Below are 72,089 nucleotides of genomic sequence, written 5' to 3'. Positions count from 1 at the left end.
AATTGGGTTATGATGAGTTACTTTAACCTTAAACGGACATAGTAATAGGAATACTTTATGCCATTGGTCAAGTAAACTTAATGTTGAACAAGCTAGAAGGTAGACATCTTGATTAATTAGTAGCTTAGTGACAGAATGGTTACACTCTTGCTAGTATAGGAAGTATCTACTTGACATCGGCAGTTAGTTCTATGGTAATGAGAATTATGGTATACAGCCTGGTATATGATTAGTCAAATGGTCAGTTAACACGATTGATCAAACGTATCATGCTAAACTAGTACTCAACCTGTTGATAAAAATATTTTGAGCAAATATCATGATTGATTTATTTCAATACCTGTTATATTTACTTGCTTATTTATGATTTACTGTTACTTATGTCACAGTGACCTAGTGGTGTACTTCGCCACTCTCGGCGGCTTACCCACTTGAAACTATTGTTTAATAGTTCTCACACCCTCTTGGTTGTTGTTTTTACAGAGCCTTCCACAGCGGAAATCGCTAGGGTTCATGGCGAGGGGTCAACGACTAGCTAGGATCATCTTGACGTTAAATAAACAAGCCTTTACCAGTTTATGTAGTTAGTTCAGTGTGTACATTAAAATCATGTAAATTGTATTTTGTTTTTATCTGCTGTAATAAGGTTTTGGGTTGTATAAGTTTAAACTTTTAGTTATGCTCTGACTGCTTAGTTGATTTAAGATCTCTATTGTTGTTACATTACTCTCTTTGTAGACGCCTGGTGTACAGTGTGTAGTCTAATGTACACGGCGGGTCTGTACACGTTACTGCGAGCTTCCACTGAAGTCCAGGGCGTGACAATACGTCCTCAAGTTGAGGATTGCATCGATACTCACGACAAGTCTTGGCTTGAGGGAGGTAGCTCCCCCTCAAGCGGTACGCTCTGGAGTAGGTCACCACCGGGATAGTGGCCTCGAAGACGGTCCCTCGAGTGGAAGTGCTTGGAGCCTCCTCGATCAATAGGGATTTCGGGTTGTGAGTTTTTGGGGTTAACAAGGTTAACCGGTACAATTGGGTAAAAGCCAAGGTAAATTGTGGAAAGAGCATGCATGCATATTCATCGTTACATGATTATATATCTATTTGTTGACAGTTTTCTTGCAGGCATAGTATTAGCATTAGTATGGTTACTATTCCCTTTTCTTGAAATACTTATGCCTAAATAGACCTAGTGGGTAAGTCGGCAAGATCGATGGCCGAACCCACTGGGAACTTCGTTGTAGTTCTCACACCACTAACCCTACAGATCCGAGTGCGAGCGGGGTGGCAGAGGATCGAGACAAGGGTCTTGCACCATAGATAGTGGCCACCGGAGTATTTGCATTATAGTCATTCCTTTTGTTCATGTATCAACTTTTATTTTGTTGATCAAGAAAAATGTAAAAGTTGTAAACAATCATGTATTTTGGGTTGGATGATTATGATGTAAAGAAATTATGAATGAAAGTAAAATGAATGTAATAGTTTTAGTTTACTTGTATTTGATTAAAATATAATCAAATATTATGTATGTGGTTGCTTGTAGTAGTTTAGAGCTTTAATTCATATTGTTGCTTGCCCTCGTGCAAGTCTTGTATAATTGCAATTCACATTGATTGATTGTTTAATTATACTTGTTGCTAGAGCCTTGGGCGGGCAGGGGAGGTCCTGTCCGTTCGGCGTCTGTTGACGTGGCCCGAATCCGACCAAATAGGCAGAGCTCAGGGCTTGACAAATTAGCTAGTTAATTGCCTTATGTTGATGCTATAACAAGTTTATTGGTAAAGCAATAAAGCTGTTTTTGGAATCTGTTTCAGCAGCTATGATTAACACTTTGAGCTGAATATAGTGGAAGTTGCTTGCCCTCGTGCAAGTCTGGTATAATTGCAATTCTCATTGATTGATTACTTAATTATACTTGTTGCTAGAGCCTTGGGCGGGCAGGGAAGGTATAACATGCCAGATTTTGGTATAAAAATAAAAATAAATAAAAAATAGTGTGAGATACTATTTTTATTGGATTTAGAGAAGTAAAATATAAGTCAAAAATGACTTGTGCTGAAATCGGAATGAAAACAGAAGATTTAGAATTTTCTGTTGGAAACGGGACAGATAAATTAGCAGAAAATGCACAGTGTCAGAAAATTATGAAAACTGGAGGATAAGTCAGAATTATTTTTATGAGGCTAGATTTAAAGTTTTATATCATTCTGACACCCGGAAGGTAGAAAATAAAATCTGACAGCTATCTGATAAAGATTACAGTTCGGTACAGTTTTCGGTGACCAAACGGGGTCGAAACTGAGATATTAAAATTTTTTTGGACTCGTTAAGTAAAACCAAACATGACTGTCAAATTTGAGCTCAAACGGATGTTCAGGGAGCTCCGGCGAAAGATATCAGATTTCGAACTGCCCGGAGTGAATAGTGTTTTGGGTGTTAATGTATAAAGAAGCCTGTTGCTTCTTCCTCCCTCAAACCGTGCAGCCTAAGCATCACACGCACGCATGGAGAAGGGGGAGAGAAACGCTCCTTTCTTTCTCTAAAGATCTCTCTCATCTCTCTAAATCTCTCGCTCAAATTCGCGGCGTTGGCGGAGAAGATGCTTGCGAACGCGTTGGAGGCGACGGATCGAGCTTTCGTGCGCCCGTTGGAGCGGCGTGTTTTCGTCGTGGCGTTCACATTGTGGTAAGCTTTTGGGATTTGGCTTAATCCTTAGCTTTAAGTGTTCTAATAGCCTCTAATGAGCATTGTTAGCATGTTGCTCCATTTAATTTGGATTATTTGGAGGTTAATTGCATATTAGGGCTCCGAATGGGGTTTTGTAAAATAGTAGAGTTTGATCTTATTTGACCCTCCGTAAACCTAATTGCTAGGTAAACGAACGCGTTGGCGAAGTCGGTTCGGCGATCCGTCGAGCCTACGCGAAGTTATTAAAGAAACGGTCGTTTAGGCTTCGTTTTCGCCTGGAGGGCCGAGGTGACATCGTAAAGCCATGAAAACGGATTTGGAGCACCGTGGCACATAACCGAAGACCTATAATTTTCGGAGCCACGATTCTACCACGTACCGTTAACGGTGTTAGTTATGGATTAGTCGAGTCGATTAGGCATCCAAAGCGGAATTTTGAGTGGTTGGTTTAGGGTTATTAGCCCCTCTATGGGCGATGTTGGGCTACCCTGGCAGGAGACCCCTCTATGGGCGATGCTGGGTCACTACTGTTGAGGCCTCGAGTAGTTAACCCTTCTATGGGCGATGCTGGGGTGTCTGAGTCGGAGACCCCTCTATGAGCGATGTTGGGTCACTACTAGTGATGCCTCGAGTAGCGAGTTCCCCCTCGCTGGCGGGAGTTCATAGAATGAAACCACTCAGACTACGGTGAGCTGAGGTAGAACTCAGTTAGTGGCCGCATAGTAGACCCGAGACAGGTCGAGCTCCACTTCCTAAAGTCTGTACGTAAAAGTCGGAAGGTGCCCAATCACGCGAGATACTGGATCGATTGGCCGCCGCTTGAGAAACGAGTCCAGGTGCAGTAACCAAGCTCAGTTGGACGCAATATTAGGTGTTGGGCCGTAATGGCCAGATTATAGTGTTAAACAGAGTAACTAGGACTCCACTTTAGCAGAGTGTGAAGTCCAAGTAACCAAGAACAGTTGATCGCCATATTAAGTAATGGGCCGAGATGGCCATAGTTATAGTGAAACAGAGTAGGTAGGACGCCGCTTTAGCAACATGTGCGGTCCAGCTACCATATCAGGGCCTAAAGCTTTAGTAGCGAGTCCAGGTTGAGCTGAAACCCACAAGGTATGCGAGATCCTAAGGCACTAGATACAAGTGAATTGAGATCCAAACCAAGAATTAGGATACAAAAAATGGATAGATCCAGGTTACAGGAAAGGTACGATACAGGTGAACTGAGATACAAGTGATAGAAATAGAGTGTTAGATCCAAATGAAAGTGAGCATCCAAGTTAGAATTGGATACAAGAAATTGTGATCCAAATAAAGGTGAAATACAGGTTGGATACAAAAAACTGTGATCCAAGTTACACTAGGAAGTACAGGCTGGATACAAATAACTGTGATCCAAATATAGTAAGTACAAGTTGGATACAAGTAAGTGAGATCCAAATTACGGTGAGCTAGATTACATATATCTAACAGGTATAGCTAATTGTAATTGGAGATATACAATCGAACGTAGTACAGCGTAAATATATTGTACGAATAAGTTGGATCGCAAGAAATGGGGTTCAAATAGTAATACGTAAAGTTGATCATACAAGAGATGAAATACAATTGTACGTATAAAGTAAATAGCGTACGTTATACAGTAGTACGTGTATATGGTGATCGTAGTGTACTATACAGGAAATGAATCATAAGAATAAAATCGTAGGGATTTTGTACGAATAGTATGTACCTGAATCGTAAAAATAGTACAGTAGTAGATATAAGAATCGTAATTGGTATACGAACGTAAAGAATAAAGATATAGTACGAATAGTATGGTATAGCAATGAATCGTAATAGGTGTACGTACGAAAAGTACATATGAAATCGGAATTAGTTACGTAAGTAGATCGTGATAAATGTGATTCAGTAGTACGTAACAAACCATCGAGTAAATCGGAAGTAGAGTACGTATGAATACGATATAGTTATCGATGGTGATGTACGTAGTTACTACTTGTAAATAGAATCTATATGTCCGCTAGATCAACGAAGCCATTTGTGTTGGGTGGAGTTTATCGAAAGGCTAACGAACAGCAGTGAACGTTAGCCGGAGGGCGCCGTGGGCATTGGGCAAAGCCGGGCTAAAACGATTATGAGTGGTTGGCACGCAGNAAAACTGGCATGAACTTCGTGTTTTGGACATAATCTAGTTAAGTGGCCAGAACTTGGCATTGTGATATAACATGAATGTACACTGTTGAATATAACCTACTTGAATAACTAGAAATGAACATGATGTCATACTTGTATAGTCAAGTAAAAGTACTTGCATGTTACTTATTTACTTCAAGTAGTGGAAGTTTATGTGGAACTATAGAATATGTGCCATGAGTTGTATGAACCTAGAATGAGTCATTGAGTATGACCTTAGTAAATCACTTTCCTTATGTATAGAGAGTAGTGAGAGGACTCTATGTGAGTGTGCAGATATAGCCCATTAGAAACATCTATATGATGTACAGCATATACTTGTTTAAGTCATACTATCTATTGGTAGAATTATGTCAACAAGTAGTTGATAGTGGCTTATGACTTAGTGTTACCGTGTCGACCATGCGTCGAGTTGAGATTCCATGTTAGAGACATGATGAACTTGCGATACCTATGCTTTGGATTACGCTTCCTTGCCATTGTGCTCATTCGCACATGCTTGTGAGGGTCGCGCCCCACAAGCCGGCACTCCGGAGCTAGCCTAGCGACAGATTGCTCGCTTCTGTACGAGACTAAGCGCCGAAGTGGGTTGCTGTGGGTAGTGTTGACTTCCACAGGGCCATTAGGCACGGCACAGGCTGGAACTTTACCATGTGTAAATCTCTTGTTAATTAGATTAATGAAAGTGACTTTAACCTTAGATGGACATAGTGGTAAGGATACTTTATGTCATCAGTTTAATATACCTAGTAATGGACATACTAGGAGGTTGACATTCCTGTTGGTGATCAGTAATATAGTGACAGTACTTGAATGTTTACTCTCTTACTAGTGTAGGTAATAGCTAAATGATATCATTAACTAGTTAAATTATAATGATACTGTTCTGCATACAGTCTAACATATAGCTAATTAAACTATTAATTAGCATGATTTATGGAACTTATTATGATGAACTAGTATATAAGACATGTTAGAAAACATATCTTGTGAGGCATGTTCTACTTGACTTATTTCATTTATTTGTTATATGTACTTATTTACATATTGTTGTTTCATCATGCCACAGTGGACCTAGTGGTGTACTTCGCCACTCTCGGCGGCTTACCCACTGAGAACTATTATTTAATAGTTCTCACGCCCTTTTGTTGGTTGTTTTTATGCAGAGCCTTCCACAGCGAGAAAGACTAGGGTTCCTAGCGAGGGGTCAACGGCTAGCTAGAGCCTTCTCGATATTAAATAGACGAACCCCTACAAGTTTATGCAGTTTAGTTCAGTGTTGTATACTGAGATTACGTAGATTGTACTTTGTTCTTATCTGTTGTAATAAGGTTTTGTATTTGTATAAGTTTATAAACTTTTAGTTGCGCTCTGATTACTTAGTTAAGATATTATCTTTTTGTTATATTGTTGTAGACGCTTGGTGTACACTTGAGGTAGGAATGTACACGGCGGGTTTGTGCACGTGACTGGTGAGCTTCCGCTGAAGTCCAGGGCGTGACAAGTTCAGTTGAGCAAAAGTACTTGGCGGTTTGAAGCCCCCGAGCGCTCATTTGTTGTTAGAAATGAGTGTTTGGCTTGTCCATTATAAGTGGGTAACTGGATTATGTCGACACGCTTGCTCGTGCTCAAACGGTTGAAGGATTTCAATATAATACTGGGTATGGATTGGCTCTCGAAATACTATGCGTCCATTGACTGCAAAAGTAATGTGATAACTTTTCGTGAGCGAGGACAAGAGAAGTTCACCTATCGAGCGTGTAAGAGTTCGCTCTTCGCCGTGACAGTGTCGGCGTCGAGGGCGAGGAAGATGGTCAGTGGCGGTTGCGCGGCTTATTTGGCAGCCGTGGTGGTGGTCTGTAGGGAGACTCTGGCGCTCGAAGATGTTTTCGTGGTTCGAGAGTATTCGGACGTATTTCCCATAGAGTTACCGAGGATACCGCCGGATCAAAAAATCGAGTTCGTAATAGACTTGGTTCCCGGGACCGCGCCGATTTCGAAGGCTCCGTACCGAATGGCACCGGCCGAGTTGAAAGAGTTAGGGGATCAATTGCAAGATCTCCTCGACAAGGAATTTATTAAGCCGAGTGTGTCGCCTTAGGGAGCCCAATGTCATTTGTGAAGAAGAAGGACGGGTCGTTCCGTCTTTGTGTGGATTATCGTGAACTAAATAAGGTCACGATTAAGAATAAGTACCCGTTGCCCCGTATCGATGATTTGTTTGACCAACTATAAGGGTCTCGGGTGTATTCGAAGATAGATCTTCAGTCTGGATATCATCAGTTGAGGATAAAGCCGGAAGATGTGCATAAGACCGCGTTTCGCACGCGGTACGGGCACTATGAATTCACAATCATGCCGTTTGGGCTCACAAATGCCCCAACAGCGTTCATGAATTTGATAAACCGTGTCTTCAAAGCTTTCATAGATCGATTTGTCGTAGTGTTCATAGATGACATATTGGTCTACTCTCGTAGCGACGAAGAGCACGCGGAACATTTGAGGATTGTACTACAAGTCCTTCGGGAGGAGAAGCTTTATGCGAAGTTAAAGAAGTGCAACTTTTGGCTCCGTGAAGTTGCCTTGTTAGGACGTGATTTCCGAGGGTGAAGTATCTGTTGACCCGAGGAAAGTTGAGGCGATCAAGGATTGGCCTCGTCCGACAAATGTAACGGAGGTCCGCAGCTTTGTTGGCTTAGCGGGCTATTATAGACGGTTTGTGGAGGGATTCTTGAAGATTGTTATTCTACTTACCCATCTTACACATAAAGGTACTAAGTTCATATGGAGTGACGAGTGCGACCGGAGTTTTAAAGAGTTGAAGGAAAGGTTAACTTTGACTCCGATGCTCGCTCTACCGGTACAAGGTGAGGACTTCGTGGCATATAGCGACGCATCCTACCAAGGTCTTGGGAGTGTTCTGATGCAGTGCGGGAAGGTTATTGCTTATGCATCCCGCCAGTTGAAAAGCTATGAGAAGAACTATCCCATAAACGACCTGGAGTTAGCTGCAGTGATCTTCGCTCTCAAGCTATGGAAACACTACTTATATGGTGCGCGTTGCGAGGTATACACGGATCACAAGAGTCTGAAATACTTGTTCACTCAAAAGAAACTAAATATGAGACAACGCCGGTGGTTGGAGTTGTTAAAAGATTATGACGTTACTATACTCTACCACCCGGGGAAAGCCAATGTAGTGGCTGATGCGCTTAGCAGGAAATCAGTAGAAAATCTTGCAATGTTGATCACGCATCAAAAGCCGCTATAGAGAGAGATGTAGCGGTTTGGTCCTGAGATTGTAGTTCCGGAGGTTCCAGCTATGCTTACGGCTCTCGTTGTCCAACCGACCTTGTTGGAGAGGATTAAGAGTTTGCAACCCACAGACTTGAGTCTCTAAAAGGTGCGGCGCGACGTCGAGAGTGGGCACGGTGGTGATTTCGACATAGGCACCGATGGCGCACTCCAGTATCGGAACCGATGGTGTGTACCGAATGATGAAGGAATCCGGAAGTTGATTTTGCAAGAAGCTCATCGATCTCCTTATAGTGAATCCGGGCGGCACCAAAATATATAGAGACTTGAAAATGCACTATTGGTGGCCGAGGATGAAGAAGGATATCGGACACTACGTGGTGCAATGTCTTGTGTGTCAACAGGTCAAGGCGGAGCGCCGATTTTCAGCGGGAAAACTTCAGAGTCTACCTATTCCCATTTGGAAATGGGAGAATATAGAGATGGATTTCGTGGTAGGTTTACCCCGTTCGTCGGGTGGACATGATGCTATTTGGGTGCTGGTGGATCACTTGTCGAAGTCGGCACATTTTCTACCCATCCACACCACTTGGTCCTGTGATAAGTTAGCGCAGGTTTACCTCGAAGAGGTGGTGAAGCTGCATGGGGTTCCAAAATCGATCTTGTCGGATCGAGATCCCCGGTTTACATCTCGCTTTTGGAAAAGCCTACAAGAAGTGCTTGGCACACGACTCGATTTTAGCACCACATTTCATCTTCAAAGCGACGGTCAATCGGAGAGAACTATTCAAGTTTTGGAGGATATGCTACGAGCGTGTGTGATCGATTATAAGGGTGGTTAGCATGAGCACTTGCCGATGGCCGAGTTCATCTACAATAATAGCTACCAAGCGAGTATAGAGATGGCACCGTTTGAAGCTCTCTATGGGAGAAAGTGCCGATCTCCTATGCATTGGAGTGATGTTGGCGAACGGATGGTTTGTGGTCCTGATGTTCTACATGAGGTAGAGGAGAAAGTCCACCTTGCTCGCCAGAGACTTTTGACGGCGCAATCTAGACCGAAGAGTTACACGAATAGACGCCGGCGAGATCTTGAATTCGCGGTGGGAGACCGCGTCTTCTTGAAAGTATCACCCATGAGGGATGTGAAGCGGTTTGGAGTTCGGGGAAAGCTGAGTCCCCAATATATCGGACCGTATGAAGTGTTGGAACGGATTGGTGCGATGGCATATCGACTTGCTTGCCGCCCAAGCTTGCGGGAGTTCAGAATGTGTTCCATGTGTTTAATTTCCGCAAGTATATGCTCTCTTGTATGAACCACCGGAACTTCAAGAGGAGATGACATATGAGGAGTTTTCGGTATCTATCATCGCTCGGGAGGTGCGAAAGTTGCGGAACCGTGAGATTCCGTATGTCAAAGTTCAGTGGAGCAATCATGATGATCGTGAAGCCACTTGGGAACTTGAGGACGCGATGAAGGACCATCATCCTCATCTCATTGATGACTTGAGTTGAGGTATGAGAAATGAGTTAAGTTTCGAGGATGAAACTCCTTTTTAGGAGGGGAGGATGTAAGGTAGTGAATCCTCGACACGTAAAACCGAACTTCGGTCGAAATTGACCAAAGTGTGGTATCGGGCGCTTCGGAAGGGTCCGTGGAGCATTCCAAATGATGGAAATAGCTCAAAGGAGTATGAAGGGCATTGGAGAGCATTGTGGGAAATTTTCAAAAATTTTCGCAATGAAAATGCTCTCGGGGTCCGGACACTGTGCAGGGTCCGGACCCCGTACGTGTGGAAATAGTGGGTTGTGCCAAACTTGAGTTGTGTGAGGGGCTGGGTGTAATTTTGCAATGAGAGTGTATAAGGTTGGGTTCTCAACCCATTTCTCTCATTTCCCTCGCAACTCTCAACCAAGAGAAATCTCTTTCTCTCTCTAAACCCTTTCTCCCTCCTAGGGTTTGCTCCAAGAAGTGGAGGTAGCTTAGAGGGGAGTTGCTTGAAGGTCAAGCCATCATCTTCTTCATTCTTGCCTTGAGAAGAAGCTTGAGTTGAGGTGAGTCTCACGGCTTGTTTTGAAGATGTTGCTTAGAGTTTTGTATAATCCCTTAGACATGTGATTAGTAGAAACCCTAGGTGAACCTAAGCTAGATTATTGCATGAATCATGAGTTGCTATGTGTATTCTTGCAATATTGGGGTTTTAGGGTTTCTACAGAGGGCTTTTGATCATAGTAGGTTTTGCTTTAAATTGAGCCTATGTAAACCTAATTGAAGATAAAACTGACACGGTGGGCAAGTCAAATTGAAGTTCCTACGGACGTGCGGCGAGTTGTTGAAGAAAGGTACAGTTTTCGGTTCGTTTGCGTCGGGTCGAGTCGAAACGACTCTCAAAAATCGCGAGGCTTGAATTCTCGCATCTCAGCATCGCCAAGATGTGGGGGGTGCTATCCAAAGCAATTGGATTTCCTTTTATGTCTAAGTTGTTATTGTTGAGCATATATGTCCATATGTTGGAATGTTGATTATTATGCATTATAGGATATGTGGTTAATGTAATTCAATTCCTTGCATGCTTCCATGGTAGAATAGAAATCGTGAGTTGAATACAAAATTTAGCAGATGCATGAGGATTGGGTCTTGACATCGAATCCTGTAGTGCCGAGAACAAGTGCCGAACTTGAACAGTTTAATGACATAAAAGAGTGGCATGTAAAACTAGTGTAGTAGTGACACTTATGACATGTATATTGGGATAGGTGAATTCCCGAGTATATCGTTATCCCTAGTTGGTAGGGTATCCTCGAGTTGAGAGGATTGAATCATACTCACTTAGTCTGTTCTAGTTTGGCGGTGGTCGCTCCACCCATGCAGTGAGCTCCGGAGTTGTCACACGATGGGTTAACGTACTTACCCAGCAGACGATCTCGGGTGTATGTAGCACAGAGTCTCCTCACCTATGGGATTTGGTTGTGAGTTGGGGCTTAACCTTAGAGTTAGCCAAGATGATTGGGTGACAAGCATATGAATGGCATGCATTATGAGTATAGTAGATACTTCGTTCATATCAGGTTGTTGAGGCATAGTAGCATGTTAGTAGATTTCATTACTATATTAACAGATTTCATTACCATGTTGTATCTCTACTTATACCTGCTTAGACCTAGTGGGAAAATCGGCGAAGTCGGCGGCCGAACCCACTGGGAACTTTTGTTAGTTCTCATCCCACTTTGTTGCAGGACCTAGCTTGAGTGGATCGGCTGAGGATCGCGGAAAGGGTATAGCACCCTAGTTAGTAGCCTCCCTGCATTAGAGTACCATGTGTAAATGAGAGACTTAATGTATATTGAGTGAGGTTACTTTTGGAGAGATGTATATGTATCATGAGATGAAACTTATAAACCAAATGTATGTATTTTGGTGGTAATGTAATAGCTAGTTTTCTCTCTTGCTCTCGCTTGTGTTATACTTGCATGATTCATGTATATTGGCTATATTTACCTGGGCAACTAGATATACATGATTGATGTTTGTTGAGCCTTGGGCAGACATGAAAGGTTCTGTCCGTTCGGTGTCTGTTAGGCATACCCCAACCGACCAAATTAGGGGTTGCGGGGCGTGGCACTCTCGGCTTTTTGCCGCCTTGTTGACTATTGAGCATTTCACATCGATTGTCACAGCTCATGTAGCATGTCACGTACACTAACGATTTGGCCATCGAGTGGGTGTTTCTTTTTCGAAAAAGTAGTCATCTATTCAACCTGTGAGGCCCTGCAAGGTGCTAGCTTGGGTTTTGTGCCGATGGGTGAGCATACTATGGCACTGCCTGCGGTCTTTAGACCTATATGGCGAAATGTTTGGATATCAATTTTCATATAGTTGATGCATATGTTTATTGTTTAAAATTGCGGTAGATAATTACTGTTGTTCATATCTATATTTCTTTACCCACTATTGTACATGAGTATCTATCTGTCTCCATTGTATTTCTCTCACCAGTGAATACACTCACCCTTGTTGACTTGCGGTACCTACTGGTGGAAGTCATGACGGTGCATGAGGTGCGATAGTTAGCAAGCTCTAAAGGTCCGGACAAATCTTCATCAATTATGGTTATCTCAATTCGACCTGTTTCATTTATTGCTAATAAATTAAAAATGTTTGCTTGATTGTCGATTTTTGAATAATCCTTGTTGTGGATGATCTTTTATTTACAAGTATTTGAAGTGGTGCTTCTTTTGGGATTCTCGGTGATATTATATTTCGGTTTCATCGTATGTAGTTTTCTACCCCTCGAGGTAGTCGGCATTTCCAAAAAATTGAGTTTCCATGTGGAAGACTATTTTCAAATGATTTTACGGCTTTATTGATTCTTATAATATGCATTTGCATCATCCTTCGCCTAAGAAGTGCTTAGAGCATGCATCATCTCAATAATAGCTAGCTATTTGATTATTGTGAGCATCTGCATCGTGGATGTTGATTGTGTGATCAAATGTTAGTGTTGCAACAATTCTCGTAGTGGTACGCCATAGAAATAAAGGAGAGACTGTCCTAGTGGACAGAAAAACAGTCTGTATTTGTGGCGAGTCTGCTCTGACTCATGGCAAATTTGTATTCCAAAAAAAAAAAAGGTATTTTTCTGCTGGCTTACTTTTAAACTGGTCTTTTTCCTTAAAAAAACTTTACAAAGAGACCACGGCGAGTGACAATCTACTTAATAAATTTCAGTCCAAAATAACACTACATCCTGATCAGGTTATAAATATGCAATCAGTGGGAAAAAAAAAAAGAGAAAAAAAAGCAGGGGAAACAAATTATTTACATGTCAATGAATCCCCACCACTCCGAATGAATAATAATAGAGAGTCTAAAAATAACCTTTTCAACTTATTAGAAAGGGTGATATAATTTTTATTAACAAAGCTAACTTTAATATTACCAGATAGATTCAATTTTTAACTTTGGCAAATATAGATTCACTTACCAAATTGGATCATATTTTAAGCAAATCTAATAATGCCCCTATCAAAAATGTATTTGCTAATATCACTTCCCAAACTAAATGATTTGAATAATTGATTGACAGACTCAGATGAATATGCTCGAATGAATTTAGCTCTGTTAATAATATCACCCTGCAAGTGCTTACCGTCATTTATACAGCTAATTAATTGTTGTCTTCTGCATGCTTTGGCGAGCTTCAGTTGGTATCGACGTCCCTACGAGAGGCTTCCCACAACAAATGCTCAATGCCCAGCTTCTTCAGCTCTATCAACCCTCTCTCCACTGAAATAACAAAGTGTAATTTGGGAGATTATATCAATTAATCGATTAAAAGAATCTATAATAGAAGTTTTGGTCGGTTAAAAAATATACAGAGAGAGAGAGAGAGAGAGAAAAAAAAACTTGACGTAGGGCCTTTTAGCTTAGCAAAAGCTTTTCCAAAAGCACTGCAAGAATAGACCAATTCAGAAAAGTATTGATAAATATCCTATTTGATACTGTGCTTCTAACATCGCCCTGTTCTGGGACTAAGAAATATTCGATGAAGTGCTGTGTGAATAGTTCAATTATAAACAAGTATTATTATATTATTGTTCAAACAGGTCTTCTTTGTAGCGTAACCGTAAGTTCTAAATCAAAACCTCTATATACGTTGGGAAGTCAAAATCTTGTAAGAGCTTTCCGCTGTAGCAAAAGCTTCGGTCTGACCCTCTTCTATGTCCAGACTGGAGTTTATGCTACAATGCAAATTTAAAAGATATTCTGCACCCCAAAAGTAGAGATGCTCTGAATTAGAGTTGTCTTTTGCACGCAAAAGCTGCTGAGGATACTTTAATATAGTGGTTCTTCTAATAGCAATACTCAAATAATACTTTGTGACTTTAGTTAAAAATACTACACTCTAGAGCACGACCAAACAAACGCTAGGACCTACAAGTTCATTTCAGATTCGTACCCTACCAAAATCGTTGAATAATTATTTTGTGCAAAACATTCGATCATTGCTTTTTGGAGTAAGAACACTGTTGTAATAGCTAGTACCCAGGTAGAACAACACAGAACCATCTGAACTTCAGATTTTGCAACAGTTTACTGCAACAGGTTTCTTACGCCAAAAATCATCTGACTTTAGCCCATTTTGCAAAGTCATCTAAATTTTAAAAATTAAATTAACAAACTAGGTTTATATCTAGGCATCACGGACACGAACACGGGATATAAAATACGACACAACTCAGATACAACGACTCGCAACTTCCAAAAAATTAGGACATAGACACACAGCATGGACAGTAAAATATAATATTATTAATATAATATATTATATACAAAATATTAATTTTGCTAAAAATTGTTATATTTCTCATGCGCATGAAAGTTAATAAAATTTTCATTGATAGTTTGCATATTTTTTAGGAAAGAACATAACCACCATTCATAATTTATATATATTGTCCAAAAAAAGTTTATATACACAACAAAAAGTCAAAATATTTTCTTATCTTACATTATATATGTATAGAAAAAAAACAAATTATATATATATAATATATATATATATAGAAGTAGGCTGGAATACTATCAAATAGCACCAAGCTTATGTGCTATTGTTTTTTGCCTCTTTGATTGAGAGCAATGGTGATTAGGATGATTGGGCCCCTAAGTTGAGGGGAGTGGTTGGTTTGAACGTATAATCTAACGGTAAAAATAATAAAGGGTTAAATACTAATGTACAAACTCAATAGGGACCAAATCCTTGTGCTATCGTAGTACCCAGCCGGATCTATATATATCTATATATATTCTTATTAATATATATATATATATAGTATGATATATATATAGAGTTGGGCTAGAATACGATTGATAGCAAAAGGTCCTCTTTGCTATCAAGTTTTTAGCCTTTGGATCAATTCCTTTTATCATTTCTAACCATTGGATTAAATATTATAACCCAGTGGGGACCACTCAACCCTAAGGAACTGATATCATCCTAACCATACAATTTTTCATCCAAAGATTAAAAACTTAATAGCAAAAAAAACCCTTTTGTTATCAACAGTATTCCAGCCCAACTATATATATATATATATGTGTGTGTGTGTGTGTGTGTGTGCGTGTGTGTGTAGAGAGAGAGAGAGAGAGAGATAACGGGATGCACTATGGACCCGCATCGAACTTGCGTCCATGGTGTGTTTGTGTCCAACACGAGAGGCTTATAGGAGTGTTCGTGACACATAATTCTTTGTTCCATCAATCTAGGGTGGCTGACATTTGCCAAATGACCAAGGAAAATAAAGCACACATGACAGCAGTATAGAAAGGCCTTCTTGACATCAAACTTCAATCTTATAGTAAAAAAGATAATTTTTCTTAAAAAATAAATGTGAGAATTGTGATTTTTGGCATCCAGAAGACATCAATATCGTTGGCATGCAGTCTTTAGTTTCCCCTGATCACCGGGCTAATGTCTATTGCTTTAAACAGGCAATTAATTAGTGTACAAGGTTAATTGCAACAATCCAAAACTTTGGGTGTCAAACATCAACTTTTAAAAGTTTAGAATCATATAATTGCAAATGAATGAAAGTTTAGATGGCTCCTGTGCATTTATGCTAGAACACATACTTAAGGAACTATCTCCAAGAATTTCTTTGATGGCTCCTGTGCATTTATACTAGAATACATACCTAACGAACTATCTCCAAGAATTTCCAAGATAGATGAAGTGCACACTCTCTGAAGCAAAATTCATAGAATGCTTGATAAGGGAGCGACTTTAGAAATATTACATCCACCAAGTCAATGTGATTCTTAGTGATAAGGCATTTAGTGGGATCATGCAGGGATTCAAAATACAGGTGTAAGGAGCCAAGCCCCCTATTCCTATTAAGTTTTTTTTTAAAAAAAAATAAATGAAAAGAAAAGAAACTTGCATACACTAGCCTGGACGGAAATAAGAGTGAAGAAGATCATACCATCGATAGCATCATGTAAGCTCGGTTGCTGACCGAGGTGATCGATCCAAAATTGTGACCTCTCTTCCGCAATTTCTTCTTCCACGCCATGTTGTTTAGCTCTTCCCCAGAAATACACAAGCCATGACTGTTCATATAAGCAAAAGCCATGACTGTTCATATAGTAGTAAGGAGTATAAAAACAAAAGCCCATAAACAAAAATATGTAAAAAAAAAAAGAAAAAGAAAAAGGAAATGCACTTGTAAGTGTAAAATTGTAATCATTAATCGGACTAGAACCCAATCTTATGGGCATTTAAATTTGCTGCACTTCAAGACTTGACCTAGCCTAATGTGTAGGACTGAAGAGGCTTTATGTCACACATCTAGCCCCGGGATTGATGTTGCTAGTAGTAAAAAGAGAAGTAGGATCAAATAGGTCGCCCCTGAGATATGATCAATCAAACAAGAATTAAAAGCCCAATTAGAATGTCAACATGTGTGTACATAAATTACAAATAATTGATGTCCCTATGTTAGTATGTGTGGATATATGTGACAACAACAGGTCATGATAATGACAAAGAACTAGAACTTGAAAATTCAAGTGAATATAAATCACCAATTGCATGATTCCTCGCATTGTTTCCGTCTTTTATTTTTCTTTCTTCCTTTCTTTTTTGTTCCTTAATTGTGGCTTTAGGAGTTTCCGAAGAAAAACCTGCTTAAATAAAACATCTTCAGCCTCCTCCTTGCTTAGCTCTGTCAAAATAGACATTCCAATATAATATCAAGTCCCATTCATTATAAAGTGTATCAAGTGGAGAAATATGCAGAAAATCAAACCAAAAAAGGAAAAATTAAGGTAGCTAGAAGGTGATAGAGTGATGCAAGTAAAAAGATATTTAACATTGAAAAGAAAAGATAATATTCTCATAGAGTGATGCAAGTAAAAAGATATTTAACATTGAAGAGAAAAGATAATATTCTCGAACAAATAAAGAGGAAAAGGAGTTAAAAATCTTGAAGTAAAATACAGAAAGAACATAGGTACCAAGCGCCTCCATGAACTTCAGATCACCAAGTTTGTAATCTGCATATGATAAGATAAAAAATACAAATAAAGATTGTGTTAATTAGTTGCTGTTAGACACCACCACATAGATCGAGCATACATTAACGGATGATAATGCTTAGCTCTTCTATAAATTAAGAAACATGATGAATCACTCAAAAAAAACAATAATAAAAAAAACTATGACAAGCAAGTTTCTCGGTTCATACAAAATCACAACTTAGAAATAATGATTTCTCTACTGCATGAATTACGAAAACTTTTTTCTTTTGAGGTAAACAAATTAGGAAAACTATTTGAACATGAAATAGATAAATCTATAAATAATAATGCAACACACAAAAGATAAATGAGAGGCTTTTCAAACGGAGAAAATTTTAAGGACAAGCCCTATATTTAATTAAGTAAAAAAAAAAAAATAAAAGAAAAGAACAAAGCAAGGATTTAAGTGCTATGGCACGGATTCGTGGCGAAAACTTGCCGGCATGGTACGGCACGATGCGTGCCGGGCCGTGCCAATGCATGCCGGTCACAAAAAATTCATGTGTGCCAACACATAATAGCATGAAATATTTATTTTCGTTAGTAACAAAATATTCTAAGTGTTTATTATGTATTTTTATCAAATCTTTTAAACTTTATTAAGAAAATTACTTACTAATTTAAAGAATAGAGGGCTTTGAGTTGTATCATCGGCACGAAATCTGTATCATGCCGATATCTCGTTGGCATGATAAGAACAATAGATACGCCCCTTGTAGATGGGCACTTAAATCCTTGGAATAAAATTGTTGAGCTGATTAAATCGAAGACTATTAGCAATAACAAAATAAGTACCCTAAATAGATATTGGTAAGCACCACGCTTTCATTCTATAAGATCCATATGGATTACAAAAATAGATATTATAGATCAAACCTGAAGCATATTCCCGCAATAAATTGAGACGTTGATGTTGAGCTAACGCAAGTACAACAGCATCCTCAACCTTTAAGCAATTACCAATCTTATGTAAGAACAGGGAAACGTGTAAGAATTGCTAATGGAATTATGAGAAAGCTACCATGTATGTGGAATAAAAAGATGGATAAACATATCAAAAGAACCTAGCGAAAAAAAAGTAGAATTAAAGGAGAAATAACTGTATGGAATTACAATTAGATGGATCGACTTATTGAAAGAAGCTATCAAAAAAAGAATGGAGAAAGAAGGAAAGAACCAATAAGATATGAAGAGAACAAAACACCTTCAATGAAGCAAGTTCCCTTAATCCTTTCTCAACAGAGAGCATACTTTCTATATTCCCTTTGCCAGTTATTTCATTGAAGTCACTAACAAGTTTGTTCCTTTCCTTAGATACCTCGTTACCTATTTATAGCATTAAGATTTAGATGTGGCAAAAGAAAGAGCGTCCAAAATCAAATTTAGTATTAAAATGAGAATGATAGAGAAGATTTATGACTAACCCTTACGAGAAGCTTCTTCTTTAGCTATTTGTCCGGCAGAAGTGACAACTTCAAAAGGAAGAGGAGCGAGTGACGACCAATGTTCATGCTTTGATGCAGCAATATCTGGATAGATCCCTGCAATATAGAAGACACAATAATGAAAAAGTAGCATAGCTGGAAGTTCATCAAATAGAAAACACTGAAAATGTGCAAAGATGCCGTCAATTATAGCCCCCATCTTTTTATTGGATATATGTCTTCTATTTATTTGGCCCATAAAATTTCTAAATGCAAAAGAGACATGAATATGAAAGTTGGTTCACGGTGCACTGGGTCTACCAAAGTCCTTTACGTTGGCGAAAATCCGAAATTTTATGTTTAACTTTATTTATTTAGTATAACTCTATTATTTTTTGTCTATATAATATTTATTTACTTTATTTATTTTTATTATTATTTTAAAATTATTTAATTAAAGAATGGCCACATCAATTGCGGACATTCCATGCGGTCAATGTCCATGCATTCAAGTGGACGTTTCTCCTTGCAATAATTATATGTTGGCATTTGGTTAAACCCAATCCGGTGCACCCATGATCGGACTCGATCCGACGGTTATTATGTTGTCTGATTGGACTAAACTAAATCTCATTTTTAAATTGGAAAACTAATTAGAGATATATTCTAGCCATATTAGGATAATAATTATAAGGCTAAATTACAGAAAACCCCCTTGTAATAATCCGCTTTTTCACTTTCCCTCCCTGACATTTAAAAACCTACACTTTGCCCCCCTGTAAAATAAAAAATGTGCACTTCACCCCCTACCGTTAGGGTTCCGTTAGGGTTCTATTAAAAAATATATTTTTATGCCGAAAATACCCCTCCGCCATCTCCATGTTGCTTCGCCTCCCTCCGGCTCGCCACCTAGCCGCCGCCTCGCCGCCTAGCCGCCTCGCCGTCCTCCACTGCCTCGCCCTCACCCACATCCCCTTCGCCGTCCTCCGCCGCCTCGCCTTCGCCTTCTTTGCCCTTCCCCTACTGTCGCCCACCTCGATTTTCTCCTATTGTTGCCGAAATCGAGGGCGGCGAGGGTGCAGGAAGAGAAGGGGAGCAGGTGGAGAAGGAAATGGAGAGATATCGCGGACAATTGAAGTGGGAATCGCGGCCGAACAAAGGGGCGGCTGAGGAAGATGGGGAAGAAAACGACAATGGCGAGGGGCAAAATGGTTATTTTACACACCGTAACCCCCCCTGTGAACATTTTTCATTTACAGGGGGGCAAAGTGTAGGTTTTTAAATGTCAGGGGGGGAAAGTGAAAAAGCGGATTATTACAGAGGGGTGTTCTGTAATTTAGCCTAATTATAAACCAATTCGGCCTAATCTCTTACTTGCCTATTGGGGTTTGGGGATCCCTTAAAATATATGGGCTATTCTCTTATAAAAACAACAAGAAAAATACAAGAAAAATATTCATAAATTTGTAAGTAATTTGTGAGCCATCTTGTTAGAGAGAGAAACCGCATCCTCCATTAACCTATTATTCTATAGGGTCTAGAACGGTGGATTAGAGATCGTGCTCGTTCGTAGTTCGATCTACTGCGGGTTTGGAGTGTTAGAAGACCTTCGTGGACAATCCGAGGACACGTGAATCAACCTCTACGATCCAGGCTAATCGCGTTCTAGCGCGAGTCACTTCCGCAAAATGTATGAAGAATACTTCTACTGCGTTCTACATTGGTATCAGAGTCATATTAGGTTGATTTCGTGCCCTAGATTAAGTTTTAACAAAATTGCATGCGTAGATTTAAATCTACCATCGTTTGGATTTTTTCTTGCATGCATGTGGGTGTTAATGGCGAATTTTTCTAGAATGGATATAATTGCATGATTTTTACACATCTTATAGTACTTATGCTGCATGTTAAATCTACAAAGTTTGATTTAATTTGGTTTTGTATTTTATGAGAAAAACAAAACCCTAAATCGAAACTTTGCGGATGGCTTGTTTGATGTGTAGTATATATCCCATTATAAAATCTTGTGTGATTTGATAGAGCTCCTCACAAGCCTTCCATTGATATATTTCTTGTAAGAATTGGAGTTCTGCTTTCAAAAGTTTTGAATTTTACATGTTTTTCCATTATAAAAAAAACTCCTATGGTGATGGAACCCCACGCAACTTGGGGCGCGCATAGAAGTGCACCTGCACCTCCGCATGAGGGGCGCATGTAGGCATACCCGCGCCGGGATGCGCAGGCTCATGGTGGGTCGGGCCTACCCCTTGGGTCTGCACAACTTTTTACGTGCATGCTGCAGGGACGACTTAAAAAAAATATGCTCTGCCCCATGAGCCACGCGAGTCTCCGCGCGCACCGCAAGTCGCACAGGCCTGAGGCCCCGTAGGCCTACAACCCGTGCGAGCCCGCAGGCCCACTGCCCCGCAGGCTATGTTGGCCTATAGGAGGCCTGCACTTTGGGCTTTTTGCATTGTAATTTTCTATAAAAAATAAATAAAAAAAATAATTTATTTTTAAGCATATTAGATGGTTTAATATGCATTCATGACATATGATAGAAATATTATGATATTTTTTTATGCCTTTATGATATATACTAATGCTTATGGTATAGTGTATTTTTTAAGCATGCTATGTCAAGTGGGAGTTTTTATTTTGGTAGAGTAAATTGTATGTTTTACTCCAAAATATTTTGTGCAACTTAATTAAATAATTAAAAATTGACGTAGGGTGTGTGATGTGATTAGGAGCACGGCGAAATTTTCCTTTACGCACCTATGATCCAATTTTTAGTTTGTTTAATTAGAGATGCGACAAAATTGGATATATGTATCATGTGCTAATTTTTTAAATATCTTTTTCTACGCACTGTGTGAACTTAGTGAGATAATATGGCCTCCAAACAAGTTGTTGCTGATCTGATCAAAGGCGAGAAATTGGATGGCGACATTATGATATTTGGCACCGTAAAATTCATTATGTCCTCACTGAGCAAGAGATCCTGGAAAACTTGAGTAATAAAATGAAACAACGCACAGAGGGCAACAGTGCCCAGGCTCGCCGAGATATGGAAGCGTATAATAATTGGCTTAAAAAGGATCGCATTGCTTGCATCATGTTCCTGAGCGGTATGTAGAATGATCTCTTGTGCAAATATGAGCAGTATACGGCTGCATATGACATGTGGGAGGCTCTCAAAACTAAATTTGGTAGGACTTCGGTCACAAGGTTGCGCAATCTGACTATGCGGTTTGACAGTTATAAAAAGCGTGCTAATCAAACCATGAAACAGCACCTGAGAATAATGTCAAACATGATTCACGAGTTAAAAGCTGGCTGGCGACACCTTGACTGATGAGCATCCGATCCAAACTATTATTCACTCACTTCCCAATTTATAGGAACAGATGCTAGTAAATTTGACATATAATGAAAGTATTAAAACTTTTGAGGATGTTGCATGGCATCTGGAGTTGGTGGAAGAGCGCCTTGAGGCTATTAAAACCCCAGCTGCCAATGCTGCTAAGTAAAACTTCCGCAAAACATCCGGGTTCAAGCGAAAGAGGATTACAACACTTGAAAATCATAGCGGATCTGCGCCTAAGAACGCAAAGAACACCAAAAGAAAGATAAGCAAACGAGGGGGCAAGAAAGTCAAGTCGAAGATGACCTATTTCAATTGCTGTAATATCTGAGACCTTATTTTGATAGTCAAATTTGAATTTGAATTCAATTAAATTTTATATATATATATATATATATATATATATATATATATATATATATATATATATATATATATATAAAAGCTAGTGTATATATATTTATGTATTGACATTTACGTGGAGTTGGAGAGAGGATGGATTTGTCGTGAATCTGCGACCGAATCAGGCGAAACAAATCGTGGTTTTCATGGTTCAGCAGTGCAAGAATCGTTGGTCAGTCCGTTTGCNATATATATATATATATAAAAGCTAGTGTATATATATTTATGTATTGACATTTACGTGGAGTTGGAGAGAGGATGGATTTGTCGTGAATCTGCGACCGAATCAGGCGAAACAAATCGTGGTTTTCATGGTTCAGCAGTGCAAGAATCGTTGGTCAGTCCGTTTATAAATTATGTACCAAACCACGCGAAATCGCACATGGAAGTGCATTCGCGCATTTTACACGTGCTGTGGAGGACTTGACTGTAAATTCTATGGACCGAGGGTGTTACACCCGAAAAAGCGTATGCTTTATAAGGTGCATTCTAGGATTTCTTCATCCACAACCCTAACCCTAGCTCTCCTTCTCCCCCTCGAGCCCTAGTCGTCTCCCCTCCCTCCTCTGCATGCGCTGCGTGCTTCCCGGCCGTCGGCAACCAAGTTCCGGCCGGCCAAGCACCACCACTGCCATTATCTTCATCCTCTCCTTCTTTACCAACACCACCTCCCTCTCTTTCTCTGCCGAGGACAAGGCCTGGCTCACCCTCACCCTCGGGCTCCGATCTGGCGCCGTCCTTGACCTCCGGCGAGCCTCTCCCGCCAGCCGTAGCCACCCTGAGCGCCACCGCCGCGGCTGCTGAGTGTTGGAGCTGCTTAGGGCACGTGCGGCCATGCCGCACTACACCGCCGCCGCCGCCATCCACCGTCTTCTCCCCTCCCTCTCAGTCCCAAAGGAGGCCCAGCGGCCCTTCCCCGGTGGTCCCGACCTTCACCGTGGCCAGAGAAGAAACCAAAAACCTAAGCTCACCCGTGCGGGCTCAAGTTGATCCCACGTCGCCTCCGCCGCCTCCCGCCACCGGCTAGCGCACGCCAACCCTCTTTCGTCGGCCGCATCCTCCTGTCGCTGATGCGCGCGCCACCGACCCACTACCGGCCAGGCCTGAGTCTCCCTACTGCCAACAAGTCTGGTTAGGGCTTATTTCTTGTGCCTTCACTATTCCGATGATCCGGGGCGGCTCCGACATATCCGCAGGTGAGCACGGTGACCCCAGGAGAGCGCTAATCATCGTGCTTACCGAGTTTGCTGTTGGTGAGGGTCGGATTATTGGTTTTGCCTTTGTCGCTCCCGGGGCGCATTCCTCGCTCAAGTTCGGCTTGCTCCCACGTGCTCCACAGTATTTTGCGATGCTCCGGACAGTGAGCACGGCCTTCGCCTCGACGAGACCTGTAGCCCATAACTCGACTGACCTCGAAGGTGCTCGGAAAGCGGGTCCAAAACCCTAACTTCCTCAATATGCATGCAATTTAGCAATTAAAGTTTGTGATAGGGGTTTTTGTGCACATTGTCGCTTTATGGCTGTTGTGGGCATCATGTAATCGTGATAGCGACCTCTGGACTGATCGTCCAAGGTCCAGAGCCTTCTGCGAAGACCGAATCTCAGTTTGGTGCATTTTTCTGCGAAAATCCACCAACGGAACGCGGTTTCGATTCGAGTTTCACCCAACGATGTTGGAATGCCTTAGGATTTGTGCTAAGCCTTGTTGACTGGTCACCTACGTCGTCTCTAGTGTTCGAAGACGACGGGTGAGCGGGAGAGGGTTCCAATGTCAAATTTGACACTTTTGGGAACCCGGATCAGAACGATTATCCGACGATAATTGTTTCGACGTGGGACTTGGTGTTTGCTACCAGGACACCCAAATTGGTGTGTTTTGGGTTAGCAAGTGACTCGTGACATGAGTCAGNGGTTCAGTATTTCATTATGTTTGAATGTTCAAGATTTCAGTTGGTTTTCTGAATATAATAAAGATTTGTGAATTTCTATGAAGTGGAAATGGTTTTCTACCCCTCGTGGTAGCGTGTTTTAAAAGAAAAGAGTTTCCGTGTGGGAAACAATTGTAAAAGGTTTTCTCGTGGTTTTTGTAACTTAGTATTTCAAAACCTGTTTCCGAGTAGGAAACGTTTTAATTAATAGTTGTTGTTTTATGATTAAATTTTGAATATGAATCTGTGATGAATGGTGTATGAACATCTGAATGTATGAATGTTGTATAATCATTTGTAGTGGTTGTATCCTAGTTATACATCTTGTACTTGTGCGACGCCGTGCAAATACAGAGGAGACTCTATCCGTGTGAACAGTGGACCACCTGTATTTGTAGCGGATCTGGCATACCCTAGGGGTCAGATTTTTTTTAAAAAAAATTTAAACCCTTCCGCTTTGTTTTGGAACTTAAAAGGGACCCCGGGGCGTGACACGGTGCATTTTGAAACACTCTGTGGGTCCCAACGATATCCCGATGTGATTTTCAAGACTTCTGGAGAGTTACAGAGATCGGTTTTTGGGAAACCGATTTTGTTGGAAATTTTTTGGAGTGTGAGTGTTGTGCTTTGAGTCGATAGGATTGGACTCTGATTCTATGGACCCTTCATAGGTCTGATTAAGTGTTTTACGCATTTTAGAGGTAGACGTGACAGTGACACATGTGGGTACTTCGATCCGAAGTCGGTCTAGTGGTGCACGCTCGGTGATGTTCCTTCCACCTTCTCTTTCTATACTTCTTGCATTACTTGCTGTTGTTGAGCCTGACACCATGTGACCCTGATTCATATTGCTCTACTTAGTCGTTTCTTATACTCGTTTATAGTGATCTAGAAGTAGAGTAGTTGTTTACTATACTCGTGCATGATGTGACACTAGTTGTGACCTAGTTGTCAGTTTTTTGAGACTCCGGTCGTTTGATGACTTATTCGGTTGGTATATCCTGAGGGGTTTGATTGGTGGCTACTTGTCGACAGCTATTGAGTATATTTGCATCGATCGCCACTGCTCGTCAACATTTCGCGTACACAAGCGGTTTGGTCACCGCAACAGTGTTCTTTTCCGAAAAGGTAGTTGGCAGTGCCAACCCATTGTTGGAAGGTTTTAGTGGACGAGTCCTTGTTGGATCTGGTAACGAACACCTATAGAACTCTCTTGCTGGCTAGAGCTCAATGTCTAACCTCTGCAGCTGCCTTTTGGTAAGCCAAGGTCCACCAAAGTTGGATTCTATGTGGGTGCTATCCCATAGCCATAAATGACATTATTCAGGACTCTAAAAGCTTGTTTTCGCTTTCTGTTGGCTATGCAAGTGCATAAGCATTCACCCATCATCTGAACACTTTGAATTAAGAGTTTGGGATATGTTTGGGTTGAGCATATACCTCAGACACTTTTTGTTACTGAAATCGATAACGGTAAGCCGAAAACGGGCCTTTTTGATGAATTAGTTAGTTTGGAGCTCTCAAATGAGCTTATTGCTATTTGGACCCCATCCGAATCATTTTTCGAGTGGAATTAACTCTCAGGACTAATTTTGGGGTTGTATGCTGCTATCCCGGTGTCGAAAATTGGTACTTTTGGGACATTTTGGGGTAGAAAACCATCGTTATAGCATACGGTTGTGCATACGAGTGTCAGACCATGTTGGACTCATTTTGGAGATCCCTTGCTTGTTAAAACCAGTAGTGAACACATGTTTATTGTCCTACTGTTTCCACACCAAAGTCAGCATGTGTTGGAACCTGTTCTGGCCTAGTTTGGTGCCAATAACTCCTATGTCGCAAAATTCATGTGCGGCTGCCCAAACACCTAAATTGGTGCATTTTGGGTAGTGTTAGGGTGTTATACAAATATTGTTTGCTAATTGAGTTAGTCATGTAATGATGCAAAAATCAGAGTCAGATTTGGGGTCATTTGGCAAAAAACGATACACCGAAAATATTGCCGTCGGTTGATACCCATCTATGGAATGATCCCTGTAGTCCAAATAGAAGCATATGATACTCCCAATGGTATGCTGCTCGGACATTATGAGTGCTTGCAAATTTTCTATTCAACCTTTTGTGTTTGACATAGGTCACGGTGATGCCTAGATGCCTCAGCGTGGAGTGTGTGTTTGATTTCTTCGGATTAGGTGGGTGCTCCAATCCAGTTATTGGCATAGTAGAGCTTAACTGTTTACATTATTGACACTCTATGTTTTCAGTTATTGTATGACTCGTAAAGTACGTAGTCATAGTTCCTCAGACATTATAGATGTGTCTAGGCTCAATGTCTTTATTGCTATCCCAGTTGGGAGTTTCTCAGCTTATTGTCGATTGTCAATCGATGGAACATGAGAAACTTGAGCATTATGCATTGTGACCGCTATGCACTTGCTACACATGTCACGTACACCAGCGAATTAGCCCCTGCTATAGTGTTCTTTACCAGCAGAGTAGTTTGATCGACCTGTGAGCCCCTCGCTATATTTTCGGGCATGCAGTTATATGTCAGTCCTTTTAGGTGACTTGCTATATTATAAAGCTGAGGTCCTTGTGACCAAGAGTGGTGCGATTAAGTAAAATTATACTAGGTTCTTATATTAATGCATTTACTTTAGTGATTTGTGAGGACTGATATTTTTCCTATGTATGTTTGATATCTTTTTCAATGTTATCATGTGTATTTTATTTTAATCTTATCCATCAAATTTTAGCAAAAAGGATTTAAAATAAAATTTTTACGCGATTATTACTTTTCACTTAAAGTAAATAATAACCTACGTTTCTGAATGCGACTGAGGAAAGTAGTTGGCTTCGGATGCGTATCGGACTTCATTTCGTGCAATCCAATAGCTCATTTTCGATGGTCCGACTGTTCCGGAATCAATGGCGCTGACAGATTTTATGTTTGCCACATAGTTTTCGAGAAAATTAGGTTTTATCGCTGAGAGAGCTTTTATTCCACAATTTTCATGCTTTTTACATGTGATCAGTGCATCATTTTGCGTGAAATCTTGCGAGTAGGGGTATTTCTGCGAAAGGAATCCAGAGGAGAGGGACTGGTTTGAGAAGTTAGAGCTTCAGAGGACTTAGAAGCAATTATTCTCCTAGAATAGTTTTTTTTTTTGAGGAATAGAATTTAAATTGGAGGTTTTGGAACACCAACAAACCCTAACCCTAGATGGCCTCTCCTCCTTGGACCTCTTGACCCAAGCCCCGCCGCCACCGGTCGCCGGAGAATGAGGTGAAGGCCGATTTTTTCCTCCCACTCTCTCTTTATCTCTCTTTTTGGTGCTGGGAAGAGGGGCAAGCCCGAGCCTCCCACCCATGTGGAATACACTGGACTTTTGCAAATTGCGAGGTTCGAGTGTTTGATCTGAGTTTTTCCAGTTATTTTGGAGGGTCGTAGACAGTGTTCCGACCTATGGTTCGCATCCCGAGAATTGATGTTTTTATCGTAGCACCAAAACCCAAAAAGATTAGATTTTGGTCTACTCTCGGGTTGGCCTCAACAAGGCTGTGTACCGGTACAGGTTGATGGCTGTACCGGTACAGGTTGATGGTTGTACCGGTACAGAATATGTGTACCGGTACACAGTGTTTTCCAGCCAACCCGAGGCTCGGGTCTGCGTGTTCTGGGGAGCTGTACCGGTACACTTCCCCGTGTACCGATACACAGCCCAGACTGTAGTCTGGCGATTCTGCAGGGGTGTATTTGCTTTTGTTGCTTCTCTATACATACCCTACGCCCCTTAGGGCCTCCCCTGAGTTGAGAGCTTTGGAGAAGAAGGTAGGGGGGCCTNCAAGGGTGTATTTGCTTTTGTTGCTTCTCTATACATACCCTACGCCCCTTAGGGCCTCCCCTGAGTTGAGAGCTTTGGAGAAGAAGGTAGGGGGGCCTCTCTTTTCCCCTCTTTGGATTTGATCTCTATTTTGCTTGGATTTTGATGGTTTTATCTCCTCTTTTTGCTTCTTGGTGCAACCTACACCATTGGAGAAGCCTTGAGCTCGTGGTAGGAGCTCGTGGAGGGAAAGAACATCAACCTTAACTAATTTTGGACCTTGAATTGAAGCTTCTAAAAGGTTAGTAACATATTTCTCTCTTTAGATTCATGTTTTACATGATTCTTGTTTAGAAACCCTAGAATGTTAGGTCCTATGTGTTGGCAAGTTTCGTGGGTCGAGTCGGAGTCTTGAAGAAGTTCGGAGCGGAATATTGAAGATCGAAGAATCCANAAGTACACTCGCCCTCATCGGCTTACGGTACCCACTGGGAGATCGTTGTTAGTTTCTAAACCAACCCCCCCCCCCCCCAATTTTAGGGTGATCTTGAAGATACGAGTCGATACAAGGTGTGAGGCGCGTATCTAGCAAGCCATAGAGGTCCCAACCTGGTAGCATCTTTGGTTCTAGACTTACCCTTTTCTTTTGATGAATAATTAGAATAATTGTGGTTCGGTTTGGTTTTGCTTTGGTTTATTTTGGCTATGACGTTGTTTGGAATCTTAAATAAACTTGTTTTGGAAATATCGTATAGATTTATGACAAATAGTTTTCTACCCCTCGTGGTAGTTTGCTTTTAAAAGATAAAAGGTTTCCATGTGGGAAACAGTTTTTAAAAGAATTTTCGGCTTTTCGCAATCTTAATGATTCAAAATAAGTTTTCGAGTGGGAAATACTTTCAACTGATAGATATGGAATGTTTGTGGCTTATGTAATGTACTGCTGCGTTTGTAAATTGTGAATGGATGTGGTTGTGACTTGTACTATGTGCGACGCCATGCAAATGCAAGAAAAACTCTGTTCGTGTGGACAGAGAATTCTCTGTATTTGTGGCGGGTCAATCATCCCTTGGGTCAAAGGTTTAAAAAAAAAAGGCACTTTCCGCTAATCCATTGGCATCACATTTGTCCCTCTTTTCAAAAGGCTTCATAAAAAGAGACCCCGAGGCGTGACAATTGCAACCAGCTGGGACACTTTGCTCGTGATTGCACTGAGCCGAAGAAGGTACCCCTTTATCCTGATTCTTGCTCTTTTGTTTCTTCTAGCATGTTTGTTGTTGAATCTCTCTCTGTGTGGATTGTAGACTCGGGAGCAACAGACCACGTAGCGAGGGATCGAATAGGATTTGTCAAGTACCGTCGTGTGCCTGTTGGGAGCAGAAGAGTATACATGGGAAACGATTCAAGTGTCGATGTATTAGGCGTTGTCACGTACAAGTTGATCATGCGAAGTAGTCGTACTTTGTACCTTCATGATGTACTTCATGCTCCAGGAATCCGACGGAACTTGTTTTCTATTCTTACTATACTCTAGTGAGGCTTTTATTTTAGTTTTGAGATTAATATAGTTGAGATTTATTCTAGGACTATTTATTACGGTAGAGGTTTTATTTCAGATGGTTTTATAATTTTGGGCATTTATTATAATAATAATAATAGTGGTTCATTTTTTTGCTATCTTCTGTTGAGAATGATTACAATGTTTCTATTAAATGGCATGCTCGTCTTGGTCATATTAGGCAGAATAGAATGACTAGATTAGTTAGAGACAGGATGTTGAGCTCGCTTACTAAAGTTGATCTGCCCGCTTGTGAACATTGTCTAGCAGGAAAAGAAACCAGAAAATTATTTAATAAAGCTTCTAGGGTAAATTTTCCTTTACAATTGATCTACTCCGACATTTGTGGCCCAATAAGTGTGAGGGCAAGACATGGTGCTTCTTATTTCATCACATTTATAGATGACCATACGTGATTCGGTCATGTCTATCTGATCTCCCATAGGTCTGAAGCATTGGATTGTTTTAGACGTTAATTAATGAGGTTGAGAATCAATTAGATATGAAAATTAAAACCTTAAAAAGTAATCGAGGCCGCGAGTATATGTCTGAACAATTAAAGGAATTGCGTGATGAAAAGGGAATAATCAGATAGCTAACAATTACTGGGACTCCGCAGCAAAATGGCGTAGCGAAAGAAGAAATCGCACCTTGCTTGACATGATTAGGTCAATGATGGCGCAAGCAAATTTGCCTCTCGCTTTTTGGGGAAATGCATTGTTAACTGCTGCCTACATTCTTAATCGTATACTCTCCAACACAATATCTTCCACCCCTTATAAATTATGGATAGACAGGAAATCAAATTTGGAGTACCTGCGTCCTTGGGGTTCGGCAGCTTATGTACACGATACTTCTCACAGTATGAAAAGTTGGGTCCTAGAGGGAAGAAGTGTATCTTCATAAGACATCCTAAACACTCTTAAGGGATACGTGTTCATCAGAAAGCAGCCAAATGGAAGTTTGATTGAAATTGAGTCACGAGATGTTGACTTTCTCGAGGAGGATTTTTCTTATAGAAGTGAGGTTCAAAATGAAATTGAGTTCTATGAGATGGATGACTCTGGTATTGGCACTTCTATTCATTCAGTTAAGGCAGAGGAGGCAACTCCAATACCTCCCGAGGATAGTTTGAGCGACTCACCTTTAGAACGAAAACCTCAACTTCGTAGGAGCACACGTGTGGGCATTCTGCGTGGTCGTTTCGAGATTGAAGGGGAACCTTTCATTGTTGCTCAACATGATGATGATGAGCTTAGATCTTTCCAAGAGGCTCTCTCATCACCTACTCATAAGGAATGGTTGGATGCAATGATGGAGAAAATAAAACCGATAAAGTCAAATCATGTCTTGAACTTAGTTGACTTACTACCAGGGCGCAAAACTATCGGGAATAAATAGGTTCTCAAGGTTAATCACTAAGCAAACGATTCAATTGATAGGTATAAGGTTTACCTGGTAGCAAAAGGTTTTAGCCAACGAGAAGGCATTAATTACGAGGAAACCTTTTCTCTTGTTGTATTCGATCCACCTAATCTTGGCCATTATCGCGTATTTGGATTTAGAACTTTACCAAATGAACATTAAAACTGCATTTCTTAATGAAGAGCTGGATAAGGAGATCTATATGGATTAACTTGCTAGCTTCGGTGTAGAGTTGGAGGAGCATAAAGTATGCAAACCCCGACGATCCATCTATAGTTTAAAGCAGTCATCCATACAGTGGTACATTCGATTTCATCGAGCCACCACTGAAAATCGGTTTACGATGATTGAAAAAGATCACAGCACGTATGTTAAACAGTCAAAAGAAAATTTTCTAATCCTTCCTCATATGTTGATGACATTCTATTGGCCGGGAATAATAAGAAGATGATTGTCACCACTCAGACGTGGCTATCCTCCCGGGTTTTTCTTCAACGAGGACTATTGATAAAGTGTGCAGATTGAAAAAGGCTTTGTATCGCATAAAGCAATCACCGAGAGCTTGGTTTGATAGGTTTAGTAGAGTAGTGCTAAAATTTGGATATAAGCAAAGCAATGCTGATGATACTAAGATGATACTAAGTTAATCAAAAGAAAAGGGGAGAAAATCACCATCCTAATTGTTTATGTTGATGATGCGCTGCTAATTTACAATGGGACCTACAACAACTAGATGTAAAAAATTCTTTTTTACATGGTAATTTAAAAGAAGTTTATATAGATATCCTTCCGGGTTTTCTTTCAACGAGGACCATTGATAAAGCGTGTAGATTGACAAAAGCTTTGCATGGCATAAAGCAATCACCAAGAGCTTGTTTTGATAGATTTAGTAGAGTAGTGCTAAAATTTGGATATAAGTAAAGCAATGCTAATCACACTAAGTTCATCAAAAGGAGATGGGAGAAGGTCACCATGCTAATTGTTTATGTTGATGATATAGTGTTAATAGGAAATGATTCACAAGAGATAAAAGGACTCAAAAATGTCTAGCAAAAGAATTTGAGGTAAAGTATTTGTAAAAACGGCGATATTTTCTAGGCATCGAGGTAGTGAGGTCCAAAATAGGAATCTTCATATCCCAAAGGAAGTGTATTTTAGATCTGCTTCAAGAAAAAGGGAAGTCGAGAAAGGAGTGTAGGCCTGTTGATTCGCCAGTGGAAGCCAACTACCATCTAAGAAATGAAATTGTAGAAATTGTTGATAAGGAGATGTACCAAAGACTAGTGGGATAATTGATCTATCTCTCTCACACCCGACCTGATGTTGCATTTGTGGTTACTATGCTTAGTCAATATATGCATAATTCAAAAAAACCATATTTCAATACTACCTATTGTATTTTGAGTTATCTGAAGTCGGCACTGAGAAAAGGACTTTCATTTTCTAGCAATGGCTATTTGAAGATCGAAGCATTTATAGATGCTGACTGGGCTAAAATTAGTTGACAATAGAAGGTGTAGCGCACTGCACTTTTGCAAATTTAGCAAGGTTCTAGTGTAAAATAGTATTTGATACTATTAGAAGGTTTTGGAGGAGTTTGTTACAAATTGAAGTGGTTATAGCCCGGAATTCAGCACGAAAACAAAGTTCTAAAATCAAAAGTTGCAAAATGGCAACTGTGTCAGGCAACGATACTTGTATTAGGGGTACCGGTACTCAGTTGTGAGAATGGCGTGGTAATCGTTCTATATTATCGGAACTGGTTCTAGAGTACCGTTATTGATGGTGGAGTATCGATACTGGATATGTAGTGGTAGTGTCAGAACTATCAGTTTTTGAGAAACCTCTTCTGGAGTACTGGTATTGGGTAGAGTACCGGTACTGACTTTTGAGTACTGGTACCAACCTGTACACCGGCTGAAATTGCATAGGTTGCAATTTCTTATTATTGGAGGCTTTATTTGAGTTTGTTACCTCTCCTATTACACACTCGCCACTCGCCCTCTCCTCTTTCTCTTTCACTTCTCTGCTAAAGAGAAAAGCTAGGTTTTCTCTTTCTCCATATTTCTCTTTTCTTTTTTTTTTTCCCTCCTCCTTAACAAACTCCATCCCCTACCTCATCTTCTTCCTCTAGAAGCTACTTTTATCAAGCTGGGAATTGAAGCAAGGCTTCTTTGGAGTTCTTGAAGCTTCCAACCCTCAACCCCGACACTTTAATCGAGGTCTAGGGCCATAGTAGAGATAAGCTTTTATGCTTTGAGCTCCCAGTAATGTGGTTTTTTGGGAGGTTCTTGGGGATTTAAAAGAATATTGAGCTTTATGGTTTAATTTGGGTGTTTTTGATTGTGGAGCTTTTGGATGGAATTGATGGGTAAAAACTCTTCACGTAGGTTGGATTAGAAGCCTCGACAACTAAGATCGGATTTACAACGAAATTCTAACAAGTTGACGTGAGTTCTTCATATTAAGATAAAATTTTTGGGTATTTTGGAATAAGAGATTTTGATAATTGTAAAGTGGTTAGAACTCTTCCTTTAGGGTAGAAAAAAAGATTCGACAACTTACAGCTGAGTTTATGATTGGATTTCGCCAGCTTACAACGGGGACAACCTGACCGAAATTGATGATCTCCTTTTATATCATCTAAATCTTCTTTTGAGTATAATTTCTTGCTAACTATGAATTTGAATTCCTAATTATTGATATGAGACTTGGGATTTCTCCAATATCATAACTGCTTCTTGAAAGTCTATTTATTAGAATGTTACATTATTGTTCTTGCTCTTTTCTTGGAAATAGCATGTTAAGAGAGTCAATTTGCTTGGAACTTCATTAATTGGACATATGAAATCCTCATTTCATGCTAGTGAAGATCATAACCTATGAACATGAACATTGACACAATATGATGCGAAAATTGAGTCATCGTATATACGACCTTCATGTATTATCATTGAGATACCATTGAACATCTATCTATACATATAATAAAAGTTGAGTTCCACCGAAGCCTCCCCGCGTTTGGCGGGGGGCTTCGGTGGGACCCACACTTTTGGCGGGCACGGGCACGGGCGCAAGTCGCGCGCACGTGTCAGCACGGGCGGGCGCCGGCGCGCGAGGGGCGCGAGCGGGCACCGGGCATGGGTCGCGCGCACATGGCAGCATGGGCGGGCGCGGGCGCTAGCGAGCGCCGGGAGCGGGTCGCGCGTGAGCGGGCGGGCGCGCGGCGTGGCGGCTCGAGCGGGCAGGGCGTGGTCGCGGTGCAACTCTCTCTCTCCCCCTCTCCCCTCTCCTCTCCTTCCTCCTCTCTCTTTCCCTCTCCCCCCAGAGGCAGGCCACACGAGGCGGGCGCGGCGCAGGCGGCGCTCTAGCCGCTCGCGCCCCTCTCGCGCGCACGACTCTTATCTCTTCCCCTCTCTCCCACTCTCGATCTCTCTCACCCCTCTCCCTCTTCATCTCCCCTCTCTCTTTCTCTCTCTCAACACGACTCTCTCTCCCCCTCCCCCCCCCTCCTCTCTCTTCTCTTCTCTCTCTCAACAGTGTAGCAATTTTTCCACTAGAAATTTAAAAATTAAAAATACAAATTTTGAAATTTTAAGTTTAAAATTTTATATTCAAATCTAAATTTAAAATTAAACATTTAAAATTAATTTTTTTATTATTTAAAATTTAAATTTAAATTTAAAATATAAAATGTTGAAGTTTAAAATTTAAATTTTAACAATTGAAATTGAAAATTTCAATATTTGAAATTTAATATTTGAATTTTTTAAATTTTATTTATAATTTAATATTTAAAATATTGAAATTTGAAATTTAAAATTTAAAACTTAAAGTTTAAAAATTTTATATTTTATCTTAATTACTAAAACTAAATTTTAAAATATATATAATTTAATATTTAAATTTTTTAAATTCAATTTATAATTGCCTATCTAATCTTTTCTCTCTCTTTCTTTTTTAAACCAAAAAAAAAATTTAGAAAAAAAAAACAGTCTAGACCTATGCGAAGTCCCACCAAAACATAAGATACATTTGCAATTTAGAATAAGTCCTCCAATTTTAACTTTTTAATTAAAAATGTATTTATAAAATAGTTACTGAAACTACTAAGTTTGATTGAATTTTTAGATGAAGTTATTAGAATATTTTAACTCTACAAATACTGAAAGTTAAAAAATATTAATAAAAAAAATTAGCTTTATAATGTATAGAAGACTATATGAATTTTGTTTATTTTATTATATTTTTTAATTTTAAAATTTTAATAATTATATATGTTGATTGACTGAAATACGGTTGATCCGCCGCGAAGCGCGGGCCCTAAACTATGTGCATGAAACTAAAGCTTGCAAGAGCCAAATTGAGCTCAATTAGCATTCGCTTGTGGTAGTTCATGTAGGGTACTAAATTCCAGTATACTTCACCGAACTTTGGCTAAATTGGGCAAAGTACGGAGAAAATGGTGTGTATGAGACTATTGGAGGAAGTTTAGAAGTAAAAGTTGTGGGTTGAGTGAAATTTTCATTGAATGAGAGGGGATAAGTTGCAATTGTATTGGGGCTTAAGGATAAGGCCTATCTCACCTACTCTCTCTTTTGTCTTCTACCCATACAAGTGAAAAAAAAAAAGAAAAAAAGAACTCTTCTTTCTCTCGAAACCTTTTTCCCTCACTTTCTAACACCTCTCTCTCCCTTTCTCTTGTAATCCCTCTATCAAAGAGGAAAGATTGGAGATTTTGGAAGCTTCAAGTTGGAGAAAAATCTTGAAAGAGCTCTATAATGGTGGATCAAGCTTCTTGACTATGGTGGTTATGGTGAGATTATGGATTAGAATTAGAGATTTAGTTAAATCTTTCAAATGAAATATTTGAAATCCTTAGGTGTTTCTAAACTAGTTTAATTAAAGGACTCACTATGATTTTTGGGCGTTCTTGAGGTTCATGAAATCTAGGACTTGGATTTTGGGCTTTTGTCCCTAAGAGATTTGGAACTAAATTGATCTCATAAATCTCTAATTGAAACAAGGTTGTGGCATCCAATTTGGAGATTTCGCCGTATTTCATCCGATAGGCTTGGGTCGAGCCAAATCAGCGTCGAAAATCAACTTGCTTAGAAATTCTAGCAATTGGTAATTAAACGAGATGGGTGGTGCTCTCCGAAATGATTGGATTTCTTCCTATGTCTATGTTACCATTTTGGTCATATGTGTATATACATGAAAATTCTATGCATATAGGGTTATTATTGTGTTTGAGCTTTCAATTTTCCTTGCATGCTTCCTAAAATAGGGTTGGACAAATGGATTGAGAACTCGGTACTTGGACGGATGAGGATTGGGTCGTTGGACATTGGAAACCCTATGAATGCAATGAAATAGAATGTGAATTTAGAAAACATTGTGAAACATTGGTGACATGAACTTGGTGGCATCTTAACTAGTTGTTTGGACATAGAAAACAAAGTGAAATACTAGGTGTCATTGTGAGTGAAAACATGAACCTAGTGATGGAAATATGGATTGAGTATCCTATTTTGCATGTAGAGAATATGAATATTGTGTGTCATGATTGTACAAGTGAGTTATTGCCATAGTTGCACAGGAATTGAGAAGAGCATGCAAAGGATTGAAATGGATCCTCTGGACAATACTAGGAATTTGTATATCCCCGTATGTTGTTACCCTGATCAGTAAGGTATCCTCGAAATAAAAGGACTGGATCATACTCACATTGTCTGTTTGGCTTGTGGTAGGTCGCGACACCACAAGCAGTGAGCTCGGAGTTGTCACGTTCGAGTTAAATAGAATTCTTCCTACCAGACGGCCCTAGATGGGTTAAGGGGAATTCTTCCTATCTGTTGGCCCCTGGTATTGTGAGTGGGCTCAACTTCCGGGTGAGCTGATATGATTGGCTCATGAGGTAAAAGAGAGTCAGTTGAGCATAGTAGATCATGTCTTTGGTTACGCCCCCGTGCAAAATTATATTATGTTGCTTTTTCTGTGTGAAATTCAATGTATTTCTTTTGTTTACGCCTTAGGCGGATAGGAAAAACTTTGTCCATTCGGCGGTCCGTGTACGTGCCCGAACCGACCAAAGTGGTGATGCTGAGGCGTGACAGTTCACTCCCTACAAGTTTAGGCTCTCCGGAGGTGTAGCTAAACGAGTACACTCGCTCTTACTTTTTGAGTGCCAATTGGGGGTTGGTACGAGGGAAGGCTCCATAGTAGGGTGCTGGACATGGCCCATGAGGCGCGCGCAAGCTTGGAGCGAACCTTAGATCGATCCTGTAGCGATTAGGTAAAACCTGTATACTGACATCGTATCAAAATTTGATGCATTGGACACATCCTTTTATTATTTCATGTATTCTAGAGGTATAGTAGTATCATGGTTACTAGCATTCTATTCTTGTCGCAATTACCTACTTTTTGCTTCTTACTATTTATCTCTCGGTTGACCTAGTAGTGTAGAGCACCCCTCTCGGTGGCGGTACCCACTAGAAATTATTTCTTATAGTTCTCACACCACCCTTTGTGTAAGGTACCGGACTTCTAAAACTATGAAGTTACGGTGTACATTTAAATGGCTCCGGTGAGGTTGCGGCGGAATGTAACATACCGGATTTTAAATATAAAAGTGAAAATAAATAAAAATAGTATGAGATACTATTTTTATTGGATTTAGAGAAGTGAAATATAGGTTGGGAATGACATGTGCTGAAATCGGAGCGAAAACAGAAGATTTAGAATTTTCTGTTGNCTGCAGCGGAGCCGGGAAAGCCGCTTGGGCTTCGGATTTGCAGATAAAGAAATTATTGAAACATTGCCGAGCAGCCTAATGGCTTGGCAGAAGCGGTTGCGCAAAGCAATGGATCGTTAATCCAAATGCTTTCCAGTTTATTCTAGTTTGGGAATATAAAATGTTTTAGGGTAAGCCTCGGGATTGCATGTTAATTGGAGGTTTATTAGGTTTAATTTACCTAGTTGTACGGTTGTTTCGAGTAATCTCCGATTATCTTGTGAATTACGATTCCTAATTCGGTTTAGGGTTTTCGAATGGGGTTGCACTTGCGGCGTTGCTTTTGTGCGGCGAGGTTGCCCGCGTGCTTTCGAGTTAGGCAGCGGAGGTTGCGCAAGCGTTCGAGCTAGAGGTGGTTGCGGCGCTTAAACCCGCTCTTTATATCTCTCTACTCTCTCTATAAATCTCTCTCTTTCTCTCCCAAAGAGAGAGGAAGTGGTACACGCACACTACGAACCACGACCGACGTCGAACTCCTCCTTCTTCGGATCATCGAAGATGAATATCAGTTGTGGAGTTATCATCGTATGTGATAAGTGTAGTCCGTCGAGGTTTAGACTATAGAAAGCGGCCTCGGGAGACTTATAGGCAAACTCGAGTTTAAACTGTCAGTACAAGCCAAAATGAATTTCTCAGGTTTCTTTAAAATTATAAAGTCAAAGCTGGGGCAAACCAGTGGCTTTTGACACGGCTTGACGTTAGAAATAGTCTACCGAAAGCCTACGATAAAGAGAGAGATGCCCGCAGTCTTTTTATACTTTGAAGTTTAGATCGGAGTAATTTTATAAAGACTGTGCGACGTTGTAAAATCATGGAAATGGATTTGAGGCATCGTGGCACATAACCGAAGACCTATAATTTTCGGGGGTGCGAAGCGGAGCACGGTTGAGGCGCAGTTGCAGTATCGGGCCGTGCCGGGTGCCGAGTGCCGCGGGAGGCCGATTGCAAGTGTCGACGAGCAATCGGAACGCGAGTTAAAGGTGGGTTGTGCTTACCGAAGCGACTAGGTCGCCCTTTATGTCTTAGCAATGTAATCTCATGTTGATGCATGTGCATGTAGACAAGAGCAAGGATGCATGTTAATAAAGATGCATAAAGTAGATGCTAAGTAGAAAGCATGATAAATGGTAATGCTTAGAGCAAATGCATATTAATAACAATGCATAGTGGGGAGCATAATGATTATGGCATTAGATAATGCTAGCTAATGTAAAGTAATGCATGATAATGATAATGCATAGATGAAAATGCTTAGTAGAAATGCATGGTGAGCAAGTTACATAATGCTAATAATGCATGATAATAATGTAATGCTAAGTAATGCATGATATGAAGTAAATGCATATTAATAATAATGCATGATGAGGATGCTAAGTAAGGGATGCATGTTAGTAATGATGCAAAGAGTAATTGCTAAGTAGAAAGCATGATGCATGGTATATGTATATAAACCAGATGATAACTCTAGGATGAGGAGAGATGACTGGACAACTAAGTTGTCAGGTAGATCGAGTGGCATTTAACCTAGTGTTAAAGAACATAGGTTGGTTAGTAAACCTAGAGTTGAACAATCTAGGTGTGTGGCATCTAACCTAGTGTTAGTAAACCTTGGTTGAGCTAGTAAACCTGGAAGTGGATATCTAGGCAAAGATGATAAGAACCTAGCAAGTGTATCTAGGTTAAGTGATGTGGACATAGAACCTAGAGTGTTGGAACCTAGGTTGATGAGTATAGTGGTATAGCCACTAGATTGAGCTAGGTCGACAGTATAGGGTTGGCTATGAACCCTCGACCTGTGGTAAGTGGATTCCGGAATCCCAGGACTTATGATGTCCCTGGTACAGGCTAGGGCGTTCGTGCGACGATTTCGCCGCCGAGCTTGGTACCGTGGGTAGATTGGGGGCGATCACATGGAGATCACCGCCCGGGGCTTGAACCATTGTGCTGGCGTTTGTGCGACGATTTCGCCGCCAGAGTGGTTAAGCCATTTGAGGATCAGACCGCCAGAGTAGACTGAATCCATGCTGGGTAAGTACGATGCGGGTGCCTCCAGGTGACTGAGTCTGACATGATCGTTGTTGGGTGTGGTGCGACCCGTTCGCCGCCAGACGGTATGTCATGTCTCGAGCTCACGCTGGGTATGTGCAACGCGATCGCCACCGATGGTCAAGTCTTGTGACTCGAGCCGTATTCAGCGTGTGCGACGATTTCGCCGCTAGGAGGCTGAGTCAGAGAGAGTGCGGTAGGCTGTTGAGCAGCCAGTGCGCGGACTATCCGCAGATGATTGACTCGAAGCCGAGTCGGGTGGTTAGCTATGATAGGGTAGAGGAACCCTTATGAGCCAGAGATAGAGGCTTGAGCTAAGGTAATAGAAACCTTAGAAGCTAGTGGTTGGTGTTGTGATCCTAAGGTAATAGAAACCTTAGAGTAAAGTTATGAGCTAAAGTAGCCAAGTAAAAGTAGAATTCATATAATCTACTAGTTGTTGCATGGTTTTCATATCGCATATCGTGAGGCATGGCATGTATTTCAATTGAATATATATATCTGTTGTATATTGTTGAACTAACATGTTGCAGTGCCTCCTCGGACCTATCGGTCGAGCTTTTCCCTTGGGTGGCCGTACCCACTGGGAACCATAGAGTTGGTTCTCACCCCACGTTGTTTTGGGGTTTTCAGGTCGTTCGTGTGTGGCGCGGCAGCGCGAGGCGAGAGCGTAGCTCAGTAGATAGCGCCCCACCACAGAGACCGAGGTAGCAGTACCTTGAGGCAGTCTAGCTTAGGGGTCTAGAAGACGGGGCGTGACAACTTAGTAGGCTGTAGAGTGTGTAGACTCTAATGTGATGAGCTTGTCGTCTAGGACGTACGTTTGTGGGTAGTGCTTGTGGATGTATCCGTGCCTGGATGTTTTGTGGAAGCTAGTGGTTTATGTCTTTGCTCCTTGGTTATGCACAGTCTTGCTTCGATATGCAGTTGCCTGGTTGGTACGTGTCTGATATTGTTTGGATCAGGACGGTAGTCCAAGCTTGAGTATTCTATAGTGTCACCTAAATAGCTTGGNGTGGTTGTGAAATGAATTCTTGTAATAGCAAGTAGATTATGTATTTGATACTTCCTTATGCAATCTGGATTGATATCCGTTCCTTGTTGGAACATTCGTTGATTGTTTGGATTGCGACGCCTTGGACGTACTGGGGAGACTCTGTCCGCGTACAGGGGAATTCCCGGTCCGTTCGGCGGTCTGTCGGCGGCGCCGCGACCCGGTCCAAATTGGCGGTTGGTCGCGGGGCGTGACACTTTGTTTAGTGTTTTTGTTTCCAGAGCCATCTTCTATAGGGGAAGCCTAGGATCGTGGGAAAGGAGTCGTAGGATAGCTAGTCTTTTTGCCCGAATTTGGATAGTCATAGAAGTTGACCTTTATGTACAACTTAGTGAACTATGAGAAGAAAAGATGATGTATTTATTCCATGTTTAACTTATAAAGCTCTTGAGATGAGATGCAAAAAAGTTTTATGTTTAATTGGGACCTTTATGTAGTGAATGTGGAATGCTAATATGTTTTAGTAGTTGCTCATATGGTTTGGATACCCATCAACTTGTAATCTTCTTTTATGCAATGTTGTACAAAGATAGTTTATATTGGTTGAGAGTTTACGCTTCGTGTGCATGAGGGTGCCCTTGTACATGCTGTGTCTGGGCATATGCCCAGGAAGGATTCAATTATAGCCCGGGCCATGACAGAAGGTCCACCTCGGAGTATTGTACATTCGTTGGTGGCAATTTAGTTACTCAATGAAGCAAGAAACAACCTATAGTAGCCAAATCCAATGCAAAAGCTGAATGTAGAGCCATGGCTCATGGTGTTTATGAGTTGCTGTGGCTTAGGAGGTTTATGCAAAAATTGGATATGCTAGATGCCAAACCGTTGATGTTATATTGCTATAATAAGGCGGCTATCAACATTGCTCATAATCTAGTACAAAATGAAAAGACAAAACATAATTGATGAGTATAGTAAGCTATAAATAGCAAATATTTATAATTATTTGATTAAATCTTTCAAAATAATATTATAAGAGCTTATTGCAACCAAAAGAACTGAAATAAGTCCGTGCCAAAGCGTGCCAATAGGAGGTCGTGCGTATCCATCGGCACGCAAGCGTAACATGTGTCGGCACGGAAGCGTGTCGGTGCCGTACAGTGCTAGGCAGACAGCAGCACGCCCCCGTGCCACGGCACTTTAAACCTTGGTTTCCATTGTCTTTATAAATTTTTAGCTATTGAAAATGCTGATAACATAGGAAAATATTGAGGATCAAATATTAAGCTTCAAGTGTTATATTTTTAAAATGACTTATAGTTGCACATTATTAACTTGCTAGATCACAATTGTCTAACTTTTGTTTTAAAAGATTGCATTCCTTGAAATTAATAAGTTGGTATAATATCTTGAATATATAAGAAGAAGTCATTTAAAATGCAACACTTTACCATATCGAACAGCTAAACCCCAGAAGCGAGCAAGCCAACACCTCTTAAAGACAACCTCTTCCTATTAAAAGAACAAGCATATGCAATCAGACTCTCCGGAAGAACAGTGTGCATCAAAATTCAGAAAAGACGACTTGCACATATGTATTTAAAAGACCTTCTCTTCTTCAGTTAAGATCATTCTCTGAGTCATGGAGTGTAAAGCTTTTGCTTCAGATTCAGCTTCTCTAAGTTGCTCTGCTGCTGCTGCAGCCTCATCCCTTGCCGCCTTTTTATGAATAAGATACAATAGACCATTAAAATTACGTAAACATTAGGAACGCCTAACATGTATAAATGGAAACGGAAACAAGCTTGCACCTGCACTTGTTGTCGAAGAGCTGCCACTTCCTCATCTTTATCATTCTTCTTAGTTTGAATGGCATCTCTCATTTGTTTCTAATATTTACAAATAAAAAAAAATTTGTCCACTTTTGATAAGCAACTAACAACTTTGACAGGGAAAAATAACTAATCAGCAAAAACTTTCCATTTTGTCGCAAGGCAACCAATTGGAGAGTGCCTTACTATGTGACCAATTTTCTTTTTTTGAGAGAGAGAAAAGTTACTAAATAATTGGCCATGATAAAATCATATTTCATAAAAGATATGTATATCCATTGCTAGAATATGTACTTCTTTTTGAAGTAGTGCCGCTTCCTTCCTGCAGTTGAAGAAAATCAGTCAATAAAGAGAGAAAACAATCTGTATTAAGACTCGTGTAGAAGTACCTTTTCAATAGACGAACCTCCATAGATGCCCCTTCTCCAAAAAAAGCAACCTAAAAGTTAGAGAACAAAACATGACAAAGTATCAATATCATAAAGGATTTTGTCATATGGATAAGTTGACTAAAAGAATTCTGAATATTCATTACACACTTCCTCCATTCGAGAATATGAATGCCCAGCAAAGGACCATGTTGAATTTTCTTTAAGGTTCTCAAAAGTTAGAATGGTAAACATAGATATCGTCATCCTCATTCATGCACTTGGTGAGTTGGTTATACATCAGAATAGAAGTATGAGTAACTTATAATGCAAAGCTTCAATCATGGAGTTAAAATGAAGAATATGAAACTCGAAATTCTCAACAATCTCTAGAGGACCAAAAGAGGGGGAAAAAAGGAAAAGAAAAGAAAAGAAAATAAAAGAAAGAACTCTTCGAAAAGGCATGGTAATCAAATCTAAACCACTCAGATAGCAAACTAGAAAAATACTAAAGTTGGCATCTGGATTAGCAGATAACCTGTTTCTCAAGCTCCCTGGTCCTAACTTCTGCTTCTTCATATTTTTCCTCAACTAACCGCAGCTAAAAGACAAACTGAAGAGAGTTAGCAGTAGAACTGAATACAACGTAGGGAAGATAAAGATAAGTATAGCACACCCTCTCGAGAAGATTTTCATTCTCTTCTTGGAGCATATCAAGCTGCAAACAAGCAAAGGTGATCGTAATGGATAATTCTTCGATAAAGAAATAGCAGTTTTGTCTTATGATTTAAAAAATAGAAGACACGTTGAATCACTAGAGAAAAAAAAAAAAATTCAATTTTTTTCGATGTAATCACGTGAATGATACTTGCATTTTGAGAATATACCTCGTCTCTTAGGTCAGAAGTCTCACGTGAATCATCATATTCTCTTGATTTCCAATGTTTCACATCTGTAGGAAACCTGCAACGTACACTAACAACTTTATTCAAACTAGTTAGATAAGAATGTCTAATGAGGGACTTGAAAATCATGCATATATGCAACTAGCCAAACTTACCTGAAATGTAAAAACCATATACAAGAATACATTTTATTTTCTAAACATATTGCAATTTTCTGCTGCAAATGATAAGACGCCAAAAATTTACCTTCTATCTCTATGTCCGTTAACAGGAACGTCGATTGCAGGTATAGGAGTAAGAGTCTTCACACTTGGAGGCACTAATGTTGTACGAATTGATAAAGACGGCCTTTCAGTAGATGTCGAGTGAACTGCAGGAGTAGGTTCTACAGAGACCCGACTTAACTAGGTAAATTGTCACAGTATGTATTAGAGGTTGTCTTATTGTTATCTATAATATAAAAATAAAAAATAAAAAAAATGAAGAAGTAATACAAAAGATACAAAAATAAAATAAGAAATGCATTTGTGCAGCTCTCCAGAATAGAAAGGAGGCTTGTTGCCTATACTTTGAAACATTTTACAGTTTACAGCCGTATTCGTGATTCCAATTTGTGATCGCCGGGGTGAGCGAAAGCTCGTGCGAATGAAGAAAATTCGGGCGAATAAATATTCAAATCGAACTCAAGTTATCTTTGAGACAGAAATTTAATCTATCTAATTGAATTCAACTAAATTCTTCTAAAGTGAAATCAATCGAATTCTGTACAGATTTGGTTCCAAACAGAGTACCGCTGATACACCACGGAGGAGGAGAACAAAATCAGATAATACAAGGAAAAGGATAATTTTGATCAAAACAAATAAAAATAGGATAATATTTATCAGAATTAACAGATGGCCACATGAAGATTTAAACAAGTGTTAGATTAGCTTTCTTTTCTCCGGTGCAAGTGATAGTTGATCAGATGGAGGACATTTTCACAATTACCCTTAACTGCTATCCCAAAAGATGAGGAAAGAAGAAACATTGCGCTTGATTAGAATAACTACTAATTACTAAACTATGCACGGCCTCAGCTGCACCAGAAGAAGAACCCATACACTGCTTAAAGAGAAAATTAAAAAAATAAATTAAAAAATAAAATAAAATTACTGCGGGCAAGGGGGATCGGTTAGAAGATCTCTCTAGCAAGGAGGCGGCGACACCATCTACGAAACCAGGGGAGGCAGCAGTGCCGTTTCCTCTGGGAGCAGCGCGGCGGTGCATCATGAACCGGGACGCCGACTCGAAGTCCTCATCGCCGTCGCCGGCGATGGCAGCCTGCAACGCCATGATCTGGGCGAGGCGGGCGTTGGCAGCCCTGGCAACGAGGTTGGGCGCGCCTTTGGCGGCCGGGCTGACGGCCGACGCGGAGCGCAGGAACGACGATGGCGACGAGGCGCTCAGCTCGCTCAGATGCCGCGCGAGGGTCGGCGACGGGCTCCGATCTCGCCACTCGGACATCGTCGGTACGACAGGGGAGAAAGGATAGAGATGGGGGATACGGAGGACGAGGTGGTGCAACTGGCGACTACTGGGAAGAGGTCTCACAGTCACGGAGGCGGGGACGCGGGTTTGAGACTTCGGGGGGTTTGAAAAATTGAAAGAGAAAGAAATCCAAGTAGATCGCACGCGCTTCTTGAAACACGACACAGAATCCTGGGATGACGTGCTAGGATTTTATTGGGTGGAGTAGGTGAGTAGACGAGTCATAGCGTGGATACACGCAGCTATGAGAGATCGAGTCCGTGGACCTGATCTTTGGCCGTTTCATCTGGGGTCCTTGTCTAGTGATGAAGGATGACTATGATTTTATTAGTGTATTAAATTGGTAATTAGAGCGAATAAACGGACAAAAATTTTATGAACACTGTATCCATAAAGGGTAATTCGAGGACGCGCCGGATTGACGCCGTGTGGCACCCGAGCCACGCGGGGCTCATCGCCCCTGCTGCTCTTCCTTTCCGGAGAGCAGTAGGACTTTGTTGGTGCACCCGGTGCATCATTTTTTATTTTCAAATTTTATTTTTTATTTTCAAATTTTATTTTTTATTTTTTAATTATAATTTAATATAATAGAGATATATACTATGATTTTTTTAAAAAAATGCGTAAAAGAATTTTAAACCATGAATTCTAAATTCTTTAACATATATTTTTAAAATATCATAATATATATATTAAATTATAATTTAAAAATAAAAATAAAATAAAAAAAATGGTGCACTGGGTGCACCCAAAAAACCTGCTGCCCCTTGCAGGGAGAGAAACAGGAGTGATGGGCCCGCATGGCTTGGGTGCCACACGGCACCCATCTGGAAATGGCTCTATACACGTGGCGTCAATCTGGGGTATCCCTAAATTATTTTTTTTGGGACAAAATGTTCATAAAATTTTTGCCCCAAATAAACTCGGAGGAAACGGTTTATTCCTGGTAAATACTAATATAATATTGTCAGAGTGTAAGGATGCTTCACTTTAACATGATGTGATTAGTACTACTGTCAGCCTGCTGTTACCGGGCAATCCGCGTCATAGGGAGCGCTACAGTCGGCTTTTTATTGGTCATAAAAATTACTCCCACATTCTTCGCCCATGCTTCTATCCGTTTTCGCTAAGGGATCTTCCTTCTTTCAGCGGCTATTGATGTACCATATGTCTTATTTCAATTTGTCCATACCATCTGCACACGCATGCCAAGCTGCGTATCAACTAGAGCTATTTTTTTGCACCAACACTAAGGAACCAATGACCTATCTATAAGAAAAAAACAAGAGCTAAAAAATTACCTAGATAAACAAAATGCCCATGGCTTTGTTAGATTCTAGTCTACAATTTCTCTAAATTGTAGTAATTCCAAAATAATTTTGTTCTTAAAAAAAGAAAAGCGTCTATAGGCAGCCATATATCTAAAGGAAACCCACACTACATGTTGCTTGATCCTGGCCTCAACCCACGAATACATTTCACTTGGATACCACCTCCATTGATGCGGGCCAACAAGTGGCTGGTAACTTTGAAGGTACTTCATTTTCCTGGCACTTCATCTTTAACGGGTGTTTACAAGCACCACATTTACATTGATCATTAGTATCTATTTCATTACGTATTGCGATATTGTAGTTGGAGGATACGTGGAGGTCACCGGCCACTTGGACTGGGGGATTTGGGGTTGTGGGGCCTATTTTTTAACCTATTTATTGTCTCCTTTCTTCTCCCACTTTTATTTTTTAAATCCAATTCAACTCTCCCTCTCTCTCTCTCTCTCTCTCTCTCTCTCTCTCTCATATTTTCTATCAATCTCTTTCTCATTGTTTACTATACAATATAGTTTTAAGTAATAAATATTACAAAACTAATTAAATACATATGATTTAAATCATATAAAAAGACTACATATAAAAAATTACATAATTTGAAATTTAATAATAAGATTTTAAGAATGTGGTATATAAAATTTAGTTTTATACCATAGTTATAGAACATTGCTTCTCCATATTTTATCTTTCCTTCAAAACTATAATAAATAGGGAAAACTTCAAAAACCCTCCTTGTGGTTTCAATTTTTTTCACTTTAATACCTGTGGTTTAAAATGTATCAAGTTAGTACCCCGTGGTTTCTCACTTTATCACTTAAGTACCCTGTGGTTTAAAGTGTATCAAGTTAGTACCCTGTGGTTTTGCACTTTATCACTTCAGTACCCTATGGTTTTAATTTTGTATCAAGTTAGTACCCTATAGTTTTTTAAATCACAAGGTACTAAAGTGATAAAGTGCAAAACCACAGGGTACTAGCTTGATACATTTTAAACCACAGAGTATTAAAGTGATAAAGTGAGAAACCACAGGGTACTAACTTGATATACTTCAAACCACAGGGTACTAAAATGAAAAAGTGTGAAACCACAGGAGGGGGTTTTTGAAGTTTTCCCTAATAAATAATTACCAGGACCAGTCTATTGTCACACCACATGCACTAAACTTATTGTTTAAAGATAAATATTATAAATTAAAATATAATCCAATATATGCACTCTACACTATATAAAAAGTCTATTTACAGAAACATATAGAATTTAAATTTTTATAAGTGTTTAAAAAATTCGACGTATAAGATATATTTATGCATCCCATGTACGAAATAATTTTGAACCCACCAATTCCGCGACGTATCTTGCCGCTTTGACCTATTACCGACACATCCCGTCGAGAGAATAAGAAACCTGCTAAAAGCAAAATTTGTCCGCTTCCTCTTGCCCTTTCGCAGTCTCTCATCGTGATGCAATTTCCACTACTAAAATTTTGACATATAACGACATTATTTAAATATTACTAAATACAAAATATATTGATATTTATAAAGAATTGTTGGTTAATATGTTATTTATCGATATTTATAATTTATTATTGGTAAATAAAAATATTTAGCAATATTTATTTTTAAATGTCGGTAAAAGATAATTTAAACATCAGCAGTATTTTTAGTGCCACTAAGAAGATTTAATTGCCAGTATTTAAAATTAAATATTGATAAAAGGTCTTAAATTAATCCTCATATATATCAAAATAATATGGATTCCCAAATATTTTTCCTTTCTGCCTCATTCTTCTGCCTCAACTCTTTAGGTTCTAGTCCAGTCATTTTCTCCTCACTTTTTAGGGTTTAATCCCAAATATCTTAATCTCCATCCTTTTAGGGTTTAGTTATTATCTTCCTCCTTATTCTTTTACGATTTAGTCGTGATATATCATTTCCATCCTAAATCGTGGTGTAATCCAATATGCTTTCGTTGATCTCTTTTACAGGTTTCTCTAATCCAAAAAAAATCTAATAGTATTATTTCTCTATTTTTATAGATTTTTTTTAAAAAAATAGATTTTAATGAAGTTTTATAATGTATAGTATTAGAATATCATGGGCTATATTTGAAAATGATAAGTTTTTTGCTTATTTTTTATTTAGTCAATATAATGGAACCATATTATGTATATGTTTATTTTTTCTATACCATACAGAGGGATTTAGATTATTTTCTTAACTTTTTGTTTTCTTTGTTATGTTGAAAAATAGTCTTTTATTAATTATAGAATATCTATAATCCATCGGAGTCCACAAATGCTAAATATTATCATGTGTACTAGCTAGTCTTTCACCTCACCCATCACATGCATGAATAAAATACTCTATTTGTCTAGCGATTTGCAAAGAAAACATATTGTATTAATTTCAAAATAAAAATTTGCATAATAACGGTTAACGTAATCTTTTTTTACAGATTCAGCGCAAGTAAAGATACATTTAGAATTCAAAAAAATATAAATTATTTTATGCTATTTTGTTATGTTTACAAACTACTTTATGTCATGTGACTATTTTGTATTTAGATGCGTAATTTGTGTACGAATTACTACTTTTGTGTTTAGAAAAATTTGGTGGTTTTTTTTTTTTTTTTTGAATGTTGAATGTACTACAAAATTTTACTTATTTATTTATTTAATTGGGAATGAGCTTATTAAATAATTTGGGTTATTTTATTATATCTTACGTATGTTACTTATTACATGAAAATACTAAAATCACATATTATTTAATAAAATTATATTGTTTTTAAATAATATGATAAAATTTAATTATTTTATGATAGTGCAAATTATTATTTATATTATTTTTTTCTGTTTAAAAGTATAATTTAAAAATATTTATATTTGCATAATAATTTAGAATTATCGGCATTTATTAATGCTGGAATCAACAATAGAATACTAATATTTATATAATATTACAAATTAAATAATAATTATCGGTATTTATTAGTGTCAGAGATGATTAAAAAATACAAGCATTTAAAAAATATCGATAATAGTCATCTCTATAACGGCATTTGTTTAATATTACTAATTACTTAGTATTAACGACAACCTATTTAAATGGCGATAGAAGATTTATCAATACGAATATAAGCGGCATTAAAATCTTAATGCCACTAATAATTTTTGCATTTTTTTGATTTTAGGCGGCAATAACTGAATAACACTAAATCATAATTTTTTTTTGTAGTGTTTGGATTTTCTTCTTTCTCCTCTCTCTCTCCCTCTCACATGCCTATCGATTATTATGTTCATAAAAACTCACTCCAATGGCTCAGGAGGTTTTCCCCTTTTCTCTTTCTTTTTTTACAATCAGATGAAAAATGGCAATGGCAGATAGATAATTAAACGAGCAACAAATATACCTTTTGCTTTGTTAGTATACTCATTTTTTATCACTTTGCCATTATTGTTGTTTTTGTTCTTTTTTTTTCCTTCTAATCACTTTATTATTGCTACTGTTCCTGCTAGTTCTTCTTCTTTAACTTCTTTTTTTATTCTTCTTATGCATTTACTGATGCCACTTTTACTACTACTATAAATATAATTTATTATTTTTATAGTTTTATCTATTTTTTATCATTTTATATTTTTATTCTTATATTTTTACTACACCAACAGCTGCTGTTGTTGCTCCTTCTACTTCAGGTTCTTCTACGTACTTTTATTTATTTTTATTTTTTTATGTTTTTATTGTTTCTTCATTCTTCAGTTTTTTTATTTATTTTCTTTTATAGAATTGACCTATCTCAATACCTAGATTCCTTCACTAACTATCTTATATTTCAAACCATACCATTTTTTAATCTACAGTATTTTCTCTATTCAAAATTGAAGAGTTGGATTGACTAAGGGCCCTTGTGAGATTGAGGTCCATAATGTTATTGAGCAAACTTATTTGGGCAAAAACATATAGAGACATTTATAAGATTCTGGTAATCCTGTGTATCTTTTATTAAAAATAATCAAATCATCATCATTCAACTCAAGTAATTGTAAAAAGTACTAGTATAATAGTGAAATCATTATAGACCGCTTAAGCTGCATGCATCCTGCTACTCTGTGTCTACCACGACCCTTCATACAGTCACAGTGCTAAAGGTAGTCCTGTCGGGGTAAAGATAGGTGCCATCCCCTAACTCAGCCTTGATAAAACTAGAGTTACTACTAAAGATGGCACTAATGATATTCTCCCGAGACACTCAGACTGGAAGTGGCTCGCCTGGCCACAAAGTAGAACTTGTGTCCATGCTGCGAGCATTACGGAGGCACATGCAGTCTGCTACAAATTACACTTCGGGGTGGCTATCAGTGGTCAAACATCCCTCACCAAGTGAGTTGCGAGGACTCCTCGTACTCGTCACTGTCCTATCTCCTTGGCAAAAATTGAAGATCTCACTCCATTTGTCCCTTGACACTTTGCAAGAAGTCATGAAAGGCAATTCCATAAATCTCTCCCAAGTAATAGCCACCAGATCTATGTTGGAATCATCCGACTCCCCGCCAATCACTACTAGGCCTTACCTCCAAACTCTGTCTTCATCAGCCACAATGTCATGGACGAGCTTTTCCATATGTAATACCCACTCCTCAACAAGCCAGTGGTCAACTTTCCTTCTGTCAAAGGTTCGAGGCTTGCATTTCTAAGACTCCCTCAAGTGGCAAGTAGTCACTCCCGCTCAGACTAAGAAATAGCAGTCGGCAACACAATCCTTGTCATTGAAGCTTGAATCGGCTGCGTCCCTCTAATCACCTTCCTACTCTCAACGCTTAGAGTAAGGTGTGATAACTTGGTGATACTGACTGGTTCGCTGCCACCGTCCCTCTTATAATCTTTTATTGCTGTACTGATTTCGTACCTTCATCTATTAGATTAATAACTCAAACATCTTTATCCTCTCATCCCGCCGGCGGAAAGTCTTAGCTTGCAACTGTGCCACTATCGCCTGTCTCTCCACTGCGCCGGCCAACAAGGCCAACAACTCCTACACTCTCTCGGACCTCACCAAGTCCAAAGGATGTGGGTGTCTCCGACTCGGCTGCCTCGGCTGTCGTGGAGCAAATCACAAATCTCCCATAGGAAAACCTCGCCTTTCACAATGACCACATTAGGACGTAACTCAAGCATAACCCTACTCAACACAAGACAAACTCCAATCATGTGAAAGTAGGTAAAGCGTGTGCAACGACCTGATCCGCTAGCAATAATAACTCATTGGGGGGCCAAACCACCAGCCCAAAATTCTTAACCCCGGTTATTATTACTAGCGTAAGACTCATATATTCTAAGCAGAATCATTTTTCCATCCAATATTGGACTATTGGGGCATTACAAACACCCCCTATTTAGACCCTGACATCTTCATCGGATCCAAACCAAATCACAGATGCAGACCAGAATTACTAGGCGACGTGAGATTCTAGAGGTGGGTCCTATGGGTTCAAGAGGTCACTTTGCCCCGCATACCACTTAGCTCTCACACTTTCGGCTGGTATTCGGCTCTGATACCAATTGTGATGATCCGACCTGCCAGCAATAATAACTCGTTGGGAGACCAAACCACCGGCCCAAAATGCTTACCCCAGTTATTATTATCAGCATGTAAGCCTCATATATTATAAGAAGAATCTTTTTTCCATCTGATGTGGGACTATTGGGGCGTTACAGCGTGTTTCAACCATTTTTCGAGGTCACATTGTCAATTGTCGACCTGACTATCCAAGGAAATTAAAGATACAACCACTTCGATCGAAGTCCAATACCGCATTAGAGACATCAACAAGACCCAATCACATTACTTTCACCATTAATAATATAAGATCCTGTCACTCACAATCTTAGTCCTTATAGTCTAGTTCCAGTCTAAGATTTGCTAGATCCATCTAAGACTCAACCTACGCTCTGCTACCACTCTAATCTATCATGCCCCAAGTTCATAGGGAATCACCCTCAGTAACATGCCCAGATTCGTCGCGTGTCTAAAGCTCCCTTTCACACATGAAGTGGCAATCTAGTACAATCAACTCATATAACTAAATAAAAGATTTATACAAGTTGGAGTATCAAAGCATAGAGATACTATCCTATAACAACTATTAATCCAAAAGAACTATTACAAGTTTAGTCCAAAATAAAACTTCCCAAAATACCAACATTCTACAAAGGGTCCATCTCTAGATGCACCAAATAGAAGGGTAGAGAACCGGCTATTTCGCAACTCCCTTGCCTCGATCACACATGGAGGACGAGGAAAACTCAGCAAAAGAAACCAACAAAGGACTACATAAAATAGTTTTCAATGGGTACATAAATTATACAGGCAGATATTGAATTAAAGTATCCAATTATTTATAACTAGAATTAAAATTTTGTATAAACAATAATATTTTACCTTAAAAATATTATGTACATTTTCTCAAGCACACAAATAATGGTAAAGTAGGCAATGGCGGGCGCATGCTGTTATTTGGTCACTTGGGAGGGCTTCGAACTATTAGATGTATGCCCTAGAAGCCAACCAGACCGACACATGTATTCTTTCTAGGACATAAATTTATATTTGACTTTAAAATATTATGAATAAATTTGGATTCTTATTTCCATTCATGTTATGTAAGTGTCCATGAATCGTCCAAGAAATTAATAAGATGATGACATATATTCTCAAGAGTTGAGAATTTGAAACGTGTCATTGGTGGTTAATTCCTAAATGCTCTCGATCAATGGATCATCACGGGTATGGTGATTGATCCGGTGAGATTGGTGCATAGGTCGCTTCCCTTTTTGGATAGATGAGTCTCGAGTCGACAGTGTGGAAACACTGAAGCGAATATGCAAGTGGTTGTTATAGAACAAGGGTACCCAACATGACCAACGCAAGAAGTCACTTAGATGTCTACTCACTCGTCAGTGACTTACTCAATGTTGCAGTAGTGTGACTGGTTCTTTGACCTGCGATGCCTCGGCTATTCACAATGATGTTACTGTAGTTTGACTATACATACACTTGGTCCCTAGCCATTCGGGCCCTTGCGGTGCATGTTGGCTGCAGTAGGTTTATTGTAGAAATAGAGTGCGCACTTAGATGGATCTATCTTCCTTGGTAGATAGGGGCGTTAGTCCTATGTGATTTATGAGACCGAGTTTAGACCTTAGCCAAGGCAGAGTTAATAGCGAAAAAGGATTTCTAATATTAGAAACTTGAATCGAATAAATTTAACATATGACAAACAATGGGGTTTGACGAGTTATTTCATGACCTCCGTCTAGTTGGGACTCATGAAAGAAGAACTGTATCACATGGTAACTGCACCAAAAAATTCATTATTCCATTCTACTGGAATGCCACTATATGCTGCTAGGCGTCACTGGTGGATTGTGAGACTCATGAGAATTATCTAGATGATTGATAATTCTCAATGGACTGAGTTGGAATTGTTCTGATCCATTGAAAGGAGTTTCAATGATATTGTTAATAGTGATAAAAATATATCTCACTATCAGATAGAATAGAACCTATGGGGTCACACACATAAGAGGTTGTGATTGATCGGATAGCTAGATTGCGATTTTTGAATCGTCGAAGGACCTAATTGTCAATATGTTGATAATTGGACTAATTTGTAATTATTACAAATTAGTGGTATTAAAGTGTAAATGTGACAAGAGAGGATTTACTAATAGTTACTAAATTATGAGAGAATTTATGTGCAAATATTGCATTATTAATTTGTTATGATCAAATTAAGATAAAATTCAAGTCGAATCAAATTAGGATTTGATCGATCTAACCAATTAAGAAAAAGATAAATTTAAATCTAGATTTGTACTTATCCTTAATGGTCATTATATTATTAAAAAGATGATTATATCCCTATAAATAATATACGAAGTTTTTAGAAAAATATGGTCATCATCTCTCTTCTCCTCTCTCTTTCATTTTCTAGCAAAAAAGACGTCCTTTGCAAAGAAGCTAGCACCTCGGTGAGCACATCGATCAAATCACCAACCTTGTGTGGATAGCTATAGAGGCCGAACGCGTGTGCGGCTTCAATAGAACCTAATTCTACGATCATCAAATTGAGGTGATGATCTACCCGCGCAAAAGGTAAAAATTAGATATTGTTCCTCTTCTTTAATCTTAAAGAACATGAGCGATCCTAATTGCGTGGTTTTGAGATTGGATCTCGAGAGTTTTCAAAATCAAATTTGTTTGATTTTCTTAACTCTGCGTTTTTACCGTATGCAATTTTCTAAGACGAACTTGGCCACTTAGGGTGAGAGACAGAGAAAAGGGGGAAGAGAGAGAAATAGATTACGGATTTAGGGCCCTGCAAAAGAAAGAGATGAAGAGAGTGTAAATTTAATAAAATTTTGCCCTTTTGTTGACATATTGGGTTTGTTTTTATGGGCCATCAATATTGGCATAATTTTAACTAAACTTAGGTTACTCACCCAGCCTACATATAATTAAAATATATTATATTTATATATATTTGTACTCATAAGTTTTCAGTCATTTGATGAAAGGATGTGCGATTATGATGATATTGGTCCTCGGTTACGATGATAGTGGTCTCCTAGGGATGAGTGAGTGGTTGGTTGAATAGTATGATCTAACAGGTGGAAATGGTCAAAAAGATAGATCTAACGGCTAAAAACTTATGAGTACAAAATGGTACATACTCATAAGAGTATAGTAATGAGACTCTCTCTCTCTCTCTCTCTCTCTATATATATATATAGAGAGAGAGAGAGAGAGGGAGAGAGAGAGCTAGGCTAGTATACTATTGGTAGCACGGAGGTCTCCGTGCTACCAAGTTGTTTTCAATGATGCCGTTTCCAAATTGACGATTGGCTCCATTAGACTTGATCTACACTATTGAAAGTATTTGGAAACTAAATTTCATAATTTTTAGGTATCATTTACCTATCAAACGAGTAGTCTAAAAATAAACGGCTGAAAATAAAAATCTTATAAAAAATGATGATAGAAAACTTAAATTTAAGATCAGAAATACTGATCTTACTCTAAATAGTAAAAAAGAATTTCTATATAAATTTCATCTGATTCGAATTGTTTTACACCGTTAAATTTACAAATGCATCATATCTACCATTAAAATTGTCAATTTTGAAACCTTTTGATCACTAGCCAAATGATGTCGAAAAATTATGAAATTTAGTTTCCATATATTTTTAATAGTGTAAATCAAATCTAACGAAGTCGATCGTTGATTTGGAAGCGGCATCATTGAAAACAATTTGGTAGCACGGAGGCCTCCGTGCTACCGATAGTATACCAGCCAAGTTCTCTCTCTCTCTCTCTCTCTCTCTCTCTCTCTATATATATATATATATATATAATTATATATATGGTTAATTTCATATAATTTCCTATAAATATAGTGACTGACAAATAAAATCCTACAAAATTCAACTTTCATATATCGTCCCTGCGAAACCCTTATATTTTCAAATATGTCCCTTTGGTTTGTTACCGTTAGAGAACTTTTTATATTTTCAATTTTGTCATCACAAATATGTCCCTCCAAAAGCCATAACACTATAATTTAAGAAAGATAAAAATATCAAAAACTAACCATGATTAAGCAATTAACCTGTAGTTAACTAAATTTTTCTAACGGATTCTAACGACATGTTTATATTTGAAAACATTTGGACTTTTGTAGAGACAATTTATGAAAATTAAATTTTGTAGGGATATATTTGTCATTCACTATATATTTAGTTTCCAAATACTTTCAATAGTGTAGATCATGACTAACGGAGCCGATCGTCGATTTGGAAGCCGCATCATTGAAAACAACTTGGTAGCACGGAGGCCTCCGTGCTACCGATAGTATACTAGCCTAGCTCTCTCTCTCTCTCTCTCTCTCTCTCTCTTTCGCTAGAGAGAGAGTCCGGCTATGGTACTTGTAAAAGTTCCATGCACTTAGTACTTGTAAATTTTTAACCGTTAGATTTACGTCTTTGATCATTTTCAATCGTTAGATTACACTATTCAACCAACCACTCACTCAACCCTAGGGGCCCACATCATCCTAACCGCACATCCCTTAATCTAATGGCCAAAAATCTACAAGCACTAATAACTTGGTACTTTTAAAAGCATATGAGTTCAATTATATATATATATATATATATATATATATATATATATATATATATATATATATATTGTGTAATGACCAAGATTTTACAGTGCAAGTAAATCTCCTCTGTTGATAATGTTTAATGTGTGTAATTTAATTACATAAGCACAGCTGGCAAGTTTCAGGAGAACTGAGCTAAAAGAAGAAGATACGCGATTTTTAGTTTTCACTAATGAATATAACCTCCGGTTTTCCGGAGAACCACGGAGTAGATTTGGCTTCTGGTGCGTATCGACTCCGTTCATATCAGGCCAATAGCTCGTTTCGACCGGTTCAGCTGTTCTGGAACTAGTGGCGCTGATGGATTTTGAGTTTGATGCACGGATTTCGAAAAATCCAAAAATACATGTTTTTATATGTATTTGTGTGCGTGTTTCTTTCATATGAAGAAGGTTGGATTTGTTGTGAATCCCGTGTCGATCGAGATGAATCGAAAAGTAGCTTTGTTGTCTCGAGGTGCGATCGCACTGGTACAATCCGTCCGCAAATCTGACAGACGGATCTGCGAGATCGCGCGTTGATCGAGGAGAGGTCGTTGATGGCAAACGGTAATTTCGCAAAGTTGCGACATTTTAATGTCCCGTTTCGCGTGAAATCGCAGCGTGGAGGGTTTTATGCACGTTTTATTCGTGCGGTAGAGGACTAGGATTAAAGGTTGAGTCTTGAGGACTTTTCGGCAAATTTACACTTACATTATAGTTTGAGTAAAGGATTTTTTTGTCTTGAAACCCCCTAACCCAGGTCGTTCCTGCTAGCCCTAGTCCACCAACCGCCTCAGCCATCTCCTGCCTCTCCCGTGCGCATCGCTCCGGCCGCCGGCGGAGCTCCTCCGGCGCCGGAAATCCCTGCATCCATCTCTCTCTCTCTCGTCCCTTTTGGCCAACCCCTTCACCGCATTGTGGTTTGCGACCCTGGTAGCCACCTAGCTCGAGCACCTTTGTCCCCTGGCCGTGGCCCAGCCTTCGGCGACTCCCCTCGTCGCCGCCGTCGTCCCTGCGCGCCGCCGCCGCCGCCCAGACAGGCTGCGGCCAGATCTGGCCCAGGAGCTTTAGCTCCCTGCTAGCACTGCCGCCGCCACCTTGGGACGGCCGAGTCACCCTTCCTCGGAGCCCCGGCGACCTCCGCCGCCGGCCCCACCGTCAGCGCACGCCGCCGGAGCCGCCCAAGCTCTCTGCGGCCACCTGCATGCACCCAGGCCGAGCTTGGGTCATCTTTGCATCCGCGCGCCGCCACCGCTCCCTATCGGCCGCGCCGCCCTCTGGCGACCTCCGGCGACCTCGCGCGCGCCTCCCCGCTGTCCCCGCACGCCGCCGGCCGCCACCCGAGCTCTCTGCGGGAGTCCCGAGCGCGTGCGGGCCCTGCTTGGACCAGTACGGCCTTCGAGGGCCGCCGCCGCCCACCGTGGGGAGCACCTCCTCCTCCTCGACCTCCGCCGACGTACCGTCGCCGCCCCGACCTCCTCCGACCGCCGCCACGCCGCCGGGAAGCATTGAACCCGAGAGCAAGAGATCGAGTTGATCTCCTCCGCCGCGCAACTGGCTGCCTCCCGCCGCCGGCCAGCAGGTGCCCCGGACTCCACCGACCGGCCGCACCCTCCCCTGGCCGGGCCGCCCGCCGTCCAGCCACCAGCGGCCAACCCTAGCTCTCCCCTGGCCGGTAAGCTTGTTTTCAGCCTTTCTGCGCAGTGTTTCCTGTTCTACTCACTGTTCCGGCAACCTGAGGCTGTTCTGATGCCTCCGGAGGTGAGCACGGTGATCGTCAGTCAGTCCTGATCACAGTGCTCACCTCACTTAGGGTCAACAAGCCCCTGGTTAGCGAGATAAGCATGCTTTTCCTACTGTGCGTGCTGTTTCACTAATTTTGCGTCGCCCGTGCACGTGCCACAGTCGCCGGCAGTGCTCCGAAAGGTGAGCACGGCCTCCGGCACGCTGAGACCAGTCAGCGGGAGTCTCGTCTTGGCTGTTTGACCTCTGGTTTACGTTGTCGGACCATAAAAGCGCCGAAATCGCATGAAATAATGCGATTTCAGGTATTCAGAAGGGCTTTTATACATTTTGGTTCGTCGTAGCTGCTGTTGGCAGCAAGTGTTGGTTGAGGATAACCTCTGGACTAATTGTCCAAGGCCCCAGACCCTTGCGAAGATCGGAAATGCATTTCCGGTGCGTTTTTCGGCGAAATCCGCCGACGGAACGCGGGTTCGGTTCGGAATTATTCCGACGGTGCTTCGTGAGCTTTTGCGTAGTCGCTGAGCCTTGTTGGCTAGTCAATTGCGTCATTTCGTGAGTTCGGAAATGACGGGTGAGCGACGGTGGGTTCTGGTGTCTCCGGGAACCCGAATCGAAACGATTATCCGACGATAATTGTTTCGACACGAGGAGTTGTGTTCACTGCCATGATGCACGATTATTTATGTTTAGTGGCAGCAAGTGACTCGTAGCTCCAGTCGGTATGTTCTGGGACAGTTCGTGGCTCCCGGCGGAGTCCCCGTGCGATTACGGGACTTCTGGCGTATTACGGCGATCGGTTTGGGAAACCGACCTCCATGGGTTTGCTTGTAGGTTGCGGATTTAGTGGTTATTAGCTGTGGGTTAGACACTAACCCGGTGGACCTTCCTTAGGTCCGGTTGACGTCCTTTTGCAGTCAGGAGACCGGCGCAGCATTTGTACAGGTGGGTACTTCGATCCGACGTCGGTACAGTGGTGCACGCTTGGTGATGGTTTCTTACCCTTACTCTTCTGTTGTTACTATCCATAGTATGTTGAGCCTTGCACCCTTGTTTATTCGTTAAACACTACTCGCTGTTTGTATGCNAGAGAGATGTGATTGACTGGTTATTACTGATGTGATGTAAATATTATATAGTAGACTTCCTCCTATCAAAGAATGCTACTGAAAAAAAAAATTATATTAAGAGGTGGTTTGATTCAAGGCTTGTAATGTTTTTTCTTTTGATGTTACTAGCTTGTCATGATACTTGAATTGAGAGATTGTATCTTAAACTAGTTTATTCATCTTAATGTACTATTAATAATTTCTCTCAAATATGAAAAAAAAGAATTCCTACTATGGTATGATTATCTAGTATTCCAACTATCTAGAAATCTATAATGATTTCACTATCCAACTACTCAACTTTTTAAAGTTTTGATTTAACTATCCAATTTTTTAACTTGTTTAATTTGGGCGGCCAACGCTGCTCTGACTTCAAAATTTGAATCCGTCATCTATCTCCAGATTTAGCAATTATAAATTTATTAAAAAAGTAACTTAAAATTTGAAATTAAAGTGCTATATACTGACTCAAATCAAACAAATTGAGAGGTTGGATAGTAAGGTCAAATTTTTGAAAGGTCGGATATCGGATCAAAATTGTTCATAGTTCATATAAGTTGTATATATTTTAACCAAAATTTTATAAAAAATAATTTAACCACATGCAAATTTTATTTTATTTTATTTTTCTTCTAATTTCCAATTAAAATGATTGATGCCACTATGCCACCACATATATTAAAGTAGTACAAAAATTGCGAGTGTATGTCGCACTAAATTTTATTTATAGTTCTACAGTCTGAAGTTAGAATATTATTTCTAACCTTGCGCTGAATTGCACGTCCAGAATGAAAAGTAAAAAACAGAAGCTGGAAGACATATAGCTGCATATGCAGTGCCTTTCCCATTCCAAGTTAGCTTCTACTATTTTTAGCTCGGCTGTACCAGAAAACTGAAATGAAATTTTAAACATCTGACGCAAAAACTCTAGTTTGAAGTATTTTGGTTTTAAATTATTTGGCCAAATAATCTAACCAGAGTTTAAAAAAGAATTTAGTACTGGTTAGATTATTTAAAACTTAGTTTAAAATTTGGCCAAATAATTTAAAACTCTGGTTTGAAGTGAAAAACTCTGGCTAGATTATTTGGCCAATTATAAATTTATAATGCGTTAAAAAAAAAATAGTCCAATAAAATGCTTCTTCTTAAAAACCTATTCACACAATACAAACCCCTATATAATGACCAAAAAGTAGATTCTCACTATCTCTTGGACTAAGATAAAATATCAACTAGATACATATCTGGTAAGCAAAAGCATCCCAATATCATGCCAGGACCAGGAAGGTTATAAAACATCTAATGCGGTAACAGTTAGAAGTTATTTAGGAGAGTAGCCATTATTATTCTGATGACAACGTTATTAGCAATAGCTACATTAAGACGCCCTACAGCCTCCAGTTTTTAACAACTCCACCGGAACAACATTAATTCTACAGAACCTCCGGTACGAACGAACAAAAGACGGTAGTTTTTAGTACTTTTACGAGGCTGTTTGGTCCGACGCACTTGCAACTACATTTTAATTTAATTTTGCAAATCTGTAATTAAATTGTATTTGATTTGATATATTTAAATTCAATTGCTACAACCAGAAGTACTAAGGGGCCATTTCGTTAGATGTAATTATAAATGCAGTATAGTTAGAGATACATGCAGTTGAAAAATACAGTAGTTACAACTATATGAATCCTGTTTAGTTGGATATAGTAGAAAGCACTACAAGTATAAATAATTCGTTTGGTTGTATGAAGTTGAGAAATAATTTTTAAAATTTTATCATTTTATATATATAATTGTGAGATTACCTCCAAATTAAAAAAAATAATTTTTGTTTAAAAAATATTGAGGAGGTAAGTATAGCTTTTATTTAAAGTTACTCTCTCCAACTGCTACAACTGGAACTGCGGCCAATTTGGGTGTAGTTCAAACCACTGCAGTTGGGCCTCTTCCTATAGTTCCTACTGTAGCAGTTTGAGTTAAATACATTAAACCAAACACCGTATTTATATTTACATGTAGTTACAACTGTAGTGTAGTTGTGACTACATGCAACCAAACGGCCCCTAAAAGAAGCTGCGCTGCAACAGCCAGAGATTGCAACTTTAACTATATGAAAGTTTATTCACCTATTACATTTTAAATAGAAATCTACTCCTTTTTCTACATTATGGATAATCTTACCATCCCATTTATAAAGTAATAACCGTTTTCAACTAAATTAATAAAACAAATTATTTATAGTTGGTGCACTTGTACCGCATCCAATCAAACAAGATATATATAATTATAGCCGTTGTATTTTCAATGTATGCACTTCTATCTATATTATATTTACAATCATATTTAACCAAACACCCCTAAAATAGCATCCTGCATTAAGGGCGTATTTGTTCCACCGAAAGTGGATAAGAATGAAGTGATCTCGGTTGTAAATGCCCAATTTTGTTGCTTGTTTCACCTTAATATAAATTCAGTTGGAACTCAAAACCTCCAAAGTACCATAATTGAGTTCAAACCACCCTGCGCCGAAGCTAATTACGAGAAAAAATGAGGAAATAAATTAATCAAGTATTTAATTGGGAAATTTCTTTTTGCCGATAATTACCTATATATCCCTCGAAACTTCAAAAATATCTAATTTATCCCTATTTTTTTTTTGTTTTCAATATACACCTCATATGTTCATCCGTTATTCAAAAATATCCATGCAACTACCACCTGTTAAGTTATTTTGGGTTAAACATGAATTAAATGTTTACCATAGTTTAAAAAAAAATCAAACTACCTCTTTGGTCCTTATCTTAAGGTCAAAGAAGAAAAGTTGATGATATTGATAGAAGGGTATATTTAAAAAGACCAAAAATCAAAATACACAATAAACAAAAGTTGGTGATGGGCATATTAGAAAGGACAAAATAGTAGTTTTACAGAGATAACGACTGTTAATTGCTAATAGTTCACTAACATAATTTAATCTTAGGGGTATATTTGAAATAATTTGGAACGTAAACAGGGTATTTTTAATGTATATTAGCCTTCTAATAGAGATAAATTCGAAAGTCGAGAACTTTTCAGAGGTATATAAGCAATTTGCCCCTAATATTAATATATGGGGATTCAAATAAATTTTTGTAAAGCAAACACAGGAAGTAGGAAATTTCAACTTTTATCCCATTGATTTTCTGCCAAATAAACAGCAGAGGAGAAAAAATTTTCACTTAAACTCTAGTCCAATTAAAAATCTAATTTTGCCGGAATTTCACGTTTTGTGAGCAAACAAATTAACAGGGGCAGTAAGGCGAAGTCTTAGCAACTCAATGTCGGCTAAAATGGCCCTGATTTTCTCGAAATGCAATTTGACCAAGCCAAAACTTCGCCAACATACGTGATTGAAAATAATGCATGCTTCTGATTCCACACGCTATTATTGTTGACATTAATTAATGGACAAACTGGCCGGACAGGAAGGAATACTCTTGACTTGATATGTTTGTTCTGCCGGCTTCAGTAGATTTCAGCCGGCAAATTAATTTGATGCCGCCCGTGCTTAATTTCCACAGTCTGGCTTCGAACCTGAGATCTTGATTTTCGGTTCAAGTTTCTTATCAAATATTGTCGGCCGAATCAGTTTGCTGGATTTTCTTTTTTAATTCTAATTTACATGTCTCAATCGAGAAATTAATTAAGTCTTTTACGTAACAATTGTTTTATGTAGGAATAATGATATTCAACTTACACATGTATACGTACGTACTATCATTTTGTATAAAAGCATATGAACATTCCTTTTCTTTCTCTTTTGCATTATCTAATTTAAAGCTGTCTTGTATTTAATTTTACTGTTTTAATTAATGGCACTTTGTTCTCCAAGGATTTTTGTTTTAATTCGTTGCACAATCTATTACATTGGAGATTAAAATAGTTTATCTTATGAATTTACACTTTATTATTCTGTGTATTATGAAATTTAATATTTCTTCTTCTAATTTTTAATGGCAGATTTGCTGAATACAAATTGGAATGAAAAAAAAAAAAAAGCTCTATTTTGGTGTCTTAAATCATAGAACAGCAAGTCACATGGATTATTTTTTTCACCAACAGTCAATCAAAAGTCTCCATATATTACTCAAAAGAATAACAAAAATATTCTTTTAAATATTATTTTAATATGAAGTTACTGTATTGTTCTTAATTTGATTCCTTGCTATTTCAAAGGTCTCCATGTTGTTCGAAATTATAAGACCAAAAATTTTAAATTATTATATTACTATTGATTAGATTTTTTGCTATTTACCTGTCACAATGAGTTTAGTTTGTTACCATATATATATATATGTTGCGTGCCGAACGACCCGACTCTTGACCTGGTCAACAATTCTCCTCGGGAGCGCGTCGGGATGCGGAACGGCTGCGGATAGTGACCCTCGAAGTTTGCGCCCTTCGATAGATCAGGCGATTCGGCTGACGAGGGATCGAGCCAGCCGGGTTCGAAAATCACTACTATAGAATCGGTTTGGCCCACAGAGGATCAAACGATTAGGCCGATGAGGGATCGAATCAGCCGGGTTCGAAAACCTCCGCAGTAAATTCGCTTTGGCAGGATGAGCCGAATGGAGAGAGTACATAGTAACTGGTCGGCTGAATGAGCCGAGATCGAATCAGCCGGATTCGAAAGCTCTTTTCACTCTTCGGTTCGGCTGGATGAACCGAACATGTGGGGAAAGTCGGAAATTACGCCGGGAGATGAGCCGAATGGCTAGCACAATACAAAATTTGGTCGGCCTGAATAGCCGAACGTGACTTTCTATTGAATAGAAGATGAAAAAGTACAAGAACAGGGGAGTGATGCCCGTGGGGCAGACAGACTCCGAGTATATTCTACAAGGGAGTGATGCTCATGGGGCAGACAAACTCCAAGTATATTCTATAAGGGAGTGATGCCCATGGGGCAGACAGACTCCAAAGATCTAAGTTACAGGGACTACTCCTAGGGAAAGCAGTAAATACGGAAAAGAAAAAGATTACATTTAGACTACTCCTAGAAAAGCGATAAAATGTAGAGAAAATAAGGGTGGTCTTTTGTGCGCAGGGGCAAAGACCCCTATTGCAGGCTTCAAAGTTACTATTTATAGCCCATATTATTAGTTGGTTGAAAGAAGTTGGGGGAAGTGGTTGTAACCATGATCGTAAAAGTTATACTAACTTCTCATGGAAGTTACGCTAACTCCTCATAGAAGTTACGCCCCAATCTTCAACTATTCCCGCCTTTTTTTCCTTCAGGCGCCTTATTGCCGACTCCTGGTGTACCACGTGTCCTTATTGGCTCATACGTGGGATAGGTCGGCTCAATTTTGGTATCAACAATATATATATAATTGAGCTAGAATACTTTTAGAAGCACCAACCCCTTGGTGCTTCTAAGTTTCTAACCCTTAGATCTACTCATTGATTACTAATAGCCTTTGGATCAAACACTATTTCACCTACCACTACCTACTACCATCATCTCAACCTCACATCTCTCAATCCAATGACTAAAAACTCAAAAACACTACATTCATGATGCTTTTGAGAGTATTCTAGCTCAACTCATATATATATATATATATATATATATATATATATATATATATATATATATATATATATATATATATATAGTAGAGCTATTATGCTATCGGAAGAATAAGATAGTTGGTGCTTTCGATTTTTTAGCCCTTAGATCAACCCCTTGATCATTTTTAACCATTGGATTAATATTATTATCCAATGGGGACCACTAGCCCTAGGGGGACCACTCAAACCCTAAAGGGATCACTATCATCCTAACCGTACAAATTTTGATCTAAGGGTTAAAAAATCAGAAGCACCAACTCCCTTATGCTTTCGATAGTATAGTAGCTCTACACTATATATATATATATAATGGGTTGGCATGCTTTTGGAAGCACAGAGCCATCCGTGCTTCCAAGTTGTTTTCGATGTTGGGACTTTCGAATCGACGATTGGTTCTGTTAGACTTGATCTAGAGTATTTGAAGTACCTAGAAAATAAATTTTGTGATTTTTCTATATCATTTGCCTAGTGATTGAAGGGGCTCAAAATCAATAATTTTAATGGCCGTGGTGAGCCGTTTGCAAGTTTAACAGTGTAGAAATATCCAAATCATATGAAATTTTGATAGAAAATTTTTTATACCATATAAAACAAGTTCAATAACTTTGATCTAAAATTTTAATGTCATATCATCATATTTTGTAAGATTTTTATTTTCAGCCGTTGATTTTGAGCCACTTCGATCACGAGGCAAATGATATCGAAAAATCGCAAAATTTATTTTCTAGATACTTCAAATACTCTAGATCAAGTCTAATGGAGTCGATTGCCGATTCGAAAGTCCGAACATCGAAAACAATTTGGAAGCACGAAACGCTCCGTACTTTCAGAAGCATACCAGACGCACTATATATATATAGAGAGAGAGAAAGAAAAAGAGAGAGAGAGAGAGAGAGTACGTCTCCCATGCTTTCGAAAGTACGGAGGCCTCCGTACTTGTAAATTGTTTTCTATGATAGGACATCCAATTCGACAATCGGCTCCGTTAGGTATAATCTATGCTATTGGAACTATCTAGAAACCAAATTTTATAATTTTTCGACATCATTTACCAAGCAATCACAGGGTCTCAAAAATGACTATTTTAACGGCCGATGTGGTACGTTTTTAAGTTCAACGGCGTAAAAGTATCCAAATTACATGAAACTTTAATAGAAAATTCTACTTAACATCTATAGCAAGAACAAAACTTTCGATTTGAAATTTGAGTCATTTATCACTGTTTTTTATGAGATTTTTATTTTCAGCCGTTTATTTTGAGGCTACTCGTTCACTTGGCAAACGAAGTCAAAAAATTATGAAATTTGGTTTCTAGATAGTTTCAATAGGGTAGNTCTATATATATATATATAACTAGGCTGGAATACTATTAATAGCACCAAGCTATTAGTGCTATTAGCTTTTTGACCCTTGGATTGAGAAATATGCCGTTAGGATGATGTGGGCCCCCTGGGGTTGAGTGGGTGATTGGTTAAATAATATAATCTAACGAATAAAAATAATAAAAGAGTTAAACCTAACGGTAGAAAACTTGATAGCACCAAGCCCTTAGTGCTATCGATAGTATCCCAATCGGACTATATATATATATAGTTGAGCTAGAATACTTTCAAAAGCACCAAGGGGTGGTGCTTTTGAGTTTTTAACCATTGGATGGAGAGATATAAGGTTGAGATGATAGTGGTAGGTAGTGGTAGGTGGAGTAGTGTTTGATACAAGGGGTATTAGTAATCAAGGAGTAGATCTAAGGGTTAGAAACTTAGAAGTACCAAAGGGTTGGTGCTTCTAAAAGTATTCTAGCTTAATTANAGAGTCCGGCTGGGATACTATCGATAGCACGAAACATTTGGTGCTATCAAGTTTTCTTCCGTTAGATTTACCTCTTTTATCATTTTTAACCGTTCGATTATACTATTCAACTAACCACCCACTTAACTCTAGGGGGCCCACATCATCCTAACCGCACATCTTTTAATCCAAGGGCAGAAAACTTAATAGCACCATGTTATTGGTGCTATTAATATTATTCCATCCCAGTTCTCTCTCTATATATATAAAGAGAGAGAGAGAGAGAGAGTCCGGCTACTATGCTATTAATAGCACGAAGCACTTGGTGCTACCAAGTTTTCCGCCTTTAGATCTACCCTTTTGATCAGTTTCACCCGTTAGATCATACTATTCAACCAACCACCCACTCAACCCTAACTTTTTGAATGCCCGGTGGAAACCGATTTCGCTAAAGAAAAAGCCCACATCATCCTAACCACACATCTCTTAATCCAATGGCCAAACTTGGTAGCACCAATGACTTGGTGCTATTAATAGCATAGTAACCTAGTTATATATATATATATATAGTCCGGCTACTATGCTATTAATAGCACGAAGCACTTGGTGCTACCAAGTTTTCCGCCGTTAGATCTACCCTTGTGATCATTTTCATTCGTTAGATCATACTATTCAACCAACCACCGACTCAACCCTAGGGGGCCCACATCATCCTAACCGCATATCTCTTAATCCAATAGCCAAAAACTTGGTAGCATCAATGACTTGGTGCTATTAATAGTATATTAGCCTAGTTCTCTCTCTCTCTCTCTCTCTCTCTCTCTCTCTCTCTCTCTATCTATATATATATATATATATATATATATATATATATAAAATTGAGCTCCTATGCTTTTAAAAGTACCAAGTTATTGGTGCTTGTACATTTTTAGCCCTTGAATTAAGGGATGTGCGGTTAGGATGATGTGGGCCCCCTAGGGTTGAGTGGGTGGTTGGTTGAATAGTATAATTTAATGGTTAAAAATGATTAGAGATATAAATATAACGGTAAAAAATTTACAAGCAGCAAATACTTGGTGCTTTTACAAGCACCGTAGCCGGACTATATATATATATATATATATATATATATANAGCACATATATATATATATATATATATATATATATATATATATATATATATATATATATAGGCTGGAATACTATCAATAGCACCAAGCTATTGGTGCTATTAGGTTTTCGGATGTTGGATGAAAAAAAAATGTACGGTTAAGATGATGTAGGTCCCCTAAGGTTAAGTGAGTTATTGGTTTAATAGTATAATCTAACGGGTAATAATAGTGAAAGAGTTAAATCAAATGGTGGAAAACTTGATAGCACTAAACGCTTGGTACTATCGATAGTATTCCAACCGGACTATATATATATATTCGAATTTTTCGAGTCTAATTCGAGCGAGCCTAGTAATACTTAAGCTTGGCTTGAAATGAATTTCGTATTTTTTTTTAATTCAAGCTCGGCTCATTTAATTTTGAGCCGAGCTCGAGCAAGCTGAATATTGAGCCGAAAGCGAGCTGGCTTGCTCATTTGCCAGCCCTACACAGTGGGGCAAACTGAACTTTTTTTTTTTTGTTAAATATGACATAATTCTATTTAACGACAAATTTTAATAATAAAATAAAAACTAGAGTATAGTGCAATGTTTGTAAAGAATATAAAAGTGTGGCTACACAAGACACTAGTTGAAGCCTTCATCCAATGTTTTGGTATAAATAAACGGGTAGCACCAAACAATATATTTGATTATTGTTTTTTTTTTTTTTGAGAGATAGGTAGCACGCTACCCGCTTCGTTTATTTCATTTAAAAATAAATTAGCTAAAAATATGAATCAACTAGGATTCGAACTTGGGTCTCGAATATCAACCACCAAGTCTTTTGCCATTTAGCTAGAAATATTTGATTATTGTTTTTTTTTTTTTGAGAGAAAGGTAGCACGCTATTCGCTTCGTTTATTTCATTTAAAAATAAATTAGCTAAAAATATGAATCAACTAGGATTCGAACTTGGGTCTCGAATATCAACCACCAAGTCTTTTGCCATTTAGCTAGAAATATTTGATTATTGTTTGTTAGAAATTTTTTATGTATTTGGCACAAAAAAAAAAGAGAAAAAAACTATTTGACTACGGACGTGTACATTTACACGCACGGATTCGAGAATTGATAATGATATAATTTTAGTAAAAATAAAATAAATAAATTATTAAGAGCCATAATAGGAAATCTATGCGTATAAAACTTTAAATTCTATAATAGAGCGTATTGACTTAGAAATTGGGAATTGTTGCTTGGATGACTTAGATTACTTCTAAGCGAAAAAGAAATTGGAAATTAAAGGATGACTTGTTTTCAGGTTTGCCTCTCGCGCCGTCCATCGCCAGATAGCCGGTCGCCTGCACGAATCTCAAAGTAACGTTAACCGAGTTTGACTTTTTTTTTTTTTTTTTGGGGTCTAATTAGACGGAAGAATCCTCAGGACGTACGGCGAAGAAAGTTGAGCGACAAGTCTAATGCGGAGAGGAGAAAAGGTCTTTTTTTAAAAAAAAAAAAAAGAAAAAAAAAAAAGAAACAATGGGGGGAGAAAGGGAGCGATCGAAATGTTACCTTAGGCGAGGGACGTCTACTCGACCTGATCTCCATCGTCGGGTTGCCGGACGGTGGCGGCAGCCGCGGCGACCCGCCTCTGTACGCGGCGGGGATACGGAGATGGCCGCCGTCGTCGTGGTGGTGGCGGGGCCTCGTCGTTCTTTGTGCCAGCCGGAGGAGAGCGTGCGCCTCCTTCGCCCTCGGGTGCGCCGGCGAGGAGGGAGCCGAGTAGCCGCCGCCGCCGACCGTCTGCCGCCCGTAGTTGGGGCTCCCCGCCCGCCTCCGCTGATCCATCCCAGACGGCGCCGCTTCGACCGTCGGATTTCGACCGGGGCGTCCCAGCAGTCGAGCAATAGCGAGCGAAAAAGGGCCCGGATGAAACGAAAACGACACACGAGGAAATGGGGAGTCTGCCGTCCGCGTCTGGGGCTTCGGCCTAAGCACTAGTAGTAGGGATAGCGGTTGCCTTTTATAATTTGAAAATTGCTGTCGGTGCATTTTTTTCTATAATTATGTAAATCTTACGCCTAACATTTGAAAACTCACAAAATAATTTTAAAATAGGTTAATTGTACTGGTACTTTCTGAATTTTTATTGAAATTTTATTTTAGCTTCCAAACTTCTAAAATATATACTTACCATTATAAACTCTAATATTTTGTTCATGTTACCTCTTTCGTCAGTTTATTATGAAACGTCGTTAACCAAAAACTTATGAAAGGAATAATATAAATAAAATATTATAGTTTAAGATATTAGATTTTTATTTTATGAGTTTAGAGGGTAAAGTGAAACTCCACTAAAAGTTCAGGGGGTAAAAGTGTAACTTAGCCAATGACACTTATGTTAATGATCACAAGAAGTTTTGAATTTAATATTTTTTATTCTAAAATAAATCAAATCACAAATTATCCTACATTTTATCATATAAAAATTAAAAAAAAATTAGAGTTGCTTAAAAATAAAAAAAGAGAGACACTAGCTAACTAGCTACCAATCTTGAACACCTTGCTCTTCCGGTGTACTCGCTAATGTAGTTGATTTACAATAAATATTCTCATTCGGATATAAAGATTTTAATTTTCAGTTAATTCTCTGTGGTACTCATTTTTAACTAGCTAGCTAGAATTGTGCTTGATTTATAATAAGTATCCTCATTCAGATGTAGAGATTTTAACTCTCAGTTAATTCTCTGCAGTTCTCATTTCTCGTCTTTATAAGGCCCTGTTTGGTAACAGGATAAGTCTAGAATAGCTATATTTAAACCCAATGTTCTGCCAAACAATGTGCAAAAACACCAGAATATGATATTCCGGTCAAAGCGGGTAATTATAGCGTATTTTAGAATTACCCGTTAACAATAGTTCCGCAGCACCCATGGAATTGTGCGAATTCCGAATTTAATTACAAGGGCACGCACTGGAAATTTGCGCCTCGTGAGACGAGCTTGCCTACCCTTGTGTCTATCGCCTCTCTGAAACGCATCTCTGCCTCCCAAGCTTGCTCTTTACTCGCGTCGTCTCTCTCCCTCCTCTTTATTGCTGCTCACCACCAAACCCTAGCTTTCCTTTCCACAAGTTCATCTCTCTCTCTCTCCCCTGCGCCTTTACTCCATCTCACCAACCACCTCTGGTCCTCCCTGAAAAGCATTGTGCATCTTGCTCCTATCTATTTACTGCGGACTCTCCCTCCTATTTACTCCACCTTCTCTGCTAGCACTAGATCTTTTCCCTACGAAACCGGTGCTTTCTCTATCCTCTTTACGCCGTCTGTCAGCTTCGTCTTTGTGTCTTCCCCATGAAGCTTCTTCATCATTTTCCCTCTTTATACCATATCTCACCTACTACGGTTTGATGATGTTCCTCTCTGCCAAAAAGCTTCCATTAATTGAGATGTGCTATTTGGAGATCTCCTAGATCTCATTCTCACCTACGCTTGGCGAGAGCGGTTACCGTTGCAGATCAATTTTTACTCCATGTGATCTTCCTCGGCCAGAGAGCACCAAAAATATTCACCA

General features: G+C 39.2%; 2 protein-coding genes across 3 annotated transcripts; both read right to left on the bottom strand.

Annotated features, from left to right (window-relative positions):
- Positions 13,183-45,719, bottom strand: LOC109722738 (coiled-coil domain-containing protein SCD2-like). The gene is made up of 17 exons (XM_020250856.1): positions 45,252-45,719; positions 44,343-44,500; positions 44,079-44,154; positions 43,868-43,909; positions 43,730-43,792; positions 43,213-43,262; positions 43,118-43,145; positions 42,803-42,880; positions 42,600-42,710; positions 42,443-42,503; positions 18,649-18,765; positions 18,429-18,550; positions 18,101-18,170; positions 17,162-17,200; positions 16,829-16,869; positions 16,129-16,255; positions 13,183-13,432 (listed from the first exon to the last, which is right to left on the bottom strand). The coding sequence occupies exons 1-17, from the start codon at positions 45,600-45,602 to the stop codon at positions 13,347-13,349; spliced, it is 1,620 nt and encodes a 539-aa protein (XP_020106445.1). The 5' UTR covers positions 45,603-45,719; the 3' UTR covers positions 13,183-13,346.
- LOC109722739 lies at positions 53,168-70,643 on the bottom strand. Of its 2 annotated transcripts, none has more exons than XM_020250858.1 (2): positions 70,090-70,643; positions 53,168-53,228 (listed from the first exon to the last, which is right to left on the bottom strand). In XM_020250858.1, exons 1-2 carry the CDS (start codon positions 70,567-70,569, stop codon positions 53,214-53,216), a joined length of 495 nt encoding a protein of 164 aa, XP_020106447.1. In that variant the 5' UTR covers positions 70,570-70,643; the 3' UTR covers positions 53,168-53,213. The 2 variants fall into 2 exon arrangements, with proteins under 2 accessions (XP_020106447.1, XP_020106446.1); XM_020250857.1 differs by lacking the exon at positions 53,168-53,228 and adding an exon at positions 69,643-69,878.

The sequence above is a fragment of the Ananas comosus genome, linkage group 17, assembly GCF_001540865.1.
Source record: "Ananas comosus cultivar F153 linkage group 17, ASM154086v1, whole genome shotgun sequence".
Taxonomy (NCBI): Eukaryota; Viridiplantae; Streptophyta; class Magnoliopsida; order Poales; family Bromeliaceae; genus Ananas; species Ananas comosus.
The sequence above is the reverse complement of the archived record's forward strand: the minus strand, read 5'-3'. Positions and strand labels throughout refer to the sequence as shown.

Bases quoted from the DNA above. Each gene is read 5' to 3' on its own strand.
- LOC109722739 (XM_020250857.1), bottom strand. From the start codon at position 70,569: ATGCACCGACAGCAATTTTCAAATTATAAAAGGCAACCGCTATCCCTA. The intron at 69,879-70,089 runs GTAACATTTCGA...AGATTCGTGCAG, and splicing joins GTAGACGTCCCTCGCCTAAG to GCGACCGGCTATCTGGCGAT.
- LOC109722738 (XM_020250856.1), bottom strand. From the start codon at position 45,602: ATGTCCGAGTGGCGAGATCGGAGCCCGTCGCCGACCCTCGCGCGGCAT. The intron at 43,910-44,078 runs GTATATTCTCAA...GCTTGTTTGCAG, and splicing joins CTTCTGACCTAAGAGACGAG to CTTGATATGCTCCAAGAAGA. The intron at 43,146-43,212 runs GTACTTCTACAC...CTTCAACTGCAG, and splicing joins GAGGTTCGTCTATTGAAAAG to GAAGGAAGCGGCACTACTTC.